This window comes from Channa argus, chromosome 13 (genome assembly GCF_033026475.1).
Source record: "Channa argus isolate prfri chromosome 13, Channa argus male v1.0, whole genome shotgun sequence".
NCBI classification, from domain to species: domain Eukaryota; kingdom Metazoa; phylum Chordata; class Actinopteri; order Anabantiformes; family Channidae; genus Channa; species Channa argus.
The window spans coordinates 2962895-3031247 of NC_090209.1; the positions used below are offsets into that span (position 1 = coordinate 2962895).

Sequence of the window (68353 nt, forward strand, 5' to 3'; positions counted from 1 at the left end):
TCTGCCCTCTGCTTCTGATTTCACAGTTTAATCTGATTGATCAAACAATGATATTAAAGAAATGTTTCAAACTGTAGTTGTAATAAAATGATATTGACTACATTTTGCATACAGCAGCTGTGGATAACAGATAGTGTAAGAAAATATTCTGGTACTGAGTCTCTGTGTACAGTGAGCGTACTAAATGAAAGTGTGGAGTGGAACCAAAGCCGTGTACTGTTTCTGAGGCTGGTTCTGTAGTCAGTCCTCATCACATGCTCAGTAGCAGAAGCATCACCCATTTCATTGTATATTGATATTTTATTGTGGACAGAAGTGAATGGAAAACGTGAACCACCTGGAGCATTTTTTAAATATTAATGTACACGTGGTCTGAGTCTCTTATACAGTATGTGTAGTGCTGCTTGTGTATACAATATATTTGTATTGAATTTAGGGATATTTTGCTGTCATTTCAAAATATCACAGAGCTAACAACAATTCAAATAGAGAAGTAAAGATAAATAACCAGCAGATAAACTCCATCCTAGCCAGGTGGAACTGGCTTGGTCTCAGCGTGTAACAGTAATTTCTAAGCTTGAAGCAGTAACTGTTACTATATAGTACACAGGTTTCCTGTGCAATGAGGATTTATTAGCCACATTTTAGCTCAATTTGACTTTTACCTCTTTTGGTTGAGATTTGTTTAAATCTGTCGTTATGGAGACTTTATAAAGTCATATTTTCATGACCTTTTGTTCTAATATAGAACAAGATTGACACATACACACAAGATGATACAAAACCAAAATACTTACTGATCCAAAGTTGCATCGTTGCCCCAATATTTTCTAATGTAATTCCCCTTTTGTGGGATCTGCACCAGACAAAAGATGAACACTTAACTGACATACATTTTAACAGGATTGTGAAATCTACTCTATAATAAATGCAAACTTATCAGATAACACTGGATTTACTTTATTTCAGTTTGCTAAATTGATGCCTCTATTAGCGCAAACTTTACAAATCATTCTCTCACACCTCCCCTTTGCTCAGCTTCCTTGCATGAGCAACATTAATTAGCCGGACGTTTCTCACATATACAGTAGTTTTCTATTCTGATGTGTTCATTACCAATCTGTCAAAAGCACTTTCCTGCTCATAAAACAAATAAAAGCATTTGAGCTGAACTCTACTGTGTAATGGGGATAAAGACCTTCCATGCTTAATAATGCAAATGCTGTTGATGGGGACTAAGAGTGATCTTTGACAAGGTCACACATATTAAAGTCAGTGTCAGTGAACTGTATAATATTTAAGTGTATTTTAATTTACAGCCCTTTAGGAATAATTGTAATGTTAGTTAGAATTAGCTTGAAGTCAAATTCCCACCTAAGTTAATATATATATATTATTATTATATATAAAATAAATATGATCCCAAGTCTTACTTGTTTCTGTTTTTTACAACAGCAGCAGTGGGTGTAACATTAAATAGCTTTTTTCTGGATTATGAGAATACCAGAAAATGGGGAAGTGCCTTTAAATCTGAAACTAATTGCTCTTTTGAAAACAACAGATGTTACAGAAATGAAAATCCCCTTATTTTGTCTGTCAACGTCTCCACTGTCTAAAGTTGTTTATCACCATGTTTGTGAAGACATAGCACAATACTTCCTCTACTACTGTGTAGTACTTGGAAGTTCTAATGTTATTTTGCTTCAGTGTAAGTGAGTCTGGACTACTGATTTCTCTGACAAGGTCACACAGGATTATGGATATTAAAGTAAATGTCGTGTAGGTCCTTGTCAGTAAACTGTATAATAATTAAGTGTATTTTAATTTACAGCACTTCAGGAATAATTGTAATGTTAGTTAGAATTAGCTTGAAGTCAAATTCTCACCCATTTTATTTTGGCATGATAGGACACAGATCAGATGCCTAAATACACAGCTGACATACACAAAAGTTGGTTTCTTTCTTCATCATTTACAGTACTTACTGTACTGAACTCACCTTGATGCACCTCGGTCATCTCTGGCCAAAGTGATATGCTCCTCATAGCTGTCATTGCATCCTCCCACTGAGTTGTAACTTGAACTGCAAAAGTTTTTGAATCGCAAACGAGAAAAGTGGGAACCGAGAGAGAAAAGCTGGGCGGAGAGAGAGCAAAAAAGTGGGAAACCACAACAAAAGAAATTGTTTTACATATTTTTTATCTAACAGGGTTTGATTTCAATAAATTTTTATTTCTCAAAACAGTTTTTTGACTGTAATATATATTTTTTGTTTGCACTAGTAAAGTTTGCTGTCAAATGTCTATTATTTGATTGCATAATAACAGAACAAATTTAGCTCCATAATACGTTACCTACGTAGCTGTAAATTTATCCAGTCGTAGCAAATTTATGTCATGTCACCTCATGCTCTGTTTGTGCACCACTGATTTGCTAATTGCAATGATCGTATTATTCTATTTTATTTGAGGTACTTCCCTTTTCCTCCAGGTGTCTGTCTCTTCTTCGCCTACTTGGTAGTTCCTCAATACAGCATGACACACTTACTAGATCAAAGACTGTTAACGAATTTACATTTAAAATCCCTTAAACCACTTAATTCTCAATCGTCTGCAATAATGATGCATTCAATACTAATCACATCTTTATTGAAATGCTTCCTTTATAATTCATTTTTCCTACATATTTATTTTAATCAACATCTATAAAATCACCTTTCTATTGTTGGAACCACCTTGCTACATGTGTCTTGTATTTTGTTTTGGTGATGTAATTCCAAGAGACACACATCTGAGTCAGTCCATTCTGGCTTTTTAGTTGTCTTTTCCTCTAAGCTGGGTATTTTCAGGAAAGCTTATCACAGATATACTTCTATCATGAGGCCTGTTGAAGCAGAGACCCTCTCTACTTTCATGTCTAGGCTTAAAACCTTTCTCATTAATTAAGCTTATAGTGACTTATAGTCATGCTGCCATAGGCTTAGACTGCTGGGGGACCCACCCCCCAATGCACTGACCAACCGGTCAAGGAGCCTGGTTCTGCTGGAGGTTTCTCCTGTTAAAGGGAGTTTTTCCTCTCCACTGTTGCCTATGGCTTGTTCTAGGGGGAGTTGTTGGGTTCTCTCTTGGGATCGAGATGACGTTTTGTAGTCAAGGCTATGCTGGACTAAGGCATCAGTTCTTTACCTGCCCGTGGTAAAAGGTTGACGAGGACTTATTACCATACAGTCAAAATATTGTCATTCAAGTTACAAATTATTCAGAGCTGGATGGACACTGCCCAGCTGCAGATGAGGAAGGTTGGATGGCTGGTTTATGACAGACATAAACCAAAGGCAACACACAATAATTACAGCAGTGATTCCTGCTGCTTTTTCTGGAAGTTTCATAAATCCTGTTTCCTTAGTAGCCTCTGCCTGTACCTGAGTGGACGGTGAGCCGTCACATCAAAATGACCAAAATAACTTACTTTAATTATACTTTTTAGAAACATATAATACATTTAATAGAAGTAATGAAACAATGTCACATGAGGATCTTTCTATTTTTATTGTACATTTCATAAGCACATTCAGTTCACTAGTCGACCTCTGAGAAAGTGAATGTGGCAGCTGCAGCAGCGATGAAGCTGGTTCTAATGTGGGGCAACAGTAGAATAGAGAGGAGGTGAAGAGTCTTTGGAGCCGTTGGTTAAAGGCACAGAGTAGACAACATAATCTCTGCCATCATCAGGGGTCCTGTGGGGGGAGGTGGCTGGGCTTTTGTGAAAATTCACCTCTGTGTAGGTTACATCATTGGAGTTGAGTTCAGGCTGGAAGAAAACCGACAGAAATGATCTCTTACATATTTTTTTAGCGTCAACATCTTAAAGCTTTTATTTTAACTCTTTTTTTCAACTGATCAACAAATAGTTTTTGCAGTGGAGAACTGTTGTAAAATCTCTCACTCATGCACCAACATATCTTGCTTAAAAGTCACAAACCACAATCATCCAACTGTTCAGTGTTCTGTCTAAAATAGGAAATGCCCACATATTGCATCATGCATACGTGATTCTGTTGAATGTATTAGTTCTGCACTAGATTATTTGTGTGTTGTTGCTGGTATATGGCCCAGAGCTCATAGATGGACGTATGTTGGCCCCTGGGGACAAAGCTCACATAAAAGCTGTCGTCATCCTAGAACTGCTATTAAGTTACTTTATATAATTTTTCAAATGAGAACGTAAACATTTAGATGTAGAATATGTGGACAGTATATGAAAACGTTGACTTTTTAAAAGTTTGCACCAGCAGTCATCTTTGTGCATACATTGTTGTACTACTGCATTATTATTTATTTATTTATTTATTATTATTTATTTTTTATTATCTATTTATTATTATTATTTTATGTCTTTATGTCTTTTTTGTATTCATTTTGTTCTTACTATGTTTTTATTTGCCATCCAAATAAAACTTGTCACCACTAAAAGGCTGTACTTTGATTAGAAGTAGAGGCTGAAGTGCAAAGCATGTGTTTGGTCCACCCACATGTGCGGCTATATGGAATCTGATATGGAAGCATATGTGCAGGCTTTCTGGGTCTGAAAATGGGATTATATCAGTTTAACAGGTTTAAAGCTGAACACTGCTAGGTTTACTGCACTTTGGAGTCACTGGCATCAGAGTTTAGTTATAATATTCCTTTTTGTTCTTTGTGTTATATGGACATTTGAGTCTGAGATAAAGTTTATCTATTTAAAGTTTATCTGTTTGTATGTTGTGGTTTAACTAAGGCCACCGATTGAGACTTTTCTTCCACAAAACACACCTGAACAATTGCTGGAGTGCTGGGACAGCAGACAACACTGTGTGACAGAGGCTGTTCCATCCAAATTGATACAGAAATTAGTACATTAGTAAATTTTTTAACTGGGAACAGAGTTCAATGCTGAGGTGGGACGGGACTTTCAATGATTCGCTGCCCCAATAATCATTAGTATCTCAATAATGAAGATTCTTATTGTCTGCTGGTTGTAAAGCCAAGAACAGCCTTTACTGTTGTCACAACAGGAAACCACATTGCATCAGTCTAATAGTGTTGGGGCTTTCTATTTAACTGTGCCCATGATGTTTTGTTTTATTTTTAAAATCTATATTTAATATTTGCATTTCAGTGCATCACCTTTTTTCTCCTCTCTTTTGTCCACACTTAAAATTATGTTCTGGAGGACTTCCACTCAAAACAGCTCAAGCTTGTAGCATGAAATCTGAACCCAAGTCTGACTTGTTTCTGTTCCTTACAACGGAAGCAGTGGGGTGTAACATTAAATTGCTTTTTTCTGGATTATGAGAATACCAGAAAATGGGGAAGTGCCTCTAAATCTGAAACAAAATGTTCTTTTGAAAACAGCAGCTGTTACAGAAATTAAAAGAACAAATGGAGGAAAGCACCTGGGGACTGCACTGGTAGCTGCAGAATTAACATAACATCTGTGGTTGGAGCCTTGATGCAGACCCATGTTGCATGACCAATGTGCTCTCTTGTCCCCTTATTTTGTCTGTCAACATCTCCACTGTCTAAAGATGTTTATCACCATGTTTGTGAAGACATAGAGTCGCATAATACTTCCTCTACTGCTATGTAGTACTTGGAAGTTCTAATGTTATTTTGCTTCAGTGTAACTGAGTCTGGACTACTGATTTCTCTAGTACTGGTACCTAAAAAAAGTGCTGGACACATTGACATAATTGTTAGTATCAAGTGGGGTAAAGCATTTTTCATGTCAATTTCTTTGACTGGAACAAATCTTACTTTGTTCTGAGGACACCGTGCAGTGACAACACCTGAGCTGTATTCTTTTGTAGTTTCAACTCCATTCGCTTTAGGGAATTTGGCACAAGTGTAAACTGTAGACATTTCCACAGGAGGACATCCACTGTGTCTTTCCTCTCTGATCTCCTCGTACTCTCGGCTGGTCTGCAGGACACGGAGATGGCTTTTAATTTGTGTCAGTGTCACTAATGATGCTGAGATGTCCCAGATTTACTCGGACTCACCTCTCTGAAACTATCATGTGCAGTTTCCACAGGACCTTCTGAAAAACATGCCATTTAATTAACCTTTTAAATTGGGAGAACATTATAGCATATTCAAATTTGTGTTAAATATACAAAATGATTCATGATCTGTCATCTCCTCTACTCAGCCAGTTTGTAAATTTTAGAAAAACCTCATATCAACTAACGAGGTTCATTACAAGGGGACTGTATTGTTCCTCTCCAAAAAAGTACATTCACTCATTCAACTGAACTCAAACAATCTTTTCAAAATACAACAAACTAGTTCATCCTGACCTTACTGTCCTACTACTTCTATCTCTGCCATCTTGTAGTTTCAATATATGTTTAGATGTTTGAATTGTTTTAATTAACTGCTGATAACTTTTAGGCTTTGCTTTGTGATGTTTCATTCTGCATTTGTCAAAATATTGTGTTATTTTATTTTTCATAAATTGTTTTAGGGAGACAATATAAACATCTGTCCAGGGACTGCGGATGAAAAACAGCCTTTTGGATCATTCTGGTACATTTGCTGAAATGCTTATTAATGTAGACTGTCTCTGCCAAATAATCCAATGAATAAATAAATAAGATTTGTTTGTCTAATTTTAATAACAAAGCTGCCAGAAACTGACAATTTTCTGAAACATTCTGCAAATTTGGATCTATACACATGTGCAAAGCTGATGAGCCACACAATGGAGTTGTAGGAAAGAGTAGTGGAAGCTCGGCTAAGGACAGAGGTGAGCATTTGTGAGCAGCAATATGGTTTCATGCCTAGAAAGAGTCCAACAGATGCAGTATTTGCTTTGAGGAAGCTGATGGAGAAGTACAGAGAAGGTCAGAGGTAGTTGGATTGTGTCTTCAGAAACTTAGAGAAAGTGTATGACAGGGTGCCAAGAGAGGAGCTGTGGTAGAACATGTAGAAGACAGTGGTGAGGTGCTGTAGGTGAGACAGAGGAGTTCAAGGTGGAGGTGGCTCTGCATCAAGGATCAGCTTTGAGCCCCTTCTTGTTTGCTCTGGTGATGGACAGACTGACAGATGAGGTTAGACAAAAATCTCCATGGACTATGATGTTTGCAGACGACATTGTGATTTGTAGTGAGAGCAGGGAGCAGGTGGAGGAAAATCTAGAGAAGTGGAGGTCTGCTCTGGAAAACAGAGGAATGAAGCTTAGTGTCAATGAGAGGGACCCAGGTGGAACAGTGAGGTTACAGGGAGCAGAGGTGAAGAAGGTGCAGGACTTAGGGTCAATGGTTCAAAGCAATGAAGAGTGTGGAAACGAGGTGAAGAGGCGAGTGCAAGCAGGTTGGAACGGGTGGAGACAAGTGTCAGGTGTGTTGTGTGATAAAAGAGTATCAGCGAGAATGAAAGGAAAGATGTTCAAGACGGTGGTGAGACCAGCAATGTTGTTCGGCTTAGAGACAGTGGCACTGAAGAAAAGACAGGAGGCAGAGCTGGAGGCAGCAGAGCTTAAGATGTTGAGGTTCTCTTTGGGAGTGAGGAGGATGGACAGGATCAGGAATGAGGACATCAGAGGGACAGCTCATGTTAGATGTGTTGGAGATAAAGTCAGAGAGGACAGATTGAGGTGGTTTGGACATGTTCAGAGGAGAAACTGTGAATATATCTGTAGAAGGATGCTGAGGTTGGAGCTGCCAGACAGGAGGTCTAGAGGAAGAACAAAGAGGAGATTTATGGATGTAGTGAGGGAGGACATGAAGTTAGTTGGTTTGAGAGAAGAGGAAGCAGAGGACAGGGTTAGATGGAGGCAACTGATTCGCTGTGGTGACCCCTGAAAGGCAACAGCCCAAAGGAAAAGAAGATACATGTGCACTTGTCCTGAACCACATGACTTCCTGTTGGATAAAAAGAAATAATCCTATGGCTCTTGCTTTCTTTTCTATGTACATCATGTGATAAACATGGAAGTTGTATTAAGAGTTTTATTTAGAGAGACATTTCTAGGGCTCATTGTGGCCAACACCATCACCTGACTGTGACCTGTTGTTTTTATTACTACAACCACTGGAGGTCTATTTTCAATTAAATGTAACCATGGTTTGTAATACGCTCCTAGAACAAATTACCTATAGAGCAACATCGGTACAAATTTACTTGCAACACACAGAGACACAAAATGATGAAAAGTTACCAAATTAAAAATCATTTTGTTTCTGTCGGTCTGATGTAATCTTTACCTTTGAGCTTTCCGGGCCTTCTCCTGCAGAATATTAGCCCAGCCGCTGATAATATGATAACCACGAAGACCAGAACCAGAACCACATATATAAGTTCACCTGTGGTGTGAATAACAGTAAAAAAAAAAGTTTAATTTTGACTGAAACTTCATTGGTTGTTATAAAATATTGTTTAAAAGTCTCTTATACAAAATATTGTGAAACAGACTTTTTAACTCTAGCCACAGGACCTGGATCCATTTACACATAATGCTGATAATAGCATCAGTCATTTAAAGCAATCAACATTAAATTAAATATTTATTTATCCACTAATTGATTATGCAGCAAGTTAGAAATACTGCAGTGAATTGGATGGAAATGTTCACCCGTGAGGTCACAACAGAGCTGCACTGAAATGAATTGATAGGACAGAATTTTAGATCGAAAAAACATCTGCATTTATTCAGAATTTATAGGCAAATTAGTCAAAATCTTCACAGCTTTCTGCACTGGATCAAACTGGACATACACCTGTGCACTGATGCAGATATACAGTAATTCATGGGGCAGGTAATCATAAATGAAAACCCACCGAAAAGAAATACAGACCGGGGCGACTGTGGCGTAGGAAGCTAGAGCGGTCGTCCACCAATCTCACAGTTGTTGATTTAATCCCCGGCTCCTCTGGTCACATGTCAAGTGTCCTTGAGCAAGACACTGAACCCCAACTCAGCTGCATAGCAGCTCTCCCATCGGTGTGTGAGTGTGATTGTGAGAGTGAGAGGGTGAATAAGAAGTGTAAAGCGCTTTGTGTTCCAATAGGTAGAAAAGTGTTATGTAAGTGCAGAACATTTACCAATTACACACCTCAGCTCTCACCATCTCAAATAGTGAAAGTATTTGTGCTTGTACTGTAACCTGCACGTTATACTCCATATACTGAAGTACACTTTTGAGTTTCTAATAACTTGTCTTGCTACTTGATATTTCTATTTCAGTACAATTCAGAGGAAAATGTTTACTACATTTACTCTGCAGATTGGGATGAACAACACAAAACATAATCAACAGATAAATGATGATGTCAAATTATACATATAATATAAACCTATTGATCCCCAGGGAGCTATCAGTCTATTAAGCTCCACTTTTACCAGCTACAAAATAAAGTGATGAAGATGCTTCAATAACTATGAACAATTTTTTACATTCCCTTCTGAAATTATGTTCAGTATGTGTAATTTTAAGAGTTCAACAAATAATATGTATTAAATATGTAGTATTGTAAATTTGTGGAATATTTTGACAACATTATTTTTTCCACCACAATGGAAGTGTTTTCTATTATTACTTGTAAATTTGAATAAAGCCACATAACATGCACATATCCACACATTCATTCATAAAACTGTAGACAGCTTTTCTGACATCTTCTCCACAGCAACATATACTGAGAGTCACAGCCTTGTGTCTGTGCTGAGAAAAGTAAAAATATATATATATGTACCTGAACCTGCAGATGATCCTGACTCAGGCTGTTTTGTGGTTTGAGTGGAGGATGATGAAGGTGTGAATTTTCCTGAACTGGAGCTTAAACTCTGTGTTGTTGTGGCTGTTGTTGTTGATGAAGACGATGATGTGGTGGTAGATGATGAAAGCAGAGTTGTAAAATGTGGAAGAGTCGTTTTTGGTTCTGAAGTGGTTGAAGCTGTGGATGATAAAATAATGAGATACTGATACAAATTAGGTCATGTGAGAGTTATATTAGGTTTTTGTTTAACATTTACAGTGATGAAAATATGCAGACAGTCAGTTTTCTCACACCTTTACAGACATGAAGGAACATTTTCATAACTTTCAGTAGAAACTCACCTTCTGTGACAATGATCTCAAAGTCAACCTGTGAATCTGGGAGCATAGTTCTGGCCAAACCACACATGTACCATCCTGAGTCAGACTTCTTCAGCTGTGTGATGTTCACATACATGACTGTCTGAGTTGATGGAAAAAATCCTTCTTTATATTCAATACTGTATCTGCTGCTCTGAGCTCTGTCATTGGTTGTTTTAATAAGAATGTTTCCTGATGTACAGTCTCCTTTACAGAACAACTTCTTTCTTCCAGAGAAAGAAAATGAGCATCTAGCCGTGATGTTTCCTCCTTCAGTTCCTGTATAGGAGGTGATTTGTGGATTTGTGAGACCAGTGTTTCCATCCTGCAGAGCTGTTGAAAAGATGAACAATCAATAGTCACCATCTTCCTGTAAGATGCTACAGTCTGATGATAATTCCTGTTTTACATTTACACACAGTCACACTGAGCACAGAGCTCATCCCTTCTACTACAGTCAAACGTTAGTTGGGTTCTGTTTCATGGCATTATACTGTAAAATAATTTATGGTAGAAGTTATTTTTCTATATCTAATTATTACTTGTTGTTATTGTATGTGAAATTAGGATTCGAATGTGCTGCTTAACATAATCACAGCTCTCAGTTTGTTAACAGCTGCCACCAGTATTTTAACTGCTCCAGGTTATGTTCGTCTCAGGCTGCTTGAAAAAAGTCTAAAATAGTAGTGTTTTTTTTCAAACAGCACATTAACACTTTGGGTTTTTGATTTATTTATTTTGGTTTCTCTTTTAAATGTGATCTAAAATTACTATCTGTTAGAGGCAGTTTCCTGTGTTGTGTAGCCAGAACAGTTTCAGCTACAGTCAAGCAGAAACAGAAAATTAACAAACAGAAAACAAACTAACTAACAACAAACAGAATTTCAAGACAAAATTTTAAAGTACAGCAAAAATTGATTGCTGATACAAAATAAACAATAGAATTGAAAAAGAAGAACATATGAAATAAACAAATCTTTGTTTACCCAGAAAAACCACAATGATGGAGCAAGACAAATGTGTCCACTGTTAAGATTGAACATATGATTAAAATGTAGAAATAAAATGTAAATCATCCAAATAAAATTAATTTAAAAAAAGTATTAACATGAAAGAGTGAATCTACTCACCGAGGAAGAAGAACCAGGTTAAAGTGAGATAATCTTTCATTTTAAGGCTCTGATGGTTAACGGTGTTTCTTTTCCTTGTTCAAAGACAAACTAAGAACTTTTCACTTCCCTAATAGATGATTTCCTGTAAACAAAACACACTAGACTCTCCTCCCCTCTCTAATAATATTTATTTCCACTGCAGAATTCCTTAACAGCAAATACATGAATAATTTTAAACTGGGCTTTTGTGTAACTGGTATTAATGCCAAATTATTGGCTGCATCTGGGAAACTAATTGCCATTTTATTAACTGTTTTATCCAAAATTTCAAATGTTTTCAAAATTAAAACAGTTCCTCACAGAGTGTTAAGTATTAAAAAGAAGAGGTGATGTAACAGAATGGTAAATATGCTGCCGTTTGAACTTCCTGGTTAGGGCATTTTTCTGGCAACAATTTCAAAATAGCCAAATATTTGCAAATCAGGTCAGTTCCATCAATATTAGTAAATAACATACTAGTTTGTGTTGTTAAGGGCCAGAATTTGTTGGGATTAGCTCTGTTCTTCTGAAATGTGCATCATTAGGTCGTCTCAGCAGTGAGATCCTGCTGAGCCTGTTCTATTAAATATGATGGGCAACTATAGCCATATTTGTGTGGGTATAGTAACAGAGATGTACTTTTATACCTGCTTGTTTCCTTAATTATTTGATGCAACATGTTTGGTTTGTTTTACTTAGTTCACCCTGTGCTTACCTGAGCAGGTGGTACGTACATTAGGTCCCTGCTGGGTGATGATGAGAAGGTAAAATGCAGCAAAGTAAGGAAAAGGTCCTGTGTGCAGCTTTTTGTTACACACATGTACAGTTGGAGAAATCTGATTAGAAACCTGCTTACACATCACTCATTACCCTAAAGATGCACATAAAAGCCAAGTGGAACAACAACCCACATGTGATAGTCCATCTTAGCTGCAGCTATATCTTTCTCATCAGAATCAGACATCCACCAAATAAAAAGCATTTTTTTTTTTTTTTTTTGTCCTTTCGTATGCACATGAATAAGACAATAAAGCAGTATATGAATCATGGTAAATCAAAAAAGAGACAAACATAAACCCTGATGAAATGTGTTCAGGTGTCATTGGGATTAGATACATCACAACATCAGACATTTACAACTTATAGCTACAATATGCATGTTGACTGAAAATAATTACACTCTGCTCCAACATAAACCACAAAAGTACCGTCTGGATTTTTTTACAATGCATAGTAACAAACTCCAGACATTATTTGTGTTTTAGGTGTGTGAGTGTACAGTAGGATTGATCCTCGTTCTTGGTGGCTAGATCAAGGTCCTGGTAGGTGGAGTCACCTGTTGATGCTGGTTGACAATTTTCAATGGTCAAACTCTGAAGAAAAAAGTAGGTAGACTTTCTTGAGTAGTAGTAGTAGTAGTAATAGTAGTGATGTGTGAAAACAGGTACTGTGACATACATCTCTACAGGGGACAGTAAGAATTGAGGCACTATGTTTATTACTTATTTCATCAATCAGCAACAAACTAATAGATCTATAGTGTCTTCAAAGTCCTGATACTTATTGTCACTCTGTGTTTATATGCTGAAGGTACTTAAGGCGACTGTAATTCTGTCGTTCTGACTTTGCTGTCATTTGCTTTATCTGGCACTATATCAACCATCTTACAAGTTGACACTGAAGAAATAGCAAAACATAAGTAAAAAATGTCACCTTTATGTTTGTATGGTTTGGGATTCTCCTCGTCTTCAAACCTGTGGAAGAAAGTTTGAAGTTTTAACAAGTTATTATTAAGGTGCAGAGGACATGTAAATACACAAAGTCAGTACTGAAGTAAAAGTGCAAGTGACTGCCTCAAGAAATATTACAAATTTGTTCTAAATAGGAAATTTATCTACGACGTCTGCACATACATGTGATGGTGCTGGTACAGGGGGTTCTGTACAGTTCAGTTTGACACATTTCAGGACAAATTTCATTGTAACACATATATGTACTCATTGATGACCAATAAAGTTTCTTCTCCTGAAATGTACTACAAAAGTACCAGTACTCCACCAAAAGTCATTTCTCAGGTATTGAATTTACTGAGTTACTAATTTAAAAATAACTCAATAAAATGTAGTGTTTACTGAATTCTGACATTAAAAGGGCCTGGTGGAACAGTGGTAGAGCATTGGGTTGGGATTTAGAAGGCCGCGTGTTTGAATCCCACCCAACCATGTGTGGACCCACCCAACCACCAAGGGCCACCTTTGGGCTAATCCTGAGCCCCGATAAGAAATGGGAGGGTTCACTCACCCAAATCAACGTGTGAAACACGTTGTACTGTCGCGACCCCTGAAGGGACAAGATGAAAGCCGTTGACATTAAGGTCAGAATAATCTCATTTATTTATAGGAAGAAAACGTTGAATATTTGGGGAATAATTAATTAACAGAAACAAAGCTGGACACTTCCACTATCAACTAAAATTCAGTTTACACCATTTCAGCTACATATTCACATATTGACGATAAATTGTAGTTAAAATCAACATTAAAAGTTCAACAGTGGCTCTTCTTCTTGCAAACCTTGAAAAAGAGGAGCGGAGCTACTGAGAGCCTCTCACCACTGCTCCATTCAGAGCGTGCTCACATATTCAATTCAATTCAATTCAACTTTATTTATATAGCGCCAATTCACAACAAAGTCATCTCAGGGCACTTTACAGAATAAAGTCAAGATTATAAAGATATATAAAGAGAACCCAACAATTCCCCCTGGAGCAAGCCATAGGCAACAGTGGAGAGGAAAGACTCCCTTTAACGGAAGAAACCTCCAGCAGAACCAGGCTCAGGGTGGACGGCCATCTGCCTCGACCGGTTGGGGTGAGTGGAAAGGGGAGAGAGAAAAGAACAGAGCAACAAAAAGCAATAACAAAACATCGGGCAGATTGGTAGGACCAGTAGCTGCACGCTGGAAGACACACAGCTTCAAAGCTGGGGGACACCTGCAGAAAGGGACAGAGAGAGGGGGACAGAGGAGGACAAAGACAACTACGGGAGAGAACACAAAGAGTTAATGACATACAGTGGTGACAATTGCAGGGTGAGAGGAGAGCAGAGATGGAGAGATATTGTGTTGCAGGTTACAGTATGTGAACTGCACAGAGACATATTGGAATCCCACTGTCCACCCTGGAGGACATTTTTAGGACTTGTCTCTGCAGAGCCAACGTAATAACACAGGATAAAACACATCCCTGTCACCATCTGTTTGCCCTGTTGCCCTCTGGAAGGTGCTACAGAGCAACGGCTCGCACCTGCAGACTCAGAGACAATTTTTATCCTATTTATCCCTTGTCATAACTAAACTGAACAAACACTTCATATAACTGGACATGCCACCTCATATGAATAACGGCACGTTGCAAGATTGTTTTATTATATTTGTTGTTGTATATCTTATTTTTATTATGTTAGTATTGCTTTAATTTGTATTAATTTTATTATAAGGGTGATAACTGGATGTGTGTGAAGTTATAATTCATGTACTGCACTGCAGAATTTTCTTTGTACTTTTGTGCAATGACAATAAAGTTAAATTTGAAGTTGATCTTGGGATATTGAAGGCCGTTATCGGTTGGTGCAGGAAAAGGGATGGATGGCAGATGCACTTCTTGGCAGCTCTGTAACTTCAAGTTTTAATTCAGTGCTCTATTAATGTGGCTTCAGCACCTCCAAGACCAATATTAAAATATATGGTAACAGTTAATAAACGGAAAACTCTATTGTCATTAATAAGATAAGTATAGAAACAATTCTTCATTGTTATGACATTTTTCCTGAACGAATACAATCATTCTGACCACTGATCAGAAATAACTCACCATCAGAATCACTTTTCTTCTTTTTCCAAAGGAGCCAGACAGCAACAACCAACACCACCACCACTGTCACCAAAGGTATGGAGACAAGCAAAACCACGGAGACACCTGAACAAGTGAAACAAGTTTTAACAGTTTTCTTATTGTATTGTAATAGTTTAAATAAAGCAGAAAGAATTGTTTCAGGGAGAGAAGAATGCATGTGGTGGGGCTTCAGACAGGTGGAGGATCAGGACTGAGACATGATAGGAAGACTGAGAGGTCTTTGGTGACGTTTTGCATGAGATGTAGTTGGCTCTAAAGAAAAACTAGTATGCAGTATTTATGTATGTATTAATTTTGTTTGTAAATGCTGTAAGAATTACTTTATTAAAATTTTTATTTATGATCCAATTTGGTCTATTAATAGAATTAATAAGTAATAAGTTAAGCATTCATTGTTGTCTGTATTAAACAATTACAAATCAATTAAGAAAACTCCTCTTTTATTATTAGTATTATTTTTTTTTATTATTCCTGGTGTTTCTTATTATTTAGTAGACAGTAAAAAAGTAGAATGAATTTAAATCTGGTCTTACAAAAATGTATTTTTGTTGAAAACAGAAAAGCTTGGAGCAGTAAAAATCTCATTACTTGTACATGTTTCTTTGCTCAGACTAGAGAAATAACTGACTAAATGTATAAAGTACCTGAACATGAAGATGATGTGGATGTTAAGGTCTGTGTTGTTGCCTGTGGTGCTGAGGATGCTGAAACAGAAAAATAGACAATTTTGAAATGGCTGAAGCTGTGAACAATAACACAATCAGAACAGCAGAGTAACCTGATTTCTCCTCAACGTTTGACTTATTTTAGAAGCCTGGTGAGCAGATTTTGGGACGACGCAGGATGTAGACCACATGCAATTCACGTTAGTTACATTTCCTGTCTTTCTATTAAAAATGAGGCGGCATCAGCCCATTAATGATCTGTCCTTTTACTCAGCCTTTCACCCAGCTGTGTGTTCCTGTCTGCAGCCTTTTGCCCCGTCCCTCTTCATGCACTGGTAAGGCTTCAACACACTCTGCACAGCCCTATATGTCGTCATAAACATCAAATGACAATAAGTGATAACGTTAAACTTATTAAACAAGCTGAAATCATATCCTCTGATTGGTCATGAGTCTTTGTCATATGACACTTCCACATCTATTTACATTAAGATAGGTGCTGGAGTAAATTTCTGTTAAAAAATATGTGGAAAAATGTTCCACACTGTAGCTTTAAATGTTAATTAATTATGAGTAGATTATTTTTTACACCACACTCATTCAAAGCCATTTTTATCCTCAACTAAACTTACTTACTAAAAAAAAAAAAAAACATTATAAAAATAATCTAATTATAAATAATAATAATAATAATAAATAAAATGAAAGTGAAATAAATCCAATAAATAAAAACAAAAATGAAACAAATGAAATTGCTGGTGAACTAAAACAAAAAAAAATGTACTTAAACCTGCAGATAATCCTGTCTCAGACTGGTTGGTTTTTTTCATTGGATGATGATGAAGTTGAGGGATGTTCTAGACTGGAACGTAAAATTTAGTGGTTGTTGTTGTTAAATTTGTTGGTTCTCTTGTTGTGTAGGATGGAGCGGGAAGCTTCCTGATGTGGTACAGGTTGTATGGTTGGTCATTTATTAGCCACCTTATATATGCAGATGATGAGGTGCCTCTCTGGATCTGTAGTGCTGGTTTTTAGTAGCTACTGACGATTATGCTAATATGAGTACAATCATGATTAGTAAGTATACTTAGTTATAGTTATGCTGCTATAGGCTTAGATTGCTTGCCCCCCCCCCCAATCTTTACAAAAATGCATGCCTATTTGAGTTTCCCTTCCTGTTAATGCAAAAAGTGATGTCTGAGGATGGAGCATGGTAATGTATGTATTAAGTAATGACCATTATTATTATTATTATTAATAATATTATTACCTCTTAAAATATTCTTAGGTTTAGTCTATAACAACAAATGACAGGACATTGTATTTCTCTATGTCTATCAAATACATCACATCCTTATCTGAGCAATCAATTCAGTAAACAAGTGAACTCCAATGGCTTCACACGCTTTCTCTCGTCAGTGTTATTTGTTATTGTAATTTCTGTTATTTCTACTGTGAAATTCAGTTCCGTAGAGCAAACATCAGCATAAAATTCTGCCAAAGAACCATTCCTACAGGGATCTACCTTTACAGACACTGTGTCGCATGCATTGAATCTGGATTGTTTTTACATTTTAAGCAAATTGAGGTTTGTAAAATGGGATACTCCTCTCTTGTGGACATGCACACGTATAAAAGACTTCTTGTACTCGTGCACACATTTTTGAGCGTGAATCCTCGTCGACGTTTACCCGTGTCTACGGAGAAGTATATTTCTGCCTTAAGTTTGAGGTCACCCTACTTATAGGCCTGTAATGTTTAATTCATTTTAAAAGACTGTTTAATTTCATATAGGGGTGAGTGTGTTGTTTTATGGTTTTAAGTGTAATTTTAAGGATAATGGAATTAAGGTTATGAACATTATTTTACACGTCTTTTGGTATTTTATTTTAAGTAATTATTTCATATTTGGAAATGTATTTTCTTTAATAATTTTATTATTTGCATTTAAAGTATTGTGTTTGTGACTGCAGAGTTCTAACATACGCAATAGTCAGAACAGGAAAGTGTTAATAGTAATCAAAAGATATTTCTTGGTAGGATTTAAATATTAGTAAGTTGTTATTTCCTGCTCAGTGGAGGCACCACCAATAAATTCTTAATTTGTTATTTCCGATATAGAATAGAAATTCCTGGAATAGATTATTTGTTAAAACCTGTTAATACAGCACATCATTAATAAAAAGTATCCGGGGTCCTGCCCACAGTACTACAACACCCTTTACATCAAATATGTCTACTACTTACATGGTTCTGGTGCTTAAATTGGAATTGGATGGAACTTAGAACAGACCATCGTATTTAACCCTAAAACAATGGTTACATGTAAATGATGTGTCTGATATGAGATGTGGCTACAGAGTCTAAACAGTTAACACTGTTACACATATAACAAGCTTGTTGACAAAATGTAAAGAATAAAAATAAAATAAAATAAGAAAAAAAAATAGAGATTGAATATACTCACTCAATATGATGAAGCAGATCAATATTTGGACCTTCATGTTGAGCCTCTGGTTTAATGCTGCTGCACTTCCTTTGTTCAATGGCAGAATAGGAACTTTTAACTTCTTTAAAGTACAAAGTCACGCAACACGTGCTGCATTCTCCTCCCATCTACATGAATAGTTTTTTCTGCTTCAGAGTTTTGTATCTTTATTTTCATGCATGCTTTTATATTAAACCTACAATGAAATGTGGTCTGAAATCTGGTTTTAAGAGATATACAGTTCCATTTTCACCACAATTTAGATTTATCAATCAAATCAATTAAAGCATTTATTGTCATATGCACAGTGAGGAAAACATGTTTCCCACTACAATGAAATTCTGACCACAGTAATTGCCAAATACAAGCCCCATCCATCCCAAGGAGCATTCAGTCTAATTGCTCTATGGGATGGATGAGGCCAGTCTGTGTCCACTGGCTACCTGTTTGAAAGTCTAATATCTGAGGAGATGAAGAATTTCCTTGGTCTGGAGGTCTTCAATTTAACACTCCTGTACCTTCGGCCTGAGTGTAGTAGTGTGAACAGTCCGTGTTGGGGATAGGTAGGATTCTTAAGGATGGAGGCAGCTATCCTGTGGACTCAAAAGCTAGTTAGCAGTACAGCTGTAGAGGTTGTTGAGGATCTTAGACGACATGCCAAACTTCCTCAGTCTCCTCAGGACTGACCACAACCAGGTGAGGTCCTCACTAATGTGGACACCAAGGTTTGTAAGCTTCTGGATAAACAGTGGCTGATGAGTTCTCCTTTCTATCCTCATGTCCACTATCATCTCCTTTATCTTGTCCGTGATTGAGGTGAGGTTGTTGTGTCCTGACACCATGTCATCACACTGGCCACCTCCCTCCTGTGGGGCACTTCATCCATGCCAGTGATCCGTCCTATCCTATTGTTTTGTATCGGTGTTACCCTTGTGGGAGACTACACAGTAATGTGTGAACAGTATATGTAGAGCAGCAGTCACTAATAGTCAGGGCCATGGTTTGAGTACAGACCCAGAGTCTATCCTGTCTGGACATAGAGCCAGAACTGACATTCAGTGATGGATGCATTGTCAAAGAGTGTCTGAGTGCAGAGGAGAAAGTAGGCAGTGGGATATAAGGGGAAGAAAGAGGGGAAGATACATTCAGTTCTTTAAAGATATTTAGAATTAGGGTTAACCTGGTTCAGCCTATTCAGCTGTGCACAGTTTTTATTTATTATTTAATTTAATTTATTTGTATTTTTATATGCAGCCAAGGACTTGTTTTACTTGAAATGTTAAAACTCATTATCATTATTAGTGTGAAAGTACTTATTTATAATTCAATGTTAAATGTAAAATTTACTTTGCCTGTACTTTTATTATTTATTTTATTTCGTGAGTTCAGGGTCACCACAGCGGATCATTGTCCGCATGTTGATTTAGGCACAGTTTTTATGCCCGATGCTCTTCCTGACGCAACCTTCCCCAATTTCTACCGGGATTTCCACCTCTGTCTGAGGAGCTGATAACGGTGCTTTGTGACGACAGTCCTGTATTCTGTGATGTGCTGCAGGCCGGATTAAAGTTGCCAGCGGCTATAAAGGGTGAGCTGTCTCCAGGCCTGTTGATGACGTCATGGAGCCTGCCGAGTGCTGCCGTAGAGTCGGCTCTTGGGGGATGTAAACAGTGAGTTGATCAACACACACACGTCCAGCTGCAGTCCAGTCTCCTCTGTGTGAAAGTGAAAATCAGAGTGCAGCATTTTCTTACTACCCTTTGCGATGTAATTCCTGCTCTCAGCTCTCAGTCCACTTTGTTTTCCAGATACCGTACGTTAGCTAGCTAGAGGCTGGATAGTGGTGGCCGGCTAGATGTCTCCAGGACACTGTCCTCGGGTCAGCTTCCTCCCTTGACCTCGATGTTTCGGGGGATTCCTGTGGGTGCTGGCGGTGGCTACGAAGGAAAAAACAATGAGTTGTAGCTGCAGAGGTATAGAAATTATCCATCCATCATCTTTGACAAGCAGTCAAAGATGATGGATGGATTATACAAATAAAGGAGCCTGCGGATCCAGTAAAGTATCTTTTAACAAATTAAAGTTATTGAGAGGCTCTATTTATGCAAGCAGTAAGGAGTTCATGGTATAATGTGCCCCTAAATATTAGAGTTGCTTGTCCTACTGTAAGAGAGCCAGGTGGTATCTATCTAGTTGCAGTCAGCAAGATATTTCTCTTCATATTTAAAACTGATAGGCTGCCATCTAAAGTAATTCTCTGTGCAGGACTTTTCAAACTCTGTGCTTCTTTTACTTGCTTCTTATTCCTAAGAAAGTTGTAACAAAAAAAATGTAACTTGTTTCAGTATTTAAATTGCTGATTTATAAGTGCTAAGTAGAAAAATAGAAATGGCTTATAAAATTAGTTTTTAATGATGTGTTCACCTTAATCTTCCACATACAGCAACTGTTGTCCGGTGCTTCAACAGCCAAACCTTTATTGGAGATTAATAGAGAAAAAAGTCAACTTAAATTTATCTATCTATCTATCTATCTATCTGAAACCGGGAAGTAACAGCAAAATAAATGGCACATGACAACGCATTAACTGTATCATACAAATGAATAAGTTATAACTTATACAATGTCACAAAAAATGAAAAAGAATCAAGGCTACATCTAGTACAATGCTCAGTCTGTGAGAGAGTGAATGCAGCTACATTAGGAAAGAAGTTTCTCCTGAGATAAAACAACAGAGTAGAGAGGAGGTGAAGCATCTTCAGGGAGACTGGGAGAACTCGCGTCTACCCGAGGTTCAGCTCAGACAACTTTGCCTGTGTCAGCACAAGGGGCACTGGCTTCTCTTTTAGGAAATCATTTACCAGAATTGTCTTCAGTCTGAAATGTAAAAAATAGAGGACAGAAATGATATTCACTGTCACCATCATCACTGTCTCGTGTGTTTAAAACTTTATTTAAACTTAATTTAAGTTTATCTTGTCTTGACTTATACATTAACGTTTTATTTTGTATATATCATGGTTTTGGAGAAAAACACCAAATAACATTTGCTAGCATTCAAAAACTGTTAAAAAAATTTTCAGCATCATCCAGGTCTAGTTATCAGGAGATTGAGTCCTGTCCTTGTTTTAAAACATTTTGTTACTTGTCCAAGCAGCTTCTTCAGCCTGATGGAAACTTGGCTAGGGGACCCACTTCTATCCTCCAGGGTGTTCGTTTGATTCTTATCTAGCCTAAATAGGCTTGATAGGTCTGGATAGGATTTTAAGGTGTGGCCTCCCTGGTGGGTGTGTCTTTTCTGTCCCAAATATGTACATTGTTGTCCTCAAACAAGTGTCCTTATTTCTTTAGGTGTACAGTGGGTACACTGCTGATTCCGGTTCTGAGGTGGTGCTTCTCTTATGTTGGGCCATCTTCCTGTGTAGAGGCTGTTTGTTTTCCAAAATGTAGAGCTCTGAACACTCTTCACTGCACTGGACTTTATAAACTATGTTCTTCTTATGTTTTGGTCTCTGGCCTTTCAGGTGGATGAGTATCTGTGTAACTATGTTGGTGGGTTTAAAGTGAACTGGTATGTGGCTTTTTCCAAAAGTCCCTTTAAAGACGATCAGACATTCCATCCACGTTCCTTCAGCTGGATGTGGACGCCGTCTTGTTTAAGGCCCACTTAAGTTAACCACAGGCCTGTCCTTATGTGTCTGTCTTCCTTTTGATGACACGTAGTTTCTGTTGGAGGGTAGTGAGGGTCAAACCACAAGCACTGGTCAGTATGTGTGGGTTTCCTGTTTCATGTCAGAGTTACGCTGATGATACTCACATTTCAAGCCAAATGATCAAGGACCATTAAATTCATGCTGTAGTGTATAAAATGAAATTATTATCTGGATACACTAAACTTTTCTCAAACTTAATATTGACAAGGCCTCAATTGTACATTTAAACCCAGACTTAAAACATATCTGTTTTCCACAGACATGGATAGAATATTTATGCAGATTTATTATTTACATTACTATATTAGTTTATGGATTTTATTGATTCTATCTTGCTTTTTATTCTGTGTCCATGTCTGTTATACTTTTTACTATGCTGATAGGTTTTATAGATTTCATGGTTTTATGTATTATTATTTTTACTTTTCTTAGAAGCACTTAGAATTGTAATGTGTATGTAATTTGCTATATAAAGTTTTAGCTTGAAAGCTGTTACTTAATGTTAAGAAGAATATGTCTATTTAAGTTCAACACCTTTTTTCCTCCTCGTTCTGCTGAACTGTTTAGCCAGATATGATCATAATTATGCCGACTTCCTGTTTCTTAAAAGAGGAACAGTGGGTGTTAGAACATAATATATATTTAAAACCTCTGAACCTTCTCTGCTGTGTTGTCAGAATACATTTGTAAGTAAAATAGATGGATTTATCTTTAAATGTGAAACCAAAAATAAAGAATAGTAAACTACAGATGTTTCTTGAAGACATGGTGACAAAAATATTTCCAAATCTCAACTAGGGCTGTGTTTCAACCGAGCTGATTAGATAATGACAGGGTGCCCCCTGAAATTAAGAAGAAACCGAAGAAGTACGGAAAAGTAGAAAAAGAAACGTAACTGTTCTTACTTGTCTCCATGTTCAAACTGATTTTAAATGATATTTGCATACGTTGTTTAACATGTTCTAGTGAAGTACTGCTGCTTTATTTAGTCTTTAGTGTAATCATTTTGTTTTCACTGTGTTTTGAGATGGTCACACATCCATACAACCCTGCAGGAAGGACTTTGTATGAACACACATGAAGTGCACATGTTTCTTTTCTGCTGCCATGTGGCCTCTATGCTCTGCAGGTGTGTGTAAACATGCAACCTGAAACTGGATGCATGTAATGTTTACAATGCACAGCAGTTACATATATAAATAAATATATAAAGAAATGGGATATATATGTTTAAATCTGATATATGCCTTGAGGTTTATAACAGGTTGTAATCACCTAACACATCATTGTCGGCTGAATGCCAAAGCTGAGTGGCCAAAACATACAGTCACTGGATGATGCAGATTTATAAGGCTCTTTTTGGCTTGATTCCTATTTATTTATTTTCTAAAAAAACCAAAAGCCATTTTGCTTTACATTCGCGTGACATTTATCAACTCACTGTTCCTTGTTTTTGGACTGACATGGGGAAGCGAGCATTCAGTTTTGACACCACCCTTTGCTTGAAATAATCTCCAAACAGAGCTGAAGATACCAGAACTCATTTCACTTAAAGCCTTCCCTTCTTTCCTAATAACCAAACGACGAGAGTCCATTGGACAGCGCTTGTGTTTTTAAATTGTTACCTTGACCTCAGCTGATGCACTTTGTAAAGCTAAGCTGTATCCGATACCTAAACTATTGTTTATTTTAACGTATTGTTGGTAATGTGTATTTAAAGTTGTATTCATTTATTATGACGTGTGCTGCTGACCAGGCCACGTCGTCCTTGTTAATGAGATCTCGATCTCAATGGGTTTTATCTGGTTAAATTAAAATGAAAATAATAAAATATCAGATGGTAAGTTCCAGTTTGTTGGTCTCATAATTTTTAAACACAGTTTTACATAGAAAAGTGTTAAACTTATTTTTATTGTAATTCAGATTTTTAACAAAGCAATATTTAGGAAAATAGCACAGTTAAATATTGTCTTTCATAACTCAGAAATATTGGCAGGAATTTTCTGCTGTGTATAACCATCAGCATAAACAGCCTGTTGGAGGAGAAACATCCCAGAGGATGAAATTATTTGTGTACAGTAAATACATGTTGTTATTTTTGTTTATTAACTTGACCCTTACATAGAATTTACCAAACTAAAGGTGCTGGACCAGAAATAAATACCCCAATGTTTTTTGTGTGTGTGCACACAAAATGATTAATACTCTTCTGCCACCGCACCTGAAAAAGTTTCTACAGGAAACACTGCAGCTGATACAAAAGCTGCAGCTTCTCCATTGTTACCTGTGAGTTTTGCTTTTAAGGCTTTGAATGATCAGACTGTATCTGCTTGTATCTCAGACAGGTGAACTTCAATTTTCTTAAATCTCTTCCTCGAACTCACTTGTTTTGGCTTCTTCTTAATCTATGATGAGATTGTTTAATTTTTTTTGTTCTGTTAATAATAGACAACAGCAATACTTATATTACAATATTATAAATAAAACTCTTTGTTTGTTTCACAGGCCAGGCCACAAATCAAAAAGTGAATAATTAGCCTATTTATAACTACAATCTTTGGGTCTTGGCTTACACAATTTTCTGGTCCAAAAGTTTTTTTTTTACATACTTACATCCTGATCACAGGTGGCGAAGGTTTGAATTACAACAGATCACTGGACCACTGATATCATAGTTTTGATTATAAGCACACAACTGTGAAACAGGATAAAAGAAACTAAATAACCTAGTTAGAAATAAAATATGTTGTTTTCCATATCCGTATGTTTTGCATGTCTCAACCCGTTCATCTACCCAGACCATCCTGTGCAGATCGTGGACGTATTTAGTAGAACCGGGTAACAGATTAAAAGTTGGTACCAGATTCATTCTTATGATAGTTGCTCAGAGGTCCTAACTCTTCATGTCTTCATTCCAGATAATTTCATCTTTTCTGTGTGTATGTGTATGTTTGTGTGTGTGTGTGTGTATGTGTACCTTTGTATTTACTGGTCTTCTTCCTGCAAAATATCAGCACAGCCACCTGTGGCAGGATTAACAGTAAAACCAGTTTGTTACTCTGAAACTTCACGGCTCATTATAACATATTGGGTGGATTTAAATCCTACAGGACCGTTTGAAGCAGCACTGTTAGGTTAATGAAAATATGAACTTGTTAACTGTTAAGGGAAATACTGTATTAGACTTGAGTAAACAGAATGCATAGATTAGCTACTGAAAAAAACATTTGTTATTTTAACCACTAAGTGCAGAGTCAGTACTGGATAAAGGAGAAGCTCAAGTCGGGTTGTACAAGTAAGTTCTCACGTTCACACTCACAGTCTTAGACCATAAAGCAGAGCACCGACACAGCAAAACTAAATACAGAGGTCAAGAAAGGACTAATTACTGATGCAGTTTTTTTAAGCCTATCATCAATTCTAATCATAGAATAAACATTAGTGTGAAACAGCTGATCAGAGCTGTTGACACTTTCACCAGAATCAAAACTAAACAAGCAGCTCAATGTAGAGCTACTTCCTGAATATTTTTTACACTTTGTTAACAACACAGATAAGTTAATATACCAAATTCACACTCTACAAATTGAACTGAAATAGAAGTTGTGAAGCACACAAGAATCTTTAGTAGGCTGTTGCAAGGACTGTATTAAAATGACTATTAAAGAAAGGGGGGTGTTGCATCACTTCTTTGTAGCATGGATGCATTTTTCATACTTAAGAACAGAGTTTGCTCAGGTTGAACTTTGGAGTGAAGTGAATCAGGTGGGTCAATTAGTGATAAGGATTGAAAGAGTCTTGCCCTGTTTCACATACACATTAATGAAGAGGATACTTTGGTGTGATCACAGCATTACTGAGAGACTTTCCATGGTGTAGTTTCATGACTATGAGGTCAGGGTGGTTTCCAGGTTTATGGACGTGAGAGAAACAGAGTAGTTTCATATCCAATGTGGTCAGAAGTGCACAGATGTCTGCAGTCTGCAGTTTGTCTTGTTGAATGTTCATGTTTCCTAGGATTATAAGAGGGACTTGCATCTGTAGGGAAGAAACAGTGCAGCAGCCATCATGGAGTGAGGTTCTGTTGAGGAAGTGCTGTAGAGTCCAAGTCCAGCTCCTGTCTGATGAGCGATGAGTGTGAGAGAAAGTGAAATTAGAAGAGAGAGCAGAGAATGCAAATAGCTGAACAACTCACCTTGTTGAAGATGGGATAAAACCAACCTTGTTTACTTCAGATGCCTGTCCCACAAAGTAAGGTCAAGAGGGACTTGCATCTGTAGGGAAGAAACAGTGCAGCAGCCATCATGGAGTGAGGTTCTGTTGAGGAAGTGCTGTAGAGTCCAAGTCCAGCTCCTGTCTGATGAGCGATGAGTGTGAGAGAAAGTGAAATTAGAAGAGAGAGCAGAGAATGCAAATAGCTGAACAACTCACCTTGTTGAAGATGGGATAAAACCAACCTTGTTTACTTCAGATGCCTGTCCCACAAAGTAAGGTCAAGACCCTAGAGAAGTCTAGAACAAATCCCCCTTCAGCAATCACTAGATAACAGTGAAGAGGAACAACTCCCTCACAACAGACTGTGGGTCTGTGTGGTTAAATAAATACACAGATTTATTGCTGGCATTAGATATCATGTGTTCATGTGCATCCAACAATAGCTGAAGCACATTCAAATGGCGTCTGATCAGAGCACAAAAAACATTTAATAAGGATTTAATAAATGTGCAAATGTTTGTCAAACAGTTTAAACACATTTAAAGTACATCGCGGTACCAATGTGATTCAATTATACTTTAGACAGGGTGTAAATATACATTGACAAACTCCACTTGTCATCACAGTAACTGTAACATTTGCCTGTCAGCTAATCTACAGTAACTGAACCCCTGTCATCAAATGTTTAGAGGAATAGATGTCAAAACATATTTGCCTGAAAATCTCTACTATGTTCTGAAATACAGGTGCTCTGCTTCTGTTCTGTGTAGCTTTCTCTCTCTCTCTCTCAAACACACACACACACACAGCTGTAATAATTTGTTAATCACCAATGAGTGTAAATCAGATTGATTACGTATTTCTCTGTACTGTTTGAATGGTTGTTGTGAGCTTATTAAGCGTATTATTAAACCAGAGACCTACATATAACTCTAATTCATTTGAGAGCCTCTTAGCCACTTCAAAACTCAAAAACCACTTCTGTTTGTTAATGTGTATAATAAAGATGACTAAAAATGGTGTGATGAAAGGATGCATCCAGGAAGTATTCACAGCACTTTTTCCAAATTTTGTTATGTTAAACCCTTATTCCAAAATGGATTAAATTCATTATTTTCCTCAAAATTCAACAAACAGTACCCCATTATTACAATGTGAACAAGGGTTGTTTAAAATCTTTGAAAATGTACTAAAAATACAAATGAACAAAAATAACATAGGTACACATAAGTATTCATGGGCTTCATGACACTGGAAATTCAGCTGTGGTGCTTCCTGATCATCCTTGAGATGTTTCTAAAACTTGACTGGAGTCCACCTGTGCAGTTGATTCAGTTGATTGGACATGATTTGGAAAAGCATACACCTGTCTATATAAGGTCCTACAGCTAACAGTGCATGTCAGAGCGCAAACCAAGGCATAAAGTCCAAGGAATTGTCTGTAGACCTCTGAGACAGGATTGTTTCGAGGGACAGATATGGGAAAGAGTACAGAAAAACGTCTGCAGCATTGAAGGTCCCAATGAGCACAGTGGCCTCCATCATCCATAAATAAAAGAAGTTTGGAACAATCAAAGATTGAACTCTTTGGCCTGAATGCCAGGTGTCATGTCTGCAGGGAAACAGGCACTGCTCACCACCTGCCCAATACTATCCCTACAGTAAAGCATGGTGGTGGCAGCATCATGATGTGGAGATGTTTTTTCGCGGCAAGAACTGGAAGACTAGTCAGGATGGAGGGAAAGATGAATGCAGCAATATACAGAGACATTCTTCAATGAAAACCTTGTTCCAGAGCGCTCTGGACCTCAGATTGGGGTGAATATTCCTTTTTCAACATGTCAAGGACCCTAAGCACACAGCCAAGATAACAAAGAAGTGGCCACGAGACAACTCTGTGAATGTCTTTAAGTGGCTCAGGCAGAGCCCAGACTTGAACCCGATTGAACATCTCTGGAGAGATCGGAAAATGGCTGCGGAGCGATGCTCCCATCCAACCTGATGAAGCTTTAGAGGTACTGCTAAGACAAATGGAAGAAACAAAAATAGTTGAGCCAAGTTTGTAGCATCATACTCAAAAAGACTTGAGGCTGTCATTGGTGCTAAAGGAGCTTCAACAAAGTATTAAGCAAAGGTAGTGAATACTTAAGTACATGTGATTTATCTATTTTGTTTATAAATTTAAAAAGATTTCAAACAAACTTCTTTCACATCATCATGGAGTATTGTATGTAGAATTTTGAGGAAATAAAATCTAAAGATTTCTAAAGATAAATATATCTTTAGATATATGTATTCATATTCAATTTAATTCAACTTTTACTATCTCAAGGCACTTTACAAACTTCTTTCACATGTATAGAGAGAACCCAACAAATTCCCAGGACCGAGAGAGGGAGACAGAGAAGAAGAAAGAGAACTACAGGAGAAAACACACAGAGTTAATGTCATACAGTGGTAATGGTCTGCAAAGATCTGCACTTATATAGCACTTTTCTACCTATTGGCACTCAAAGCACTTTACACTGCTTCTTATTCACCCATTCACACTCACAATCACACAGTGATGGGAGAGCGGCTATGCTGACCGGGAGCAACTAAGTTGGGGTTCAGTGTCTTGCTCAAGGACACTTCGATGTGTGACTGAAGGAGCTGGGGATTGAACCAACAACTGCGAGATTGGTGGGACAACCACTCTACCTTTCTGCGCCACAGTCGCCCCTATGGTGATTTGTGAACTGTGGAATGAGAGGAGAGGAGAGAGGGTCAAGAGGAGTAAAGGAGCTCAGTGCATTGGGGGGTGGGTCCCCCAGCAGTCTAATCCTATAGCAGCATAACTATAACTAACTATATGCTTTATTAAAGAGGAAGGTTTTAAGCCTAGACTTAAAAGTAGAGAGGGTGTCTGCTTCCTGAATCTTAACTGGGAGCTGGTTCCACAAGAGAGGAGCTTGATAGCTAAAGGCTCTGCCTCCCATTCTACCTTTGGAAATTCTGGGAACCACAAGTAGGCCTGCATTCTGAGAGCGAAGTGGTCTACTGGGATGATATGGTGCTATGACATCTTCTATATATGATGGAGCCTGACCATTCAGAGCTTTATATGTAAGAAGCAGGGTTTTAAATTCTATTCTAGATTTTATGGTTAGCCAATGGAGAGAAGCTAGTGAAGGTGAAATACTCATAGTTCCAGTCAACACTCTTGGTGCACAATTTTGGATTAATTGAAATTAATTTACAGCTTTTTGACTTAAGCATCTGCTATAGTGGAATATTTCCCTAATTGCTATATAGTCCGTTATTTTAAATTCAAATGTTATTAAAAAATGGTCAGACAGAAGAGAGAAATATTGTTAAATTATCCGTTTCAATTCCATACGTAAGGACAAGGTCTAACTTGTGACTAAAACAGTGAGTGGGTTTATTTACATTTTGGGAAAAACCAATTGAATCTAATAATGAATTAAACACAGTGCTCAGGCAGTTACTGTCAGCATCTACATGAATGTTAAAGTCACCCACTATAATGACTTTATCTGTACTAAGCACTAAATCAGATAGAAAATCAGAAAATTCAATCAAAAACTCTGAATAAGGGACTGGAGGACGGTACACGATAACAAATAATAGTGGTTTTTGAGTTTTCCAGTTTGGGTGTGAAAGGCTAAGAGTAAGGCTCTCAAATGAGTTATTGATAAGCTAGAGTGGAATCCATCTCTGCATCCTAGGCTCAACTCTGGATTCTCATTTTTTTGGTTGTCTAATGAAACCAGCTCTATTTCTGGATAAGAAAGCTGCACCATCTAAAGTAGGATGGATGCCATCTCTCATAATCATCCCAGGTTTTCCCCAAAAACGTTTCTTCCCAAAATTGTCTATGTAGCACTTGTGTTACATGATACAGAAACATGTCACACTGTGCTTTAATATTTTCTCCTTGACTTAGATTATTTGCTTGCTTTGTACCTCACTTGTAAGTTGCTCTGCATTAAAGTGGGAGCTGATGAATTTGCTCCATGAACTGAAAACTCAGTGATGATTCAGTGTCATGAAGTAAAGTTGGACTTTTCTTGAAGGAAGATGGATGCCAGAAACAAAGTTAACTTGTAACCCATAAGGTTTATTTATATTCAAAAAAATACTTCTCATAACAAATAAACCAAAACAAAAGGGAAACAAAAGAGGACTGGAGACTCCGGCCAAAAAGAACAAGAAAAAGAGAAGATGTGGGACCAGCCACACAGTGGGCCGTCGCTCCCGGCATCTCGTCCTAAACTGCCTAATACAAGAACAAGAGAAAAAAGAGAAAAGAGAGAAGAGAAAAGAGAGAAGAGAAAAGAGAGAAGAGTGCCACAAAAGCTGCAACAAAACAGAAATGGCTCTGGGAGCAACTGAAAATACATTCACAAATCTAAATGTCAGCAAATTTTTTGTGTCTCCTGGAAACATTGCTATTACAGTTGTCTACACTTAGATTTTTAAATGTATTTTCCTCCCGGAGACATTTCCGTTGTGTTGCGGCTTTTGTGGCACTTTTTGTCTTTTTGCAGTGCTTTTCTTAATTCGGTTGTGTTGTGGATTTGTTCAGCATGTTTCTTAATGTTGCGTCTGTTGTCAAATTGGTGAAGTTGTGTCTCTATATTTGCTCGTATTTTGTCTATTTGCATGTGTTTTCTCAAATTATATTATATTATTATATTATTATACATATGTACAATACAAGTCCCTTGGGGGCAGGTAAAGGCAGTTGCTTACGGAGTGGTGACGGTGCTTACGGTGAGTGGTTCGATCCCCGGCGCTGGCTATATGTCGAAGTGTCCCTGGGCAAGACACTGAACCCCTAACAGCTCATTCCCCCCTCCCCAGCGATGCAGTGCCGGTCCAAGCCCGGTAGAAATTGGGGATGGTTGCGTCAGGAAGGGCGTCCGGCGTAAAAACTGTGGCAAATCAACATGCGACAATGATCCGCTGTGGCGACCCTGAACTCACGGGATAAGCTGAAAGGAGAGTAGTAGTAGTACAATACAAGTCCCTCTGATTAAAAATACTATAATCTACTGTAAAATCTACTATATTAACTAAAGGCCAGCTGCAAGAAATACATGTGCAGGAAGCACCACAAACACTGACCTTGATAAACTAACTATATACATATGTACAGTAAAAGTCCGTCATACAACCATATATTTCATATGGTGCAGCATGTCTCTGGAGCAAGATGCTGCCAGGGGCCGTGGGTCCACCAGGAACTGTTAAATGCATGAGATCTGGATCATCCCATCAGAGTCTCAAATGCATCCTGGGTGGAGGCAAGCTGCTGCTGCTGTTGTCCCCCTCTCTGTTCGTTGTCCTCCCCTGTCTCTGTGTCGCTGCAAACTGTGCCGTCTTCCTGTTGAAGCGACAGAGGACAGACATGAGAATGTGTCCATCGGCACTGTAGTCAGTCACTCTCCAGTAGTTGTCCAGCTCACTGCCGTCTGAGCAGTACACAGCGGAGATGACTCTGGTGAAGGAGCTGCCAAAAAAGTCTATGTTGCGGACACAGTTCCTCCGGTCGGCCTTCAGCGCTCTGAGTTCGGCCTTCTCAGGATGAACCGGAGTCCAAATGGTCTTAGGAGAAGAGCTGGAGCCTCCAGTGGGCATCACCAAACCTGCTGGTTCCACCATAAGAGGAGATGGTCTTGTGTTCTCTCTCTGGCTCTGCTGGGTGTAGGGAAAAGGTGTGGTGATCACATGTGAGATGAAGGCTCTCTCACATCTAATCACAGGGAAGTCTTTAGTGCCTGTGATGAGGCTGTGGTAGAGGCTGAGGATGGACTCTGACATGGTGGAGATGTGGGAGCTTCTCAGCGGCCGGTTCCTCAGGTTGATAAGAACCATTTCAACGGTCTGACGAAATGGTGTCGGCAGAGCAGCTACACGAAAGAAAAAGGAAATTGTTAGTCACATTAGCTGAGATGAAATTACATGCAGTTTGATAATAAGCTCTGTAACCATGAACCAATTTCTGCTGTTCTGCTGCAAATGATAATAAAACACATTAAAATATTTCTCAACTGGGCTGTTTGCTGCTGTGACCATAAAATGTGAAAGATTGATTCCAAAATGATTTGTGCTGCATTTGGATTAAATTAAATTAAACTCAAGTAAGTTAAAGCATAAACTTTTGTCTCTAGTGTACTTGAGTCATATTTCATTTTTGTGTTATCAAAGTATTCCTGCTATCCCATGAACATCAGCCCTCACAACCTGTGGCTTCATGACTTAGGAGCTTCCTCTTCCACCAGAACCATGAACCATCTCATCCTTAATGTCGTCTCCTCAGATGGAGTTTTCTAATCAAGAACTTCTTAACAAAAAATACATATTCATTTCTGAGGCCTCTGAGCACCTGAGCGTTATGAATATCACCTCCTTTGTCTAAGTCTAATCCCAAAACACTGATCTACAGGTGACTCTCTAAGGAGATAAATATCCAGATCTAATCATTAAGTTACAGCAAAAAAAAATGTTTAAAAAATAAAATGTTCCTAATGAAGTTTGGAGAAACGTTTACAGCTTTGATTTGATTGATTGGATTCTCTGATCTAGCGCCAATAATCAAATTGGACAAACTCCGTCAACCTCGTCTCGGTCAGACGTGAGTCTGCTGCTAGTTCCACTCTCTGCGGTTGTTTCCATGGTGCGTTCAACGGACACTATTTTTAAAAATAACGGCCCAGTCGCCATATTTGTCCTGTACTTTCAATGTTAACAATTGTTCAAACTCTCAAACTTCATGTTTCTCAATGTCACATTAAAAACACACTAATGAAATGTCATCGTCTGTTATACTTTTACACAGAAATAGCAAGAAACCGTTTGATGGTGGCCTGAAATATGTTTTACCATAAGTATCATCCAGCACACGATCGATGGCAAAGATCATCTTATGTTTCTCTCTGCAGAAACGACCCATTGTTGACACTTCAGCAGATGTCCACAGTTTATTTGTTCTCTGATTCTGTCTTTTTCAGCACTTGAGTTGACAGTTGAAGACGTTCAGTCAGAGGATGAGTTTCTGTCAGCGCTCAGGTGTAGAATAACGACGGACGCGTGAAATCTGCTTTTTATTACACGTCATTGATCATCACCATGACTACACTAGTTAGTGATGGGGTTCACACTAAATATTAAAAATCAAATCATATTAATTTGTTGAATGTTTCGTTTTTTAAAATTGAATTTGGTTTGACATTCTAGACTAAAATTGTAATCAATCTACTGAAAAATATTTTGAACATTTAGCCACGTGCCCTCTTTGGTACTGATGGCCAATTGACGTTATTTTCCCAATCAATGGTAAAAAATAAAATAAAATAATAATTATTATTTAAAAAAAATATAAATTAATAATTACCATAAATTAATAAAATCGTAAATTATACACTATAATTTAATAATAATATATTTCTATCATTTATTCACTATAGTACTATTAATGTTTCTTGTCGTTTTGTTTTGTGTTGTATTAGAAACGAAAGCTAAACAATTCGAGAAAACAAGCGTTATTTATTTTGAACATTTTGCATAAAAGGAAGTTATATAAAACATTAAAATGCCAACCGCTGCTACATCTTGGCCGATCCTATCTCAGTGTCAGGATTAAACCATATCTCTGAATAACGAATGACGTTCCGGCACATGCGTAAATGCGCACAGCTACAGTTGGAGACGCACAAATGACTGCTGCTGTTAGTTATTTCATTCAATCAGAAAAAAAAAAAACTACATTTACAGCGCACTCAATGGGTATCAAACCCTTAATTTATTATTAGTGGTCCAGGAGGAATACACCTCTGCTCTATCTGCTGTGGGTCGTGTCTTCTTTTATGTTTTTTTCCACAGTTTTCCCAACATCTGGGGGCTCTATACTGTACACTTACGATATTATATATGGTCAAAACCTACAATGCCTAATTCAAAATCCTTACTTTACAATGTATTAATAAGTGAAATCAAAACATATACAAAAAGCCAATGAATCTGTACCAGAAGTAAAATATTTACAAAGCACTCAATTGACTTTTAAAAGCACTAAAAATCTTATATACTGCCCTGATGGAGCTGGCTCTCTTTTCTGTGCCTTTCGTAAGCAAGACTTTTGTCATTAGCAGTTCTGAGTGTTTCAAAAGCACCTATGGCACATTCAAGAAATGCGGATTCGGCTCATTTGTGTCAGGAAACAGGAAAGTGTGATGTTGTTTGTATATATAAATGTAAAAAAAAACTTTATTTATTTATTATTTATTTGAATATCTGTTTGGAGATTTAGTACATGCTTCTCTCACAGGGGCCTTGTCACCCAGCTGAGACGTTCATAGTGGCCTGCAGCTCCCTCTCTTCAGTCTGGCTGAAGCAGGGAAAGAAAACAGACCAATCTCGCCTTTCTCATCATTTTACTATTGTTTATAGATATTGTTACCAACATATATCTGCATACAGCCCTCACCTACGAGGTCCGTTACAGATTTTTTGTGGCCTGTACGGGGATTTGCTCTTCATATTGCCTGGGAGCTGATCCTAAAAACCTACCGGACCTGCGAAAGAGGACTGCTGGTGAAGCGCCTGGTGCTGCACATGTCTTCAGTCTTCAGTTTGTCTGGTTGGATGTTCATGTTTCCTAGGATCATAAGAGGGACTTCCATCTGTAAGGAAGAAACAGTACAGCAACCATCATCGAGTGATATTCTCTGGATGTAAGAGTGTAGTGCTGTAGAGTCCAGGTCCAGCTCCTGTCTGATGAGCGATGAGTGTGAGAGAAGGTGAAATTAGAAGAGAGAACAGCTGGGCTGGATGTGTTTTCTGAAGCCATTCAGGTTTCAGTAAACGCCAGTAGCTGAATATGTTTAACTAGACATTTATCTCGGGGAACTTTACATAGTTATTTTGTAATAAGCCTTCACCAAAGTCCAGCTAGATCCCCGCGTTTGACCAGCACATGTTGGTGACTTGTTATTTTCCTAGTGTTAATTTAGGTCTACGGTGTATCGCTTCTGTTGTTCTTCGTTATTTTCCCTTGTGTGTTGATGTGTTTAACATTTTGTTAAACCTTTGTTAAACCTTAAATCCCGCTTTTAGGGGCGATCTTGTTCATCTTTCCTTATTCAATAAAGTGGCTTATGAGTTTACTGTTCACCTTCTCTTCACTTAAGTCCGCCAAACAAACGTGATAGTTTCCCATCTTAAAGTTTTGATCTAAGAGTTTTTTTTTGTCAATCATTTGTACCTCTTACTTAAAAAGTATTTACAGGAAAAATACATATTATTAAGTCTCCCCTCCTTTTACCCCAAGCTTTCCACATTGTTCTTATATCCACCTACAAATATGTATTGGTATGTGAGGTACAGGGTTATTGCAAGTGTAAAAGGTGGTTCAGAAAGTAATCAGCGAGAATCCACTTTTTATGTGTAAAATTATAATGAAATGAGAAAATAAGCTTTGATTGTTGATATAGATGAATATACTGTACACATTACTGAAGAGAAAGTAATATTTAATATCTAACAAATAATAGTTTTGCCTTTAAATGTGGTACATGGTATTTTAAAGTCAAATACTTTAAAAACACAACTACTTGTAATAGGGTATTTCTGAGGCTGATACCATTTAAAGTCTTGCTCTGTTTTGTGAATTTCTTTCCCTTTCATTTTTCACAAGACAGAAAAGATGTAGATTAGCCTGTTTTTTTGTTCCTGCCCATTTTGTGAATTAAAATTTGCTTCATTTTCTGCTCTTCTTTTGTCTGACACAGACTCACAAAGAGTTTCTTGGTCTTGTCTTGTCTCTCTGCAAAGATTCACTTCAAATATGTGAAGTCTGGACACTGGAGCCGATTTCTCAGAACATTTAACTTATACGTTCAGAAAAGTTAAATTAAAGGGTTTAACCTTTAGATGCATTAGTTGGTCAACAAATTACCATGTGACATTGTTATCTTGCAATGACTTCTAAATGAAAAGTTGTTATCATTTCATAGTCCAGCTATTTCAAAAAACATGTTTTTGACATCATGCCACTTACATTTTTAACCTACTATTTATACATTTTATGTAAATGTAGTTTTGTACTACTACCCTAAATTTATATAGGTGGCTGTAAGTCGACCATGGCCCACAGGGTCAGTGGCTCCATTCCCGGTCCCTCTTGGCTAAGGCACGAATTGTTTTTCCCGTTGGGTCAGTGTGTGTGTGACAATAGAACATTGTAAAGCACTTTAGATAAAACGTGCTACAAGGGGCCATTTACACACACACACACACAAAATGGATGTTGACTTTCTATTGCTGTTGTGTCATTTTCTTTTCAAATTTTCAAAATGTTTTTAAAATCTTAAAAAAGTTTAAAAAGTGAAATATAATTTTTGGCATCAGATCCGCTGGAGCAGCTGTGGATGTAAATGATCTGCATTTATTTAGCACTTTTCTACCTATTGGCACTCAAAGTGCTTCTTATTCACCCATTCGCACTTACAATCACACACACACACACACACACTGATAGGCGAGCTGGCCAACACTGCCTGAGAGCAACTAAGTTGGGGTTCAGTGTCTTTTAAGGACACTTTGACGTGTTACCAGAGGAGCTGGGGTTGTAACCAACAACTGTGAGATTGGTGGACAACCTTCCTGCGCCACAGTCGCATGACTTTGTGTTTTGCAAAGTCTGTTAACAAAGCTTCTTTAAATGTTTTACTCCTGCTGTGTTTGTTTCTCTCAGCCTTCATGAAATTAAATTGAAAGTAAACTTAAAGAAATACCTATATGAAATGCAGAGGATTTTGTTTCTCATGGTCTGAGAGTCCTTCAGGTGGGCTGTCATGTGCATTTTACTGAGGAGTTGTTTACTGGAAGGTTCTCCTCTCTCCACAGAGAAACACTGGAGCTCTTTCAGAGTGACCATCGGGTTCTTGGCAACCTCCTTAAGTAAGGCCCTTCTCTGTCGATCGCTCAGTTTGGCCCTGCTGCCCACTCTAGGAAGAGTTTGATTAATTTAGGAATAAGGCTATAACATAAGAAAATGTAGAAAAGTTGGGAATACTTTCCACAGAAACCAACAAAATGTCAGAGACAGATGTCAGATGTGATTAAACAGGTCCACTACTGAAACTGTGAAACATAAGACAAAGATTGTTGGTAATATAAAAATGAATAAAGGAAATCAAAATAATGTATTCGCAAAGAAAAAGATACTGTACAGTTACTGAGGAAAATGCAGCAAATCAAAGTGTGATGAACTTCCATGTTGGTGCTTTGATGGTTTTCACACCTCTCTTCCTCATTCAAAGACAAACCAAGAAGTTTTCACTTCTCTAAAAGGTCGTGTCCCTCCTCCAAACACAACACACACTCTTCTTATTAACTGTTCCGTTTGCAACTTCCTAAAACTTCTTTATTTAGCTAAACATTTTCACAATAAAACAATTTTTTTATCCCGTGAGTTCAGCGTCACCACAGCGGATCATTTGTCTAGATGTTGATTTGGCACAGTTTTTATACCGGATGCCCTTCCTGATGCAACCCACCCCAATTTTTACCAGGCTTGGACTGGCACTGCACAGCTGGAGAGGGGGAATGCGCTGTTGGGGGTTCACTGTCTTGCCCAGAGACACTTTGGCATGTAGCCAGGACCGGGGATCGAACCACTGACCCTGTGGTCTGTGGATGACTGCCTTACCAATTGAGTCACAGCTGCACCTTTTCAAAATAAAACAAGACACATACACAAAAATACACATTTGATTGTTAACACCCTCAGGTCTAATCTACATTTTTCTCCATGAAGTGTTCATATTCCTGCACTCATCTTCACCATGTGGCACATGCAGTGGATCACGTCACTTTGTGTTGTCTCTTATTTGAGTGTTGGATTCTATTACTGTGAAACTCTCAGTTCAGGCTTATTCAGAGAAGTAGATTACACAGAAACACAGTTAAACCACAAACGTGCACTCATCCTATGCAAGTTACTGTATCTGGTTGGTGAACCCAGCCAGGCTGTGTTGGAAATCAAATAATCAATGAGGCCGTCCTTAAGTCCATAGTCAAACAGCACTACACATATCTCACACTGCCACCTACTGGTAACAACATTGTTATTGTACCAACTTTAAAAAGTAAAAATGAGCCAAACTTATTCTAATGGTGAGAGGCAGGGTCCACCTTGGACAGGTCTGTCTCTGGGTCAACACAGAGAGACATACACAGACAGGCTACCATTCACACTCACATTCACACCTACAGGTAATTGAGAGTCACCAATTATGTCTTTAAATTGTTGGAGGAACGTAATGTACCCGAAGGTGGCAGCACACTACTCCACTGCTCTGCTGCCTGATATACTATAAAGCATAAAAATGGACAATGTACTTAAGCGTGTGACATTAATATGAATATTTTAATGTAACGTATTTCTAAATATTTCAACACAGATTTCCTTTTTCAAGCGAAGTCAAAACTAGTGTCAAACCACCTTGTATACAATCACGTTTCACACCTCATTTCAACAAAATCAGCCATCCATACGGGGGCATCTGGGTTAATTAAATTACATGAACAAAGAAATATATGACACAAACTTATACATCCTCAATACATGAGAAAGGTGTGTCCTTTAAACGCAGGTTCACAAAATATATTTACACAAGAAAATATTTAATATACATTGCATTTACAAAGTTTTTCCAGTGCTTAACTAAAGGACTAATTACTGATGCAGTGTTCTTAAGCCTATCATCAATTTAAATCATAGAATAAACATTAGTTTGCAAATGAAGCGAGGAGACTGGGAAACGTGGCCAAACAGGTGTTGCTTACTTGTAGCAGTAGATTCCATCATCCTCCTTTCAGGCAACAAATAAAACTTTATTTCCTTTGCTGCTTTCGATGCTGGTTTCTTTATCTCAGCAACCACTTCATTGTATATCAGTGTATTTTTCTCTGCTTTTGTTCTCAATGCAAAACAACACAGACAAGTGCTACTCTGGGTAGAAAAAAAGCTTTGTCTGACGTTGTGATATTGTCAGCCCAAAGTGGCCACTGGTTTGCTGAGGACACACACACACATACAATATGATGTTGTGCTGTAATGACCTGTCAATCATCAGTCAGTATTAAATCATATTGATTAAATATTTCTCTGTAGTGGTTGAATGGGTGTTGAGGACCTTTTCAAGCCTAATAAACCCTAGACCTCAAATGAGTTGTAATTCATTTGAGACCCTCCCTCTTAGCCTCTTACACACTAAGTGGAAAATTCAAAACCACTCAAAAGCTCAATAACCATGTTTTATTGTGTATATTATGAAGATTGCTAAAACTGATGTGTTGGAAGGAGATAATGACAGAATAATATAAAGAGTTAGATATAGAAGCAGTAGTGATATGATCATCTGTGTTTGAGGCTCTGGTGTCTCTTCCATCTTGACTGACAAACTAATGATGAGTTAGTTTTTTTCTAATATAATATACTTATTTTGTAATTTCTCTGAGGTGAGTGTTTCTCAGAGCGCCATTCACTCTTTGCTGAAATACTGGTTGTCATTTACACAAACTATTCTAAATGTTACTATTATTCATGAGACATTTACGGCAGAGACCTTCAGACTGTAAAGTGAAATCTGTCATTTATAATGTAGTATAGTAGTATTTACACTTTATTCTGTACCTTGTGGAAAACCCTTCAGCAGTAATTACAGCCACAGTATATTTCTTATATCAAAAGATCAGCAGCTGTCAGCTGGTCCCTTCAGGGTCGCCACAGCAAAGCGAGCTCCACACGTTGATTTGGTGTGAGTTTTTACCTTGGTGGCTGGGTGGGGCCACATCTGGTGCGGTGGGGTTTGATATAGCCGCCTTCTGGATCCAAACCCGACACTAAGCCATCAGCCCCCCTCCTAAAATATAACTCTTATATATATTCTGATTCTTTTCTCAATCAATTGTTCCTCTAACTTATAAAGCACAAGTACAGTAAAAATACATTTCAAGTTCCCAGTTTGTTCTCTCCGTCTCCCCCAAACTTTGCAGATTGTACTTCTCCACCTACAAATATGTATTGGGATGTGCAGCACAGGCAGGATTTGTAGGTAAGAATGGTTTATTGGGGAAGTTATGCTGCACAGGTAGAAACGGTGGGAAAGGGGGGTGCAGGTGGAGAGCGATGTCCGGGGAGGGAGAGTCCGGTCAGAGGAGGAGGAGCTTGGAGACCCGATGCAGGAGGGAGCGATGGAGCGGTGAGTCGCGGGAAGAGGACGGGTGGAAGCCGGGGAATTAGGTGCCGTGGAAACGAGAATCTGGGGATGACGACTGGGCGCAAGCGGGGCGAACGGAGGTTCTGTAGGTGGGGGAGACACAATGGACGAATAAGGAATTATCTGATAGTTTAAATGAGAAACCTTGTGTACTGAGGTTACTGAGACGATATGGCAACTTGTGGCGTCCAGGAGACCGGTATATGAACAGCTGTCATCAAGGTGAATGATCGCAGGCAGGTGTGGCCGCCGCTGCATTTTCAAGTGCGCTAATAGTCAAAAGATATATATAATGATATTTGTTCCATGTTGGAATATTTTAAAGTAAAATATTGTAAAAAAAAAATGTCAATACATTTCCATCCTACATTAAACATAACTGATTCAATAAATACATTTGACGTTTTTCTTAATGAGATGTCATGTCGATCCAAATTATTTATTTATAGGATACATCTCATAAACAAGTCACAATAAAGTTTTTAGATTCAGAAAAGATGTTGCTCATCTCTGATTAGCCTGTTTTTGTGTCCTATTCTGACACAGACTCACAAAGAGACACACCTGCAGTTTTCTTGATCGTCCATGTCTCCTCTCTTTCCTAAGCCTGTTTTTTATACATATGATGTTCAGACGTTAAATACGAAAAAGAGAAAAATACAATGTTACAAAAAGAGGAGTCATTCACTCTCAGTCACGTACATTGAAGTTTAATAGTGATTAAAGACAAAAGTAAGCATCGAAGCCCTTAAAATAAGATAGATTTAGAAACGTGAATGTAGTTTCTACCACAAACTGCTGAGGAATGAACAAAACGGGCAGATTATTGATAAAGAGCGTAACATAACATATGTGTTGCACAGCTCTCCTTCGATTTAAACAAGCCTTTTAATAACACTAAAACTTCCCAGAAGTGACTAAACTTCCAAATTAGTCCAAGACCACAGCGATTCATCCAGGAAGTCACAATAACTTGGAGCTTAAATTGCAGCTCCCCTCATATTTATGCTGTGACACCAGAACATGAAGCTGCACAGAAACAAAATCCAGACAGTTTCACTGGTGTTTCAGTGTGAGTGAATAGTAGATCCGGTCCTGGTCACTGGTTACTGGATTGAGGTTTTGGTAGGTGGAGTCTTGGCCTGTGGAGGCTGGTGAGCAGTTCTCATAGATGGAAAACTGAAAGAAAGAAGAAATAACAACAGGAAGTTTACTGATGTGACAGGAAATGACAGAACAGCTGAAATCTGAAAAAAAGGAGCTTTCAATACATTTCTACAGGTGATGTTTTAAACAAGAACAATTAAGACACCATGACAGTTGCTTGTCACTCAAACTGTGTTTGCATTTGTTTTTGGTCTTGTTTGATGTTGAACATCTCTAAACTCAAACTTTCTTAACTGGTCACTGGCAGTGTTGTGCATGAATGCACTTAAAGAGCATTGTTCATTAAACGGGCTTATTTTTTGAAGAACTGTGAACTGTGCACATCAATTTGCAACCAAAGAAAGTGAACGTAAGAGTTGTTCACTCAGTACAAGGTGAATGTTAGGGTGAGGAGAGACTCTCCATTCACTTTGCATTAAGGTACAATTGCACATCCCTACAAGGAAGCTAATAACATAACATTTGCAATACGGTCTACGGCTGATTTTTTTTTAAACTAGGTTTCTTGGATTGAAGAAATAATTTGTGGAGTGGTGAGTCTGACTGATGTGTTTGATAGACTGGAAAACAGAGGTCCACAGTACAGATGAATAAAATAATCCAAGTTACAGAGACTAAAAGTGAGTAGAGAAGATTCAGTGTTTGATTTAGCCTCTGTGTGGAGATCGTGGATTATATGATTCATTTAGAAAATGTCTTAAGACCTGACAATGAGAATAAACAGAGGAAAAAAGGTTTAAAATCACCTCCATGTTGGTTTGGTCTGAGATTCCCCTCAAACCTGTGGAACAGACACATATATGAGTTATTATTACAGATACAGATCATGGTGAGAGATAGAGATGGTAAAAGTACACAAACTCGGTACTCAAAGTAACTGTTTACATCATTACCACTGTGTAGAAATACCACATTACAAGTGCATCAGAAACTTTACTTAAGTAACAGAGCTGAAGTACAAGTGCTATTGTATTTTACCAAACATAACACTAGAAAATTTGCACTATTGGATTATTCTTATTGATTAATCAGTGTGTAAATGTCACTAATGCGATAACTCACCATCAGAGTCGTTTGTCTTCTTTTTGCGGAGGAGCAGCCAACAAGTAACAACAAGTAACACAACTACAACCACCACCACCACAACTCCAGAAACCAAAGCAACCGGGAGGGAAGCTGAACAAGAGACACAGAAGGTGAAGAGAGGATGAAACATCAGCCTGAAATATCAATATTTTATTTTCTAATAAATAAATAAGACTTTAGAGACCAATAATGTATGGATTGTTTTTTGTTTATATCACATGAAACAAATTTTGAATTTAATTTTATCCACAAACTACTGTCACAATTTTATATTAGATTATATTATTGGATTGTTTAAGGGAAAATGGACACAGCTACTTGACACAGCCAATCATCCTGCTGTATCCACCTTTGAGGTCACACAGATCCAGACCTCACTACTATTTCTAAGGTGCATAACTAATAACTGACTGTCTCATATGATCAGTATCATTGCTTTACTGTGGGTAGAGTGAGTAATATTTTTGTCTCAAGCGTGACACAGATAATCTCATTATTTCTAATAAAGGAGCATCAGAATTTTATCACCAGACAAGTTAATTTATAGTGTCATCATATAGTATAGATTCAGAGAATTACACATTTTGACTACATTTATGTCCTGATTGAGACGTGTTTCTATACTTCAAAATCAAAATGATGCAAATGAAGGTGAAGATAATTTAACTAAACAGATTTTTAAGAAGTTTTGGCAGCATAATCAAACAGGCAGTGAACACAGACACACAGAGAAAAAACAGATAGAACAGAAAGAGACATAAACAGTAAGAAAGCCATGTTGAAGAAGAGGAGATCAGACGGAGGAAGCAGTTCATGTGTGGATTATTTATTGGAGCATTTAACCTGATTCTCAGTTTAACAGACCGTTAATGCTTTCGCCTTCTGATGTGGCTTTGAAGCTGTGGTTATCCAATTTTTGCCTTATCAACTTCTTAAAATGAAAATATGTATATTGGGAATATCAACTGTTTTCAAAGGGAAGGGGCTCAAGTTTAGGGTTTGGACCTCTGACTTTGTAAAACCCTGTATATGTCCATGACACTCATTAGAACGATGTCTCTAAAAGAAAAGCATTTTGAAATATACAGTATGTGCAGGTGATTTAGATTTTCAGTAACAACACATTTTAGTGTGTAAAAGTGAAAAGAATTAAAATCTCTTAGAAAAAACAGTATTTTTGTTGAAAAGAGTAAATATGCTGCATTTGTTTCAGATGAAGAACTGACCTGAAATCCATAATGTACCTGAACTTGTAGGTGATTGTGTCTCAGGCTGTTTGGTAGTGGAGGATGATGAAGGTGTGAATCTTCCTGAACTGGAGCTTAAACTTTGTGTTGTTGCTGTGGAGGTGGATGAGAAGGATGCTGTAAAATGTTGGACAGCTTTTGGTTCAGAGAAAAGTGAAGTTGAACAATGAAACAATCAGATTGTGATAGAAAAACATTCTGATCAGACTGTTTCCTCCTGATGTGACAGACTGATAAAACTGTGGCAACATTTCCATCAGTTACTGTCAAATAGCAAGTAATGATAAAAGTACTGCTAATAGCAGCAGTCTGGTACATTAATATTCATATAAAATTTGTGTAACAGCTTTTTTAATAGTAATGATGAGTGGTTATATGTTTTGTAGCATTTACTTTTCTCACATTTTTCATAACTTTCAGTAGAAACTTACCTTCACTGACAATGATCTCAAACGCAAAGTCTCGGAGCAAAGATCTGTACAAACGACACATGTACCATCCTGAGTCAGACTTTTTCAGCTGTGTGATGCTCACATACATGACTGTCTGAACTGATGCAAAAGATCCTTCTTTATATTCAATACTGTATCTGCTGCTCTGAGCTCTGTCATTGGTTGTTTGAATGAGAATGTTTCCTGTTGTACAGTCTCCTTTACAGAACAACTTCCTGCTTCCAGAGAGAGAAAATGTGCATCCAACTGTGATATTTCCTCCTTCAATTCCTCTACGAGTGAGGATTTCTGCGTTGGTGAGACCAGTGTTTCCATCCTGCAGAGCTGCTGAAAAGATGAATAGTCACCATCTTCCTGTAAGATGCTACTGCCTGATGATAATTCCTGTTTTACATTTACACACAGTCACACTGAGCACAGAGCTCATCACTTCTACAATCAAACATTTCGATTAGGTTTTGATTGTGTTTGCAAAGATCCTGAACATTTTATGTCTTTCGACTGTTTGATTAAATCCAGTTTAGCTGAAATAAATGTTAACTAAGTTTACAAGCGTATTCAAGAGGTCAATAAAGTTCATCTCTACTGCTCACCAGAGTTATCTTTACACTGTGAAATGTTTCACTTTGATCTCTCTCTGTTTTGGTTGCTACAGGAATTTCTTTGTCTTAACCAATCAATGGTACCTGTTTTACTGACACCAATTTCAGTTGAAAATAGCATTTTAATTAATGGTTTTCACAACCATTACAAATTTGTGCTAAAACGTGCAATTTGTTATTTAAGTCAGATTTGGATCTGTAGGTTTGTTTCAGTCTCTTCAAGTTTTTCATGTCTTTAGAGGGTAAATGTGCATTTATGTAGGAAGATAATATCAGGATTCTTATTCCACTTCCAAAACTCTGAGTGCTCAGTTTCAGTCTGTCTCACTGAAGAACCTGCTGTCACTGGTCAACAAAGATACAAGCAGCAACTAAATAAGGTTTTTTATATTTCTGATGACATTTTCTATCATTTGCCTCTTTTTATGTGGAATGAGGTTGTGAGTGTGTTTGCACAGTCACAGCTCTCATTTAAAATGTTTTACTGCTGCTGTGTTTCTTTCTCTCCTGCTGCATGAAATTCAACTTAAAATAAAGTGAAACAAATGGCTATAACTATATAATAAGAGACGTCAGATGCACCAACTCTGTGTAGATGTGGAACAATTTCTGATCTCTTTTGGCTGAAACCTGCAGATTTCTCTTAAAGGGATCTCTCTGTGAAATCTGCTGAGAGAGTTTCCTGTGTTGTGGAGCTACAGCTACAGTTACACTAAAGCATCAGACTCTTATTAACTCTTAACTGCCTGCAGAGGTGGAATGTAATGCAGGACTGCACTCGATTTACATGACAGCACATCCTCTATACTAAGTATAGTCAGCCAATAAAAGCTGATGTATTATTGTGGACGAAGCAGGAGCAGTGGATCAGCTCCACCTTTACCTGGTCATGTTGTGGATTCTCATCAGATCCTATTATTTATTAATTTCTAAAAAGATTTCTTAACCATCTGCCCTATTAAGTATCTTAAACAAATGTTGACTGGTTCATTTGTGTTATTACAGTCTTTCTCACCAACTTACACCCCATTACTAAGCCTGTTAACTAACCATCTGAAACTACGACATCACCTACTAAAAGACAGATATCAGCAGCTTTCGACTTGTCCCTTCATGGGTCGGCACAGCAGATCATTAATCTGTATGTTGATTTGGCACAGTTTTTATGCTGGATGCAACCCTCCCCAATTTCTATCTGGGCTTGGGACTGGCACGGCTGTTGAGGGTTCAGTGTCTTGCCCAGAGATACTTTGACATGTGGTCAGGAGAAGCGGGGTCCGAACCTTCAACCCTACGATCTGTAGGTGGCCACTCTACCAACTACACTGAAATGTTTGTGAAGATGATTGTGTTGTTATGAATTTAGAGTTTAGGGAAAAGAAGCATCATTTGAACAAATGTGTGTTATCAATTGAGAATAACGAACAGTATTAAAATAAGTATCGCTCAACTATTAATTTTGTACTTTTTGAACATTAAGTATTACAGTACACGAGTAAAGAAGATAACTATTTACATCTTTCCTTTGGTTTGACTTTTTGGTCAGTATAAGGTGCCTTTTAGACGTCATTAATTTCTAATTAACCTTATATTCATTATGCTTTTTAAAATACATGTTGGTAAAGCTCCAGTACTTTTTACAAATTTGTCTGCAAGCTGACATATTGCAAAATGTGTCCACCCTGTCATGGACAAATTCAGAGTAGCAGTAAATCCATTTTAATTGCATTGTAATCAAAATCTAACAACAAACATATCGGTCAAACTTTCCTACAATGCTATTTGGTCTAATTGTGAAATAATTTTATAAAAGATACCACGATGCAAACCCACATATTGCCATGTGGGCAGTATTAAATCATTTCTGAAGCAGCTTCAAATCTCAAATATGAGAGTGGAAAGTTTGGGGGCAAACTTTATGAACATGACTAAAACAATCTGCATCTGCATACCTTCAATTTATGCATATGATTCATTTTTAAAATGTTTACATATGTTACATATATTTCACTATGACAGGATGAACATGTTTAGCTTGACAACACCCAACTACACACAGTATATAATAAAAATAAGGATGTGTAAGTGCAAATACCTAATGTACCTACAGCAGTTGTTTCGTGATCGTTTGTTGTACAGACTTGTGAGATGTCATCAGTTAAAGTACTTTTCCAATTCAAAGTTCGCATCTAACCAAATATCAAAAAAACAGAAATTTTATTCTCTGCCCATTTTATTGAGGATGCTTTAGTAGCCAAATGATATGGAGCTGCAGTATCCAGGTATCTGAGAATGCACAAGAGTTCAAGCTAATTTTTTATATTTTCCTTTAGATTTATAATATGTGGAACCAGGTACCTAAAAGTATGTATTTGTATGTATTGTGCAGGCACACGATTATAACAAAAAGTGCCCTGTCAATAGAAAGCAGAATACTTTAGGAGAAAACTAGCACTTGTTTCAAACTGCGTTTAAAGTAGCTCATCATGTTTAACCACAGAAACCAACAAAATGCCAGAGACAGATGTCAGATGCCATTATTGAACAGATCCACTACTGAAACTGTTAATATAAGACAAAGTTGGTGTTATAAAAATGAAAGAAATCAAAATAATGTATTCAAATAGAAAACGATATTGTACACTCACTGAGGAAAAAGTAGCAGATCAAAGTGTGATGAACTTCCATGTTGGTGCTTTGATGGTTTTCACGCTACCTCTCTTCCTCCTTTAAAGACAAACCAAGAGGTTTTCGCTTCTCTAAAAGATCGTATCCCTCCTCTAAACACAACACACTTGAATCTCCTCTTACTAACTCTTCTGTTTGCAGCTTCTGTTTGTCTCTAACTCTGAAATAATCTTTATCTCCACATTTTTACAGACCAATAAAACCATCAGTCACAAAAATACACATTTGATTGTTAACACCCTCAGGTCTAATCTACATTTTTCTCCATGAAGTGTTCATATTCCTGCACTCATCTTCACCATGTGGCACATGCAGTGGATCACGTCACTTTGTGTTGTCTCTTATTTGAGTGTTGGATTCTATTACTGTGAAACTCTCAGTTCAGGCTTATTCAGAGAAGTAGATTACACAGAAACACAGTTAATCCACAAACGTGCACTCATCCTATGCAAGTTACTGTATCTGGTTGGTGAACCCAGCCAGGCTGTGTTGGAAATCAAATAATCAATGAGGCCGTCCTTAAGTCCATAGTCAAACAGCACTACACATATCTCACACTGCCACCTACTGGTAACAACATTGTTATTGTACCAACTTTAAAAAGTAAAAATGAGCCAAACTTATTCTAATAAACTCTCCATCCATCCATCTATTATCTGTAACCCCTTACACTGTTCAGGGTCCTGGGGGGCTGGAGTCTATCCTAGCTGTCATAGGGTGAGAGGCAGGGTCCACCTTGGACAGGTCTGTCTCTAGGTCAACACAGAGAGACATACACAGACAGACAACCATTCACACTCACATTCAAACCTACAGGTAATTGAGAGTCACCAATTAATCTAACATGCATGTCTTTAAACTGTGGGAGGAAAAATGTCGGACCTAAAGAAAACCCACACAAGGACGTGGAGAACATGCAAACTCCCCACGGAAAGGGTGCAGCTGTTCATTTTTTGTCCTTTCCCATGAGTTCAGGGTCGCAACAGCAGATCATTTGTCCGTATGTTGATTTGGCACAGTTTTGCCCGGATGCCCTGCCTCACACAACCCTTTCTACCAGGCTTGGGGCTGGTGCTGTTCCACTGGGGATGGAAATGAGCTGTTGAGGGACCAGGGACACTTCAACATGTGGTTGGGAAGAGCGGGGCACGAACCTCCGAAGGCCACTGTACCAACTGAGACACTGCCGCCTCAATAGTAATAATAATAAAATCTAATGTTACTATAACAAGCAGTGTCCCAGCGGTTTTGGTGTTTATAACATTAAAATATGACATTAATTACTACACAACTTACAATTAAGATGACAAAACTGTATGCAGTCCACAGACTGGACTGTGGACTGTAGAATTAGCTCTGGCAGCAACTGTAGTACATAGTAGTACATGTATTTCAATTTAACACTAATGTATTGTTATATGTAAATATAATATGTCTGTAATAGTTCCCAACATTTCCCATAATTTCTATCAACATATAAAGAGTCAATCTGTTATGTTAGCGTTATGCTGACTAGCCACATATTATAAGGCAGCTCCAGATTTAAGAAAATGGACCTGGAAATCAATGAGCATTTAGATTTTCTAAAAGCAAGGAAAGCTGTGACGTGTGATCTTTGATTCACACTTATTGCAACATATTCTCACCCCACAGTGTCAGATATTAACTCTTCCTAAAGTGTCAAACTGTGCCGCTTTGTATCATACTAAGGCCACAGGTAGCCTTTGGCTTTATTATTGGACCACCAGCACAAACGGGCACCTTAAGTGTGACGCTGAATGGACTGGACAAAGTGATACTTTTTAAAGTCTCGGGTAGAAGAACAGGATGTTCATTCACAACATTAATGCTTAAAAAACTTAAAAGAAAAATCTAAACAGTTTTAACACAGGTTACATATATTATCATAGCATGTAGATAGAAACACTCGTTCTCCCGTGGTTATACAGTGGTATTACAGAGTAAAATATCCTGACTCACAAAAAACTCTTTGTTTTGTTCTGTACAGTGGCCATGGACAACAGTTTAACCCACAGGTAACTTACAGATATAATGTTCATTAGCTACTGAAAAAACATTTGTTATTTTAAACACTAAGTGCAGTGTCAGTACTGGATAAAGCAGAAGCTCAAGTCGGTTTGTACAAGTAAGTTCTCACATTCACACTCATAGTCTTAGACCAACACAGCAAAACTAAATACAGAGGTCAAGAAAGGACTAATTACTGATGCAGTATTTTTAAGCCTATCATCAATTTTAATCATAGAATAAACATTAGTGTGAAACAGCTGATCAGAGCTGTTGACAGTTTCACCAGAATCAAAACTAAACAAGCAGCTCAATGTAGAGCTACTTCCTGAATATTTTTTACACTTTGTTAACAACACAGATAAGTTAATATACCACATTCACACTCTATGAATTGAACTAAACCTTGTTTAAGTTGGGATAAAACCAACCTTGTTGACTGCAGATGCCTGTCCCACAGAGTAAGGCACAGAGTAAATATGCAAAGACAACCTCCACTTTTCATCACAGTAACTGTAACATCTGCCCGACAACTGATCTACAGTAACTGAACCCCTGTCATCAAACACAGACATTGCTGCAGATGATGGTTCAGAGGAATAGACGTCAAAACATATTTGCCTGAGAATCTCTAAAGTGGAAAAGTGGAAAACTCAAAAAACACTTCTGTTTGTTATTGTGTGTAATAAAGATGACTTTCCACTCACCCCAACCAGTCAAGGCAGATGGCCGTCCACCCTGAGCCTGGTTCTGCTGGAGGTTTCTCTCCACTGTTGCCTATGGTTTGCTCCAGGGGAAATTGTTGGGTTCTCTCTATACATCTTTATAATCTTGACTTTATTCCGTAACGTGCCCTGAGAGGACTTTGTTGTGAATCGGCGCTATATCAATAAAGTTGAATTGAATTGAATGGAATTAAAAAATGGTGTGATGAAAGGAGAGAAAGACAGAATAAGATAAAGAGTGAGATACTGAGAAAAAAGAAGCAGTGATATGATCATCTGTGTTTTAAGCTCTGTTGTCTCTTCCTTCTTTACTGACAAACTAGAAACTTTAAAAGCTTTGTTGTGATGTCATCAGCAGCAGACACTGACTTTGGGCTATCTCCATTTATTGTCCATGAAATGTAGACTTCAGGATATATACCATTGTCATACCATATGGATCCAGGAAGTATTCACAGCACTTTTTCCAAATTTTGTTATGTTACAGCGTTATTGCAAAATGGATTAAATTCATTATTTTCCTCATAATTCTACAAACAGTACCCCATTAAGTAGTCCTGACCTTCTCCAGGACACTTAAAATTGAGCCCTGCGTGCATCCTGTTTTTTCATTAATCGTCCTTGAGATGTTTCTACAACTTGACTGGAGTCCACCTGTGGGAAATTAAGTTGATTGGACATGATTTGCAAAAGCATACACCTGCCTATGTAAGGTTCCACAGTTAACAGTGCATGTCAGAGCGCAAACCGAGCCATGAAGTCAGGGATTGAACCAACAACTGTGAGATTGGTGGACAACCGCTCTACCTTCCTGTGCCCCAGTCGTCCCCCTGTGTACTCACACTTATGTTCAGCTTCCACGGATCAGCACTCTGGGATAACCATGACCTTTCTAGTTTGAAGTTTTGGATTCACATATGAAGAGTGTAGGGACTTGTAATGATACTTCGAGGTTTAGTAGTAAAGAGGAGGCGAAGCATCTTCACGGAGGCTGGGAGAACTCGCTTCTACCCGAAGTTCAGAGTAGACAACTTTGTCTGTGTCAGCACAGGCGGTGCTGGCTTCACTTTTAGGAATGTCCACCTTGGATTAACCAGAATTGTCTTCAGTCTGAAATGTAAAAAACAGGTCAGAAATGAGGTCTTAATCAGTGTCACCATCATCACTGTCTCATGTGTTTATAACTTTATTTAAGTTTATCTTGTCTCGACTTATACATTAACTTTTTATATATCATGGTTTTGGAGAAAAACACTAAATGACATTTACTAGCATTCAAAACCAGTTTATCAGGACTGTCTGATCGCCTACTGGTTTGTAATATGTTTTAGAACCTGAAGTAAAACCTGCCCCATTTTTGTTACAGTTCAGTGTCTCATAACAGACAGACTGTACCAATAATACCTTATCAATAATGCTGTCGTCAGCTGTTGGAAACAAAAGAATTTAAACATTGGAGCTGAGATGGGAGAAGACACATTAGCCATTTAGCAGATTCCTTTTGTCCAAAGCAGCTAATTAGCAGACACTAGGGACAACCATTGGTTCAGTGTCTTGCCCAGGGACACTGTCATGTAGCCAAGAGGAACCGGCAGTCAAACACTGACCCTGTGGTTTGTGTAGGTCTGCTACATCAGCTGAGCTACAACCACCAGAGCAGGAAGCTGCACTGCAGCATTCTGATAGTTTTTTGGTTTTGTTTGATAAGCTTTGTTGTATTTAATTTATTTTAATCCTATTACTAAAGGAAACATTTATCCACCCTCACAATTAGCCGCTGACTTCCTTCACTTTTTTTTCCTGTATATGTTCTGTGTTGTGCTGTAAACAAAATACTATGATTTGTACAGCATACTTGTCCTGCTCTACACACGCCTGCATTGCCCAGTTTAAGTATTTTTCTCACATGGACTATGTCCTGACGTGCACTACAGATGTGAAAGACCAACTTCAGACTCCATTATCCAAACTTTAAAAAAAAACTTACTGCTGCATTGTATACAGAGGACCAATGAGTTGAAAAAGATCTGGAACAAACCTGTAAATACTGCAAGAGTCAATGCTGGCATCTGTTCTTTTAAATCTATATAGGCTACTATTGGGTGATATAATGTGTAACAACAGCATTTCTTATCAGATATTTGTAAATGTGCTTAGTCATCCAGTTCTAGTTCAGGTGGATGAGTATGTGTGTCACTATGTTGGTGGGTTTAAAGTGAACTGGTATGTGGCGTTTTCCAAAAATCCAAATTATTTACATTATTATATTAGTTTATGAATTGTATTGATTCTATCTTGCTTTTTATTCTTCTAATTTTGTGTATTTTATATTTTTTACTATGCTGATTTTATAGATGTCATGGTTTTATGTATTATTATTTTCTCCTTTTCTTATAAGCACTTAGAATTGTATGTAATGTGTAATGTGTTGCTTACTGTTTAGATGAATATGTGTATTTAATTGCAACACTTCTGCTCCCTCTGTCCGTTCAAAACAGTGGAACTTATCAGCCAGAGATGTAATCATAAATCTGCCCATTTAACATAACATAACATAATATATGTTCAGTCAGTCAGCTCAATATATTTGAAACTTCTGAACAGTCTCTGCTGAGTTGTCAGAATACATTTGCAAGTAAAATAGATTTATTTTTAAATGTGAAACATAAAATGATGAACAGTAAACTACAGATCTTTCTTAAAGACACAGTGACAAAAAAATATTTCCAAATGTCAACTATGCCTTGTGTGGTGATGTGCATCAATCAAGGTGATTGGATAATGCCGGGGGGCAGGAAACCAAAGAAGTACGGAAAAGTAGAACAAGAAACGTAACTGTTCATACTTGTGTAGATGTTTAAATGGATTTTATATGATATTTGTATATGTTGTTTAAGATATTCTTCTGAAGTGCTGCTGCTTAATTCTTTAGTTTATTCATTTTCTTTTTACTGTATTTTGAGATGTGCATTTCAACTTATGACTTTTCAAAAAAGAAAAAAAAAAGACAAGTGTGGGTTTGATAGCATACTATACTTCACATGGGACACTATTTGGTTAATATGGTTTGTTTATATATGTTTATATATAAACAAATAATTACACAATTTACCATTTGGTGAAATGACCACTCCTGTTTTTTCTTAAAATATTCATAGGTTTATTCAATGGCAACAAAGGACAGAACATTGCAGTTCTCTATGTCCATCAAACAGTCTTTTCTGATCGGTACACAGCAGTTACGTTCTAAAACACAAAAACAAAATGGTTACACCTCCACACAACCCTGCAGGAAGGACTTTGTATGAATACAAATGAAGTGCACATTTCTCTTGTCTGCTCCTCCGTGGCCTCTATGCTCGTCAGGTGTGTTTGAACAGGAGACCTGAAACTGGATGCATGTAATGTTTCCACAATTTTCTGGCCCAAAAGCTTTTTTTTTTTTTTTTTTACATACTCACATCCTGAGCACAGGTGGCAGCTGTATTCATCTGTGGTCCTGACTTCATTTTGATTGATCAAAGTGTAAACTGTAGACGTTGCACAAGATCTCCGATTTCTTCATACACTGGGCTGGACTGTAGGAGGAGAAAGGTTCGATATGTATCAGCTGGTTTTAACAAGTATTACTGATGATAAGATGTATTCAGAGTTACCTCTCTAACATTCATCACACATTGTTTCCACAGGACTTCCTGAAAAACTTAAAAGCAGATCAGACTAGACCTTCAGAAATTCTTATTTTAATTTTGTGCTGGTTGAAGAAAGAAAATACACTGTACTTTTTAAAGCACTACATCAAAAGTGGAACAGCTCTGTACATGTTGCATTATTACATTTTACATTCAACTTAAAAAGTCATAATGTATATACAGTAGTTAGTACCCTCTGATATGACCCGCAGCAGCCGTACTACAACTTCATCACCATGGTTACAATAATAAAGACAAAGGTTTGAATTAAAATAGATCACTGGACCACTGATATCATAGTTTTGATCTAAACACACAATTGTGAAACAGGTTAAAAGAAACTAAATAACCTAGTTAGAACAAAATATAAAGTTGTTTTCCATATGCGTACGCTTTGCATTTATCAACCCGTTCATCTACCCAGACCATCCTGTGCAGATCGTGGATGTATTTAGTAACAGATTAAAGTTGGTACCTGATTCATTCTTATGATAGTTGCTCAGAGGCCCTAACTTTGAAAGTCTTCATGCCGTGTGTGTGTGTGTGTATACTTTTGAATTTAATGGTCCTCTTCCTGCAGAATATCAGCACAGCCACCATGTGATGATCATGAAAACCAGAATCACACTGATAACCAGCGCTGCACCTGTGGCAGAATTAACAGTAAAACTCATTATGAAATATTAGCTGGATTAGATTTCTACAGGACCGTTTGAAGCAGCACTGTCAAGTTAATGAGAATATTAACTTGTTAGGGGACATTAACACAATCTTGTGAGTTTTTTCCTGCCTCTCTGTTGGTTAGTTGTCAGTGTGTGTTCTGACTTTCTGTCAGGATTCTAAAAAGTCTCACTGCAGTAGGTCAGTGCTGCTGCTACACAAGCTCATTAGGAATACTGCTCCACTTTTGTGAGTATGACTGTACTTATATCAGCAAGTCTTGCACCACCACTGGAAAACTGTCCAGACATGATGGTAACTTTTTCCAGCAACTGTATTAGACATGAGTAAACAGAATGCATAGATCACAATGTCATCTGCATGATGTCAGTGTCACATTCTGTCTACATTTGTTATATTTGTCAAACTGTGTAACCTGCACTAAGCTTATCTAACAGATCTAAGACATAATTTACAGCCACTCTCTGCCTCAGACATACAGATCAAAAACAGCCCTGACTTAACACAGTGCAAGGAGTCGTGTTAGTAAAGCCGTGTTAGCAGTGAGACTGATTTGGGAAGTTTAAAGACTTGTTAGATGCCAAAATGCTGCACAGTGATTTATCATACTCATTATACAGCAACGATGTTTTGCTGCAGTGAGCACTGAGTAAAAGTACACATACTACGTTCATGTTAATAACTATAAGACAACATATTTTCAGACACAGCTTAAACACACCTACTTAGCAGCTCCACAAAATAATAAAACATTAACATTTGGGATTTTGTAACAATGTTGTGAATCAAGTAAAAGCAGAGGGGGAGGTTGTGAAAACTGCAGTAGCTTGATGGAAATACACAGCAGTGAGGACATTGTAGTTGGTTTTTCTTCACCTCCTGGTATGATGGGATGATGATGCTGCCCCCATCTGATGTTTACCACCTGAGGAGCTGTCCCTGGTGTTTCCCAGACATATAGAGCTTAAAGTTTCAAAGATCTTAATTTTGTCAATCAATTACCTAGAAAGTACTTATAATATAAATACATTTCAAGTTCCCATGTTGTCCCCTCCCATTTTTCTACAAACTTTGCACATTGTTAGACTGCTGGGGGACCCACCCCCCGATGCACTGAGCTCCTTTTCTCCTCTCCTCTCACCCACATTTATATGTCAGCACTGTATGACATTAACTTGTGTGTTCTTTCTCTTGTACTAGCCCAGACTTTATATATGAAGTCACACTGGAGCTGGTTACTCTGTTGTTGAAATAAAAAAGGTTTAAGAGTGACTGACTAAAGATAAAATTAAACATAGAAGCCCTTAAAAAGACACACATTTAGAAACTTGAATGAAGTTTTCTAATAAGCAAATATAGTATTTATAATATTTGTGTTCAAAAGAGAAGCCTTAGAACAATTCCCAGAAATGACTAAAACTTTAGATTAAATTGCAGCTCCCCTCATATTTATGCTGTTACACTAGAACATGAAGCTGCACAGAAACAAAATCCAGACAGTATCACTGGTGTTTCTGTGTGAGTGAACAGTAGATCTGGTCCTGGTTGCTAGTTACTGGATTGAGGCTCTGGTAGGTGGAGTCTTGGCATGTGGATGTTGGTGGACAGTTCTCATATTTTGAAAACTGTAAGACAAAAGAAAAACAACAGGATGTGACAGGAAATGACAGAACAGCTGTAATCGGTGAAAACAAGTGCTGAAACATGTTTCACTTGCCAGTGACCTTAGTGTTCGTGTGAGGGGGGTGAGGTTAGACTCTCTGTTCACTTTGATTTAGGGGAGCAGATCCTGACAAAGATGCTAAATTTGACTGAACACTGCTTTTTTCTCATCCTACGACTGTTCAGAGAGCATAAAAAACGTAGGTCATTTGTGTTTCATAAGAGCCAAATTTAATCACAGACGCTGCAACTAACTTTACAAAAAGTCCAGATTCTGTTCTGTCTTTTTGAAAGCTAATAATGTAACGTTTGGATTTTTCAAGTAATGAATGAGGCTAATGAATGATACACATTCTTATTTTGTGGCGTCAACTATGTTATGGTTACTGCTGAAAATTTAAGGTGAGATAGTGGTTATATAATGATCTGTAAGCTGGAGGTAAACATTTTTTAACACTGTCTTATGGAAAGAAGTTGTGTCAGCCATCAGAGTGGTGTGTTTAGCTGATGTTTCATTAGAAAGCAGAGGAACTCTAGACGTAAGGGGATATTACCGTATTGCTCTAGTGGTAGAACGGCAACAAGGTCATGAAATATTGAACAAAAAATGAAAACGTGATTCTGTTGATGTCATTTTACAACATAGAACATTGTAAAAATTTTAACCACACTTTTTCTCAACTTCTCAACAACTTTTCTCAACCTTCAGCCCAGGTTGGTTTAAAATCAGCTCCATGTTGGTTTGGTCTGATATTCCCCCCATGTTCAAACCTGCAGATCAGACACATTTATATTAGTTATTATTATAGATACAGATGTTAAGAGACAGAGCTGTTAAAAGTACACAAACTCAGTACTAGAGTTAAATTCTAATTCTTCAAATTTTAAACCGTACTTATGTGATTATAAAGAAAACATTTTATTTATCATCACTATGTTTATGGCATCACTGAGCAGTGGTGGAAGAAGTAAACGTAAATGTATAATTGCTACTCAGTACAAATACCATATTACAGGTGAAAGCCCTGCATCAGAAACTTTACTTAAATAATAGTATAGAAGTATAAGCAGCAGTTTATTTGTCCAAATATAACATGTAACATGTAATGTAGAACATCATATTATTGGATGGTTCTTACTGATGACACATTCACATCATATATAGTGCAGCTGCTAAAAGATGGAGCTTGTTGCACTTTATGTACTAACAGGATATTTTATATTAACAATCTGCATCTAGAACTAAATAACTGTAACTATCAAACAAATGTGATGGAGTGAAATGTTCTGTATTTGTCTCTGAATTTTAGTAGAGAACAAACAAAAGTGCTTAACGTTTTTTGTGTTTCCACTGTTGTCATGAGATAACTCACCATCAGAGTCGTTTGTCTTCTTTTTGCAAAGGAGCAGCTGAACAACAACTAACACAACTACAACCACTACAAGTACAGAAACCAAAGCAACCAGGAGGGAAGCTGAACAAGAGCCACAGAAGGTGAGTGAAAAGGAGACATTTTTAACAACGTAACATAACATAACATAACATAACATGACATGACATGACATGACATGACATGACATGACATGACATGACATGACATGATATAACATTTTATAAACAAATACACAAATATCAAATACTTTATTCTCTAATAAATGAATAAGACCAAATTACTGTTCTATAACAGTAAACAGTTAACTCTCTGATGTATTCATATGCAGATAAAATGTTTGTAACTTTGTTTGATATCTAACAGTTTGTGTTACTGTAAATATTAAAAGTGTGCAGCACTTATTAATATATGTTTATTTGAAACGTGTCGCTGTCGTAGAACAGTCAGGTTTTTCACACCTTCACAGACATGAGGGAACATTTTCTTAACTTTAAGTAGAAACTCACCTTCATTGACAATGATCTCATGTACTGTCAAACATGTAAATCTGGTTGTCAAGATCTGTCCAAAATACACATGTACAGTCCCACTTTTTCAGCTGAGTGATGCTCACATACATGATTGTCCGAGTTGATAGAAAGATCCTTCTTTATATTCAATATTGTATCTGTTGCTCCGAGCTCTTTCATTGGTTTTTTCAATGAGAATTTTTCCTGTTGTACATTTTCCTTTACAGAACAACTTCCTGCTTCAGGAATGCAGTGTGTTTAATTCTGAAGCCGGCTCTCAGAATGCAGGCCTACTTGTGGTTCTCAGAATTTCCAAAGGTAGAATGGGAGGCAGAGCCTTTAGCTATCAAGCTCCTCTCCTATGGAACCAGCTCCCAGTTCAGATTCGGGAAGCAGACACCCTCTCTACTTTCCAGTCTAGGCTTAAAATCTTCCTCTTTAATAAAGCATATAGTTAGATATAGTCGTGCTGCTATAGGCTTAGACTGCTGGGGGACCCCCCCCCCCAGATGCACTGAGCTCTTTTGCTTCTTCCATCCGCCTCTGCTCTTCTTTCACCCCGCATCTATCTGCCTGCATGACATTAACTTTGTATCTTTCTCCCTGGTATTTTTGCTTCTCATTCTTTGTCTCCGTCTCTTTGTCCCTTTTTGCAGGTGTCCCCGGCTTTGGAGCTTTTTAGTTTTTTCTACATACATATCTGTATAGTCTTGACTTTATTGTATAAATTGTCTTGAGATAACTTTTGAATTAGCACTATACAAATAAAGTTGAATTGAATTGAATTAAATTAAAGTGCAGTTTTACACTGTGTCAATCTTCTGCCATTTAGCACAGGCCACGATACACTGACTTACAATTTGGCTCTGGGTCAAGACAGGATAGAGTCTAGGTCCGGACCCGGATCATGGTCCGTTTATTAGTGACTGTTAATTTACAGAGTGGCCACCTATGTGTCTTGCCCCCATTGGATAACAAAATCTTTATGCTGCCCTCTTAAGCTCTTTGCACACCTGCTGTAAACTACCCTGATAAAGACCCTGTGCTCAAACACCTTGGTAAAAGATAGAAGATTATTGTTGCAGAGTTATTTTAATTCTGGTCATTTTGAAATAAAATCATAGCAACAACCTATGATGCAATAGTACTGTTTGTTTTGTAATAACAGGATATGTACCACATAATGACCCCCCAGGTCATTACTGTAAAAAGCTCACTTTTTTTGCACATTGAAAGCTATAGTCAGTATAGTCACTATACTTACAGGGCAACTGTAGCGCAGGAAGGTAGAGTGGTTGTCCACCAATCTCACAGTTGTAGTTTCCCTGGCTCTTCTGGTCACATGTCGAAGTGTCCTTGAGCAAGACAATGAACCCCAACTTAGTTGCTCCCAGTGAGAGTTAGCAGCTCCCCCATCAGTGTGTGAGTGTGTGTGATTGTGAGTGTGAATGGGTGAATAAAAAGCAGTGTAAAGTGCTTTAAGTGCCAATAGGTAGAAAAGTGTTAAATAAGTACAGACCATTTCTGGCCCTAATGAGATCAGATCAAAAAAGGTGGCCTTGGAGAGGAAAATGCTTCTCTATGATTTCAGGATATGAAATAAAGTTTGCTGCAGTGTTGTTCCTCTTAAGCAGCTTGAAATAATTTTTTTAAATAATAAATTTCGTTTCTTCAGTTATGAGGAGATAAACAGCTTATGTTAAGTTCTTCATTCTTCCATTCTCCAAAATCTCATTAGGGTGTGATCTGAACTTAGGATGTTTTCTTATAACCACTGTACTTTACAGACAGATTCTAGTTTTCATGTCATTCTGCTTTTGATGTTAACCAATGGTTTCTGTTTCTGTATTTATGCTAAAGACGTTTTCTCCTGATTGCTGAACGATTGACTCCAACACAGTAATTTTCTGTGGACTTCCATAGCTTTTGATGTCCCTTAAATCACTAGAGCATTTCTTACTTTTTAGGAATAAACCAAATATTTAATAATTGAAACCTAGTACCTACCATATTTTATAAAGGAAGATAAAAGCGTGGTAACATTTAAAGCTTGGATTGAGTCCTTCACTCCACGCTGATTCTAAGATTGATTCCTTCTTCTTTGTTCACAATGGAGGCAACACAAAGGAGAGTTAACTCACGGGAAGTTTCTACACACATTTATTTCTACAGACCCAGACAATGTGAATCATAGTACAGGACATACTGTATGTGACAACATGCTCTGTGAAGGAGTATTGATTATGTTAACTGCTCACTATCTGCCCACACACAACACATAAATTAAAACCAAAAATTATCTCCACTTTCCCTGAGGTGCAACTTTTCAAACTGGTTTACATAACTCTATCCTGGTAGTTTCCTCTTTCCTCTTTTTGTCTTCTTATTTGACACATCAGATCTGACTTGACTCCTAAGTATTACTAGAATGTAAATGCATGGATATCACAGGCAAAGATTAAATAAAGTAAGCATGAGCATTAATTCAAGCAAAGGAAATCTATCAGTTAGCAAAAAAACAATATTTTTAAATTTGTTAATTAATTTTTTACTCATCTGGCCGAAAATGAATTGGTAATTGTTATAGTAATTTCTGAGTACAAACAATTGCTGAAAAGCTCTAAAAGGTGAGGCTCATGCTGTAGCAGTGCAGCATGAACCGGTCCAGCAGCAACACCCAGACAGAATCATATAAGCTGTGTAGAGTTCTGTGTGGAGTAGATTTGGTCCTGGGTCCTGGTGGCCGGATCCAGGATCTGGTAGATGGAGTGTTCACTTGTAAAGCCCGATGGACAGTTCTCGTGGGTAAAACACTGAAAAAAACAATGAACTGAAATGATGAAATACCGCAATCAGGCACAACATTAACACTGATCGGTGTAAAACTGAACTGACAATGAACAGTGAAAACTCGAGCTGTTGATGTACATTTGTTCATTTACAGTTTACATCCAGTAGACACGGGGCAACATCCCATTAGGGTCTTGTTGCGACAGAAGAACATTTATTTCACTGACTAAAGAAAGAAAAACAAACTACAAATGAAAAAAGCTGCAAGAACCCAACATTTTTACTGATGTTAGTAAGTCATGGGCCTGATGTAGTTATTACAGATATGTCATTTAAGTACTTAATGTTCTTAATATAATAATCTTAATATTTCTTTAATGTTTTTTTATTAATTTTTCAAGCTATGCAATCACACCTGTCTGTTATTAACTTTGTACATGGCTAAAAGCCAACAGTGATATTAAAAGGAATATTGGGAGTGAATGAAAGTTACCTCTTTCTTGACGTGCTTGACATTTCCCCTTATGTTCAAATCTGTAAAACAGACAAAGTATTTGTCTCCTTCTGCTGAAGTTATTGTGGAAGGTGGTGATCAGGTTGAGGAACAACTTACTTTCAGAGTAATTTCTCTTTTTTTCTAAGTGGAGCAGGAGAACGACAACCAACACAACCACCACCACAGTTATGGAAACAACCAAGAACAGGCAGAAACCTGGACAAGTGACAAAGTAGGCGAGTGAGGAAAAGAAGTCTTCCTGTTGCTTCTGGTCCACAGAGGACAGGCAGGATTAGAGTGCTGAGGAGGCAGATTCTGGTCTACAAAGACCAAAATATGACTTCTCTCAGCTTTTGCAACTTCACACAACAGGAGCACTGTTCCTCAAAATGCTGGGCTAAGTTAAATAAACAGGAGATCAATGAACATGTTTTGCACTATGCTTAAAATGACCTTAAATATGTCATTAGCACATCAAAATACTACCTCAGCTTTATGATCTTGGATGTTTTGAGGTCTGTCTTGAAGCGCAGAGGGAATCATGCTTTTCATTAATTGTAAATGAAGAGACATGTCTGGTGGCTCAGTGGGTAGAGCAGCAGGATGGGATGCAGAAATCAGCGGGGTCAAATCCCACCTTGCCCACCAGCTGTGTCCCTAAGCGAGACACTTAGCACTAGCGCCGTGGGTGCCCCCCTGTGGCTGCCCACTGCTCCCCCCAGAGGCATCAGTTACATGCAGAGAAAGAGTTTTATTGTAACATATATGTGCTCAATGACGATAAAGGTTGTTCTTCTTTTTCTAAGACAGTGGTCAGACAACTTCTGCTTATTTAAAAGGTTGCAACCAGGGTTGAAGTAGAAGTTGCAAAACACAAATTATTATTCCATTATTTAACAAATGTTCCATCATTTGAAATTAAATGTTTTTATTCATCTTTCAAGGGGGATGTAAACGTTTGCACTAATGTATTTGCTGTATTTTACTTGAACTTTTATTTTATATGCTAGTTGATCATTTTATTTTTATTTCTTGTGATGAAAGAAAATGTGGACAAACTGAACGTGCATTGTTATTATGTTTGGTTTAGGGTTAAGTTTGCCAGCCTCATTTCTAGTGAAGTTTCAAACTGAATCCCCAAACCTGACATAAGGACATTACACCTTCAGCTTGTGAAAATGTTCTTTCATCACAAGAAGTAACAAAAAATTGTGGATAATTGTGGACTATTTTGTGGAAGAAAATAGTTATAGTAATAACTTTAGATAAAATTAGTGCCAAAACGTTCCCCATAGATAGTAATAAATAATTTGAAATAATTTACGATGAATGGACAATTATACTAGCTAACTAGCTAAAATCATAATTTAGAAATTGCGATGGACAATTGATATATTGTTTTTAATATATATTTAAACAAAAGTCAGTCAAATGAGCAGTTAAGACTCATCTTAAATCAAAGTAATAAAAAAACAAAATACAAAGAAGAGTCATTCTTGAAAAGACAAACCCACAGCTCAGAGTAGAAGCTTGAGTATAACTTTACTGTTGATGTTTCAGAAATTTAAAAAAAGCACATTTAAATGAATCTATAATGTACCTGAACCTGCAGATGATTCTGTCTCAGGTTGTTTGCTGGTTTCATTGAAGAATGACGAAACAGTGAAATCTTCTAAACTGGATCTTTGAGTCAGTGTTTTTGATGGTGGGGAGAAGGTTGATGGCAGTAACGCTGAAAAACAGAAAACATTCAAGTTTGAAGTGGTTGAATGAGAAGCTTCTTTCCTCCTGATTTTACAGTAGATTGATGATAAAGATATAATTATCTATAGTCAATATTTAGTCACAACAGTATAACTGTCGGATTTAATAATATTCAGATAAAATAGTTTCGCTACATATGCAACTGCTTTTGTTGTCTAACAGATTGTTGATTTTGTTTAACTGATATAATGATAGAAGCTGAAAATATGCAACACTTTTCCAGATTATCAGATTATTTGAAGTAGCTGTCATACAACAATCAGTTTCTTCACATTTTCATGACGTTTAGTAAAAACACCCACCGTCTGTAACAATCAGCTCAAACTCTTTAAATGAATCTGGGAGCAAAGCTCTGTCCAAACCACACCTGTACCGTCCTGAGTCCGACTTTTTCAGCTGTGTGATGCTCACAAACACATTTGCTGAAATCATAGCTCCTTTATTATACTCAATGCTATATCTGCCACTCTGAGCTCTGTCTTTGGTTGTTTCAATCAAAATGTTTTCTTCTTCACATTTGTCTTTACAGAAGAGCATCCTGCTTCCAGGGACTAAAAATATGCATCCGAACGTGAAGTTTCCTCCTTCAGTTTCTTTACAGGTGTGGATTTTTGCATTTCCATCCTGCAGAGCTACGGAAAAACATGAAATAACGATAGTTACCAGTTTTGCTTACATTCTGACAAATCAAGATGTTGTCAATAACTATATAATGATGCTGCAGCTGGATACTAGTAATATTCTCTTATTTTTAATGTTTTTATTTTACAGTACAGGCTATTTTTAGTCTTTTCTTAATAGTCGATTGTTATTTCTAACAGCTTCCCTAATTCTTGTGCGGTCATATTGTTTACAGTATTATTCAGTTATGAATTTTGCTTGCATTATATCTAGATTTTCCTCCGTTATCATAGTTTAATATATAGTATATAATAATAATAATTTTATAATAAGTTCTCTATTAATGGTTCTACTTAGTTTGGAATCCGGTACATAAATATGCTCATAGCCTGACAGTGTCTTCACAGAACCAACATCATGATACCTGTTAACTAGAATGACCGATAAGAGGCTTAGTGAAGCCAGATGAGCCCAAAAGACAGAATAAGCTTTGGGAAACAAAGTCTGTCACTAAAAAGTGACGGACATTTCGATGTGTAAATGTTTTTTTAGCCATCTCCGTTGTATTGTGGCTTTTTGCAGCGTGTTTCTTAATGCTGCACCTGTGTTGGCAAATTGGTGGAGTTGTTTTTGTATATTTGCATGTATTTTCTCAAATCGCAGTGCTTTGACTTTCAGGGCCGCCCCACATTTATGCATAATACATGTGAACACAGTGGATTGCTACGCATAACAGCAGCACATCTCAAGTTTGAGGCTATAGATCATATATTTATTGATATAAAGATTAAGCAATGCATCTGTCTGGCTGCCATCAGGCTGCAAAGACCCAGACAGTGCCTGTAACATTAGAGGTTAAGCAGTTAGTTAGAAAGATTCTTAATAAATACAAACAGAATGAAAATTAATAGATAATAATAGAAAAGCTACAGTATTGTAGCTTTTAAATCATCAATCACAGTATTTTTAAAAATTGTACATAAAGCCTACCAAAAACTGAGAAATTATTATTGTTCTTTTTAAATATTTGTTTCATTTTTCATTGCTTTTTTAACAACACACACCATTTGCTTTTGTTCTGAAAGAAAAAAACTGCAGACAAGTCGGTTTTGCACCCGCACTCCTCTTCATGCTTGCACTGAATCAACTTGATCTGAATGTAGCTACTGATCCTTCTAGAAACACTACTGATATGATTGTCCACACATTGCCCACCACATACTCCACTGCAAGAGGAATTAGCACCTTCCAATACACAGTTTTTGCTGATGACAGGGATTCAGCTCCAACTTTTACTGCCCGACACCCTCCTACTGCATGAAGACATTGCTGACTACTTGTATATTATAACAGTCTCTGTGAGTGTAACATGTATGTGCAGCTAAACAAAGACGAGACATTTGCAGAGATTCTGTTTGTCTAAAAACACATTGATTAAAAACAATATGGGTCGTTAATTTGGTAATACATAAAGTAACTAGTAATAACACTGCTAACTTTGGTAACGAGTTACCCCAAATACTGGCTTGTGCAACAGTTCAGACCCTCAACCATCGCAGATGCTGTTTTTTGTGCTCAGATAACGAGTTAGATGGTCCCTCTTTGTTTTTAATGCAGTGCTGTCTGTCTTATTTATCTGATGATATTTATCTAATGATATTTTGAAATATAGATGACAAAATCCATTATTTTCACTTTTCCTAAGAAATGTTATATTAAGGTGTAGGACATATATTTTTTCACAAAATGATGAGGCTTGCACCCCCATTTCTTCTTAAATTCACTGAGATGCTATTTTTATACTCAAACAACTTTTGGTAATTAACCTCATCAGTTGTGAGATGTTCCACCAGGTTTTTTTTTATGTTTTGTTGCCCACAACATTTGAGATGTTACATCAAATTAAAATGAGTAAATATCTTTTCGGAAAACAATTTCACGGTTTTAACATTATGTCCATTGTTCTGTTAACTGTAGAATCAAAATACATTTCAAATGATTTGTAAATTTTACAGTGTCCCAACCTTTCTGAAAATGAGTTTGTAACATCAGTGCTTGAAGCAACCAAAAGAAACTATTTGAAATTGTACATTAATTCGACAACAGGGGAAAGTAAACTGAGCTTTTAAGTCTTTTAAGAGCAGCAAACACCCAGAAAATAAAGTCCAGACATGAGCCACCAACCACAAAGACCTCACTGTCTGCAGATTTTTATCATTTTTTTATCATGTTGTAGGTTTTACTCTTATTCTGTTTAGCAGAACAGAAAATCATGATCGTTCTTATTGATCTCATTGTTTTATATCACTGCAGTTTACAATCTCTTTGTCCACAGTTGTTTGGTAATTTTTAACTTTCTGTTGGCATTTTCCTTTTTGCATGTGAAAGGCTTGGATGTTTGAATAGTCACAGCCCTCAGTTTGTTACCAGCGATGCACTGATTCAGCTCAGTTTGGTCTGTTAAGATCTCTTTTGGTGGAAACTTTCAGGTTTCTATGTTACTATAAGAATAATCTTTTTGTTAAATCTAGTGGTAGTTTCCTGTGTTTTGAAACAAAGCTCTCTCGGCTGCATCAGATAGTGGCAAAAGAAATATCACTGTCCACTCTACAGTCGAAATACAACAAAGACTTTAAAGCCCATAAAAGTATACAAAAATATAATTTCATTCCAAATATGAATGAACATAATTTATCAGAATATTTTGAAGTGAAAAAGCATAACATTAATGATATACATTTATAAATTTATCGTAAATGAAACCAAAGATTACGTATAAATTCCCTTCCTTTCTAACAGGTTTACAGTCTGTGTTGAGGAGAGAAGTACTTTTAATAAACAGCATTTTGATTTTAATTCTGAGCATCATGTTCATTTGTAACCAGAGAAACTAGCAACAAGTAAGTAACAGATAAAAATGAAGCTAGAGCTGTGACTAAAGCCCACTGGTGACAAAAATAATGAATATGCTCACTGATGATGAAGAAGCAGATCAAAATATGATGAATGTCCATGTTGAAGCTCTGAAACACAGCCTCTGTTTCTTGTTCCCTGGCCAACCAAGAACTTCTCCCTTCTCTAAAGAACGGAGTCCCTCCTCTGAGCACGACCCTGAATAACTCCGCTCTCCTCCCACTTACTTGCTCATTGGTGAATAGTTTGGTTTCCAGTAACTTTCATGTCATTTAACAATTTGGAGCTCAATAACTAAAAGTATAATCATTTATTAACTGGTTGATCTAAGTTGTCCAATAGTTGGCGAGAATCCAACTTTTGGCTGTTTTCAGTGATACACTAATAACCGTAATAAAAACAACCCCAATTCCAATAAAGTTGGGAAGATGTGAAGACGTAAATAAAAACATAATGCAATGATTTGAAAATCTCATCAACCCATATTTTATTCACAATAAAAGATAAACAACACATCAGATGTTGAAACTCAGACATTTTACCATTTCATGGAAAATATTAGCTCATTTTAAATTCGATGACACTGACACGTCGCAAAGAAGTTAAAATACGTTGCAACGTAGTAACAGCGTTTGCAGTTTAGTTGTTTAGGAACGTACTTTTTAGGAGACAGGATCGGTTATCAAACTGATGACCACCATAGTTTGACCACCAGAGAGCACCATTAAACTCCAGACATCTGTTTTCACTATTATTGAGGCCACTGGGGAAGTTCAAACTCTAGAAATGGTTCAACGCACTTGTGCTGATGATGATAGCTTGGTTTTTGTGCTGACATGTCTGAAATGTGAGAACTTATACAGGTGTGGGTCTTTTTAAAGTATGTCCAATCAATCATTTCACTTTGGTTATAGTTTGTATATAAATAGAAGCAAAGTCCATTTGTAAATATTTTAAAAACTAAAATGTGCAAAAGGTGAATAGTCTGAATAGTTTCTGAAGTGACTATAACTTTCAATGGTACCATAGGTAATTAGTAATTTCAGGACAGGAACTAAACTAAAACTAGCACTGAAGTCTTTTGAAAACTGTCCCCTTTACATAGTTTGTCCACCAGAGAGCACCACTAAGTTGATTTGTACACTGTAAACTATGTTCATTATATACTACATTATAGTACACTTTAGTTCTTGTTACAAATTTATCTTAAAAACTCAAAGGAATGAAAATCATTGTTGCCGGTTATCTGTAAAATAAAAAATATAAAACAAGTGACAAAAACA

General features: G+C 37.3%; 1 protein-coding gene and 1 long non-coding RNA gene across 3 annotated transcripts; both read right to left on the reverse strand.

Moving 5' to 3' along the window:
* Positions 1-3529: 3529 nt before the first annotated feature.
* LOC137140076 (mucin-3B-like) lies at positions 3530-18396 on the reverse strand. Of its 2 annotated transcripts, XM_067528164.1 has the most exons (12): positions 18314-18396; positions 15826-15885; positions 15140-15244; positions 13570-13608; positions 12982-13022; positions 11248-12641; positions 10100-10450; positions 9735-9935; positions 8246-8344; positions 6041-6078; positions 5796-5960; positions 3530-3810 (listed from the first exon to the last, which is right to left on the reverse strand). In XM_067528164.1, exons 6-12 carry the CDS (start codon positions 11285-11287, stop codon positions 3634-3636), a joined length of 1071 nt encoding a protein of 356 aa, XP_067384265.1. In that variant the 5' UTR covers positions 11288-12641; positions 12982-13022; positions 13570-13608; positions 15140-15244; positions 15826-15885; positions 18314-18396; the 3' UTR covers positions 3530-3633. The 2 variants fall into 2 exon arrangements, with proteins under 2 accessions (XP_067384265.1, XP_067384266.1); XM_067528165.1 differs by lacking the exon at positions 13570-13608.
* Positions 18397-60659: 42263 nt separating this feature from the next.
* LOC137140143 (uncharacterized) lies at positions 60660-62041 on the reverse strand. The gene is made up of 3 exons (XR_010916428.1): positions 61890-62041; positions 61770-61810; positions 60660-61299 (listed from the first exon to the last, which is right to left on the reverse strand). It is a non-coding gene; the product is annotated as an uncharacterized lncRNA (long non-coding RNA).
* Between the last annotated feature and the right edge of the window lie 6312 nt (positions 62042-68353).

Excerpts from the sequence above, each read along its gene's own strand:
- LOC137140076 (XM_067528165.1), bottom strand. The coding sequence starts at position 11,287 with ATGAAAGATTATCTCACTTTAACCTGGTTCTTCTTCCTCG. Across the intron at positions 10,451-11,247 it reads AACCTGGTTCTTCTTCCTCG|CTCTGCAGGATGGAAACACT; the intron begins GTGAGTAGATTC and ends TCTTTTCAACAG. Across the intron at positions 9,936-10,099 it reads TGAGATCATTGTCACAGAAG|CTTCAACCACTTCAGAACCA; the intron begins GTGAGTTTCTAC and ends TATCATCCACAG.